General features: G+C 31.7%; 2 protein-coding genes and 1 long non-coding RNA gene across 6 annotated transcripts; 1 reads left to right on the top strand and 2 right to left on the bottom strand.

Annotated features, from left to right (window-relative positions):
• Positions 1–34522: 34522 nt before the first annotated feature.
• LOC118040926 (ubiquitin carboxyl-terminal hydrolase 7) lies at positions 34523–43853 on the bottom strand. 4 transcript variants are annotated; one of them, XM_035048006.2, is made up of 18 exons: positions 43671–43853; positions 42654–42799; positions 42460–42495; positions 42257–42364; positions 39879–39979; positions 39648–39771; positions 39022–39081; positions 38865–38932; positions 38530–38580; positions 38223–38331; positions 36602–36690; positions 36401–36470; positions 36142–36222; positions 35950–36045; positions 35820–35868; positions 35232–35339; positions 35062–35136; positions 34523–34895 (listed from the first exon to the last, which is right to left on the bottom strand). In XM_035048006.2, exons 1-18 carry the CDS (start codon positions 43678–43680, stop codon positions 34840–34842), a joined length of 1437 nt encoding a protein of 478 aa, XP_034903897.1. In that variant the 5' UTR covers positions 43681–43853; the 3' UTR covers positions 34523–34839. The 4 variants fall into 4 exon arrangements, with proteins under 4 accessions (XP_034903897.1, XP_034903895.1, XP_034903896.1 ...); XM_035048004.2 differs by having other exon boundaries at positions 35232–35351; XM_035048005.2 differs by having other exon boundaries at positions 38530–38583.
• A 12400-nt stretch (positions 43854–56253) lies between these two features.
• On the bottom strand, positions 56254–58564 carry LOC140956020 (uncharacterized). The gene is made up of 2 exons (XR_012170959.1): positions 58314–58564; positions 56254–56402 (listed from the first exon to the last, which is right to left on the bottom strand). It is a non-coding gene; the product is annotated as an uncharacterized lncRNA (long non-coding RNA).
• Positions 58565–64643: 6079 nt separating this feature from the next.
• Positions 64644–70947, top strand: LOC118040927 (probable phospholipid-transporting ATPase 4). The gene is made up of 11 exons (XM_035048007.2): positions 64644–64981; positions 65516–67471; positions 67571–67681; positions 67840–68116; positions 68203–68291; positions 68384–68471; positions 68563–68772; positions 68911–69036; positions 69453–69551; positions 69686–69877; positions 69975–70947. Exons 2-11 carry the CDS (start codon positions 65643–65645, stop codon positions 70641–70643), a joined length of 3690 nt encoding a protein of 1229 aa, XP_034903898.1. The 5' UTR covers positions 64644–64981; positions 65516–65642; the 3' UTR covers positions 70644–70947.
• Positions 70948–72089: the final 1142 nt, after the last annotated feature.

The following is a 72089-nucleotide window of genomic DNA, read 5'->3' on the forward strand; positions in this document are numbered from 1 at the left end:
TCGGGTTAGCTCCCAAATAGTTTAATTGAAAACTTAAGTTAGACAAACAACCAAGTCGAAAGTTTCAAGATTGATCCATTTGACCAGGTTTAATAACATTGTAAAAAAAAAAAAAAACTCTTAACATTTTATTTTATATTTTTAACAAATTGTTCTGACCATGGACTGGTAAGCCTAAATGTTGTTCTTTTTTATGTTTTGAGTATTTTAAGTGAAAATTTTAGCTTTGACTTTATTAACAAAAAGCTAAAATAAATGTGTTTCAATGTGAACACTAATATAAAACACTATGGAATGAAACAATGTAATGACTATTTTATTATTCTTAACAAAAAACAATGGCCTAGCTACTGAGGCTAATACGATTTTTTGGCAAGGTTTATTAGTCATTACTAGATTGAACAAGGAGAATACGGTCTTTTGATATTTTTTTAAAGATGGTAAAATGACTAAATTACTCATAAAAGAAAAACTTTTTTAACTGGTTTCTAGGGGCTTTTTCAAATTTTTGCTTTTTAAAGCATATTAAAATGACTAAATTACTTTTAAAAACAAAAAGTTTTAAGCTAGCATCTAAGGGATTTTTTATATTTTTCATTCTTGTTTTTTAGTTATGATGAAGTTGACTAAGAAACAATTTGATTTGTGAATAAATATAAAATATTATTAAAAAAAATGACTGACACATGTAACACACATGCCAACATGTGGGATATGTCATGTTTTTCAGAAGAGTGTGTGTGGCATCATCTAATGGCCTAACCCTAACTTTCATGGTGGTGTTCAAATTGTTGTAGTGTGTGTGGCTAACAGACCTCCGATTTGGCGTCGATGATGTTTTTTTTGCATATGACCATTCAAATTTTCAAAGCAATTCTTCAATTTATTTTTCCATCAAAGATGGTCTTTGTTCTTTTTATTATTATTTGTTTTACTTGAAATAATTTATAAAATTATGTTTTTTTTCAATTTCATTCTCCTTTTATTTTTTATCTATTAGATTTGGTCCTTATTCTTTTTATTGCTATTTGTTTTATTTGAGATAATTTTTTAAATTGATTTTTTTATGATTTCATTTTCCTTTAATTTTTTTCCTATAATATTTTTTCCTCATTATTTTTACTATGAAAAAGTTTTTAAATTAATTTTTTTTTTCAATTTCATCTTTCAACATAAATTGACTAGGAATTAAGCTTTTTAATTGAGTCCGGATTAGGATTTTACGAGTTGTGAGTTTAGTAGATTAACTTAGATTTATAAGATTTGCCCTGGTTTGCTTGTTTTTTAAGCTCATGTTTCTTCAGTTTCATCCTTCAACATTTATTTAATTGGAGATTAGGCTCCATTAATTTTTTATTATCTTTCTATATGATTTTTCACTAATTTTGAAAATGACATGAGTTATTTCAAATCTTTTTATTTACCATTCTTTGTTAAATTTAGCTTTTTTAATGAAAATTTAATTTTGAATTAAATTAAATTGATTGATTAAATATAAGCATGAGATGAGACTCCATTACTATTAATGCTTTATTTACATCATGGTATTTTGTTTGGTTCGCTTTCTAGGTTGTTTCCCTAAGAGCACGCGCAACCTATTTTGGTGTCATCGTGGAGCTTTTCGTAATGTTGTTAGAATAATTTCAATGATCTCTTTATGGTGGTGATTTGATGTCCATAACAAAATGATGATAGTCTCCACATGCTTTTCTTTAATATCTCCTGTGTATGATATTGGTAGCTCATTTTTTTGTCGTTAATTAGTGCTGATTTTTTATTGTTTGCTTTATTTATTATTGATGCCTTTTTTAATTATACTACTAAATTAATCGAGTTTATGAAACACAATCAAGTTAATGGCCTGGACCTCAAATTTTTCTTGCTTCTTTAAAAGTTGGCATCGCCTAAACATTTTTTTTTTTTTTTAACTTTAGGAAAAAAATGATTTGACCCATGACGTAGCACCACATATTTAGTTCTAAATCTAAATCTTGTCCAAATTAAGTTTGGAATTCTTATTCAAAATAAATTCTTCTTATATGTTGATAACTTGATATGCTTCTAAAATTATTACTCTTCACTTATTACCTGATTCCTTTCCGTTTAAAGACTTTACAAAACTCATAAAAACAAAAGTACTATATGAACATATAATAAAAATCAAACAAATCTAAGAACCTCATATTATCTTGAAAATATATTTTAATATTGCAAATCATTTTTCTATTTTCCCCTATAGATAAGGCATTTCATCTAATTAAATCCGTATTAGTTCCTAATATAGATGATCAAAATAGGTCATGTAAATATTAGAGATCAAAAGATTTGAACATGTACAACAATTGGGATTGATATCCTCTATATAAGGTTTGGATTGGATAGAGAGAAATAACTCGGTAAAATTAAAATTGATAAGCAAGGACATCATTTAAATTAGGCAAAAAGGTTTAGCTAAGTTTTTTTTCTCTTTTTATTTTCCATATTTTTTTCCATCAAATTAAAAGTCTATAAAAGATAAACACTAATTACAAATAACTAATTTTTAGTGTTTAATTCACAATAGCTAATTTTTTTTCCTTTTATAAAAAAATTGATATCCCGTATTATCATTAAAGTAGAAACAAACAAAATAGCTCAACAATAATAAGGGGCTACATTGGTAAGATTGTGAACTACGGAATGAAGTGCGAGTATTTTATAAATATAAAAGGAATAATTATCAAAAACCTTTCAAGATTTGAACATGGTAATACTTTGTTTTCTTATATTTAAAAAATTACACTTTAATATATAGTCAAGTCAACTTTGAAATTTAATAGGATTAAAATAACTTTGTCTTGAATTTTTCCCTTTCCCTTTTCCTTTTTCTTTTGTTTTTTTGTCTTTTCTTTTCTTATCTTCTCATTCCTTCTCTCTTTCAATCTTCATTATCCACCATAATCATGTCAAATTAGAGGTTGTGATCTCATTCATTAAACATTAATGAAGATTCCAAATCTCCATTCACTTAAATTACTCACAATCTCTTTCAAAATTCATAAAAACCACTTTCCAACATTAGCCAACATTAATTTAAATACTTGGTTCAACACATACTTTAACAAGGCCAATAACTACTCTTGGAACTCTCTTATTGCCAAGTTGGTTCATGGTGTTGATGCATACATGTCTCTTTGTGCTTTCTTTTTAATGTGAAAGTTTAATATTAAATTGAATCGCTCAACTTTCTTGTGCACAATCAAATAATGCTCTATTTCGTTTGATCTTAACTCCAGAAAACAAATATACCAACAAGCTTATGTTTGTATTATCAATGTTGATTAATATGTACTCAAAATTTGAGTAGTTAAGTGATGCAAGAATAATGTTTGATTAAATTTCTTAGAGAAATATTGTCATATGGACTTCTTTAATAACCAAGTGTGTTCAAAATGAAGATGCCATGAAGCATTAATGGTTTTTAAGGAGTTTATTGAAAATAGTTTGAATATTTTATTGATTTTATGAACTGGTTGGCATTTGTTGGATGCTTTAGAGTTGTTGGGTTGTTTCCTTAGATGATGGTGTTTGGTAGAGGTATTAGTAGCGATAAAAGTGATGCAAAATTAGAGAATAAGAACCCTAGAACTTATAATCAAGAATAAATGCTAACCCTAGAAAGCCAACAATAAGATTTGATGAAACCCGACCTAGTAATTACTTGAACCAAAGAAAACACTAATCTCATTGATACTACTTTTATTGATTGTTTTTTAGATTATATATGGAGTTATATAACTCATAATCAATCAATACCAGTTCTATTTAAAAAATAACATCCATATCTACAACTTTCACGAAGAAAAACACTTCATATTATATTGTTTTCAAGTTCTAATTTCAACTACAAGTTAGCTAATAAAACTTTCAGAATTTCAACTGCTTAAAAGATAAATTTGACAAGCAAACTAGGTACTTTCATGCATCACAACATCATTCAAAATTATCTTCATACATGTTTTTTTAACACAATCCAAGTGTTATTACTAATACAACATAACAACACTTTCTAAAATAACACAAATACCACATTGATCTAAAGCAACCATTTCATTCCTTCATATACTTAGTTTTGACCAATTTCTATTTCAAAAGGAACATAAGTTCCTTTTATAATTTTCATGAAATTAGTTTTATAACAATTCTTTAAACAACACAATTTAAACACAAATAACACAACAATACTACAAAATTTATCCCTATTTCCTTAGCATAGACCAAACTCTTTAACAAGGAGAACATAAATTGTTTTTCTTCAATTTCTTATGCAATGAATCTTATACTCGTTCATTAAACACACCATATTTGTAACATCTCCATTTTTGAAACGAACACATCAATCATAAAAAAATGAAAAAAAAAGAAACATGGTAACTTTTTTTTCTACCACCAATTTCCTGGTTTGGAATTGGTGCTCAGTGAAGGGGCTGTTAGTTGGACACGTATTTTGGAGTAGAACTGGTGCCTTGTGAATAGGCTGATGGTTAGACCAGTGTCCTGGTTTGGAATTAGTGCCCTATGAATGGGTTGTTAGTTGGACCCATATTCTGGAATGGAATTGGTGCCTTAGAAATGGGCGATCAATAGAATTAGTTATTATTAGACAAGATTGGTGACACAATCAAAAGATTGATATCTTATCCCAAGTGCATGAGTGTTGAAGTAATAAATAACCCAGCAAGACCGGAGTTGAACCACATGGAGGTAAACTATATAAATTACAAATAATATATATATATATATATATAATAAAATAAAGAGTTTAGAGAATTTTATGGGATATTGATGTAAAGATTAAACAAAGATAAAAGCAATTGTCAAAGTTAAAGGATCCACTAATAGTATTATAAATAAGTATTGTCGCACCCGACATCGCGGCGACCCTAAAAAAAAATTTCTCTTGAATTATGGAAAAAAGAACAGATTTCTGGCATCCGATTCTTTTAAGGAAAAATGTCTCGTTTGAGGAGTCGCCACCTAGTATTATGGTCACTAGGAACCCTAACTGGTCAACAGAGATTCTATGGCTCGGGATTGGTTACGTAAAAGAAAAGATATTATCACCCCTTAAACGTTCTGCCTAAGGCAGACTGCATTGCTGGTTTTGTCTTAAATTGCTAAATGTTTATTAGTTTATGCTATGATGATTTGTTTATAATATTCCTGACTCTGGCGTCAGTGAATATTCGAGCTCAAATAATTCCAACTCTGGTGTTGGTAAAAATTCGTAGCTACAAAAATTAATTAGATCAATATTTTTTATTCCCTACTCTAACGCCAATGAATAAATAAATAAAAATAAATTTATTTTTACGCATGCACATATTTGTTTATTTTTCTAGCTAAATAAAATAAAAATACAATGAATAAAAATAATATAAATTTAAACTGGTATTTTTATTCCTGACTCTGGCGTCAGTGAATAAACCAATAAATTTACATTATTTTTATTCATGCATACACATTTTTTATTTTTTATTTTTTTATTTTTCTGCTTTTTATTTTTCTATTTTTTCTATTTTTTGGGCTGGGCCCAGCTCAGCCCACATGGGCTGGGCTAAGCCCCGCCCGGCCACTGGCCCAAGCCAGTGGCCCGGCCGGGCTCAGCAGCACTGTGCAAGTGAATTAAAATTCACTTGCACAGTGTAAGAGATGCTTATTTAAAAAGGAGAGCTTCTTACCTGGTCTGCGAGGCGATGGAGACGGTGGCGAAGCTCTGGCTAGCCGACTACATCCTCTGCTCTTCTCCTTCTTCTGCTTTCTTTTGTTTCCTTTTGATTCTGTGCCCGTATACTTCAGTCTTCCTGCAGCTCTTGGGATGATGAAGAAAACAATAATGAAGAGCCGGTTTACTGTGATGTTCTTTGAATGAATACTGGTCTTTCCTTTGTTTGCAGGGACGAAAACGGTTTCAAAGATAATTCTTGTCACTATATGTGTATGCTGCCCTTTTTCTCCCTTGCTCTCTGCGTTTTTATTTCTGCGGGTCTCTCTGTTTTTTCCCTGTTTCGTTTTTTCTCTGATTTTTCGGTTGTGTGTGATTGGATTCTGGGACTAAACAAAAGATGGGTTTAGCTCTCTGTTTAACTCCTTTTTGTTCACTCTGCTTCTGGGTTTTTTGTTCTCTGTGTGTTTTGTGCTCTGGTTTTCGGGTTTTTCTTTCTCTGTCTCCTCCCCCTTCTCTCGCGAGGTCTCCTTCGCTTAGCTTTTATAGAGACAGCGGCAACCTTGGTGGTGGAAACGGCTGCCCTCCTAAATGTCCCGTAACCGGCGCCTTCAATGAAGAAACGTCAGCACCAACGGACGAAACGCCTCTGCCTTTAATTGCAGAGCCGTTGCAGAGATGGTGAACAGTTGCAGAGAAAACGGTGCCGTTTTGTTGGTTGCAAATTTGGTCCTTGCGATTCTTCTAATTTGCAATCAAACCCCTGATTAAAATGTAATTGGATCCTTACATTTCTGCGTCATTTTCAAGTTGGTCCTTGGATTTTAATTTTCTCAATTTGGACCCCAATTAAACCTCAAACTTTGATATTTCTTCAATTAAGTCCCTGCTTGGATTAATTAAATTAATTTCAAGCTTAATTAAGTCCAAAAACGTATCAATTCTCCAATTAAACCCTTAATTGGATTAATTAAATTAATTTCAAGCTTAATTAAGTCTCAAAACTTATTAATTCTCCAATTAAATCCTTGATTGGATGAATTAAATTAATTTCAAGCTTAATTAAGTCTAAAAATTTATCAATTCTCCAATTAAACCCTTAATTGGATTAAATAAATTAATTCCAAGCTTAATTAAATTAATTCCAAAGTTTAATTAAACCCCAAAACTTCCATTCATATTGCCCTTAACCCAAAATTTAATCCATGCTTCATTTATTTCATTTTACTTGTTTTTTCATCATCATCATTATTTTTTCATCAAATTTTTTTTTTATCCTTTTCAATAAATAAAATAATAATAATAATAAAAATAAAATGGTCAAAAATTGGGTTATGACAAGTATAGTGATTAGTACTTAAAAGTACACTTTTATTAAGGTTTTATATCATCATTTTGCATTTGAAGTATTAATAACTCTTTAACTAAAACATGTTTTATGATAACATACCTAATAATAAAAGATACCTTTAATTTATGGTAAATATTCATCTTAAATACAGGCCTATCACATAAATGAAAGGATTGATTGATGAGCTTAAGTATTGAAATTAAAAGGACAAAGAGATGGCCAAACTTAGAAAAGAGATGTTGGTGTAGTTCAAACTGAAACATTGTTCGATAATTGGGTCATATCTCGAGTTCTAGATGTCCAAATGACCTCAATTGTTTGGACAAATTTGGTAAAACATAGGCCTACAACTTTCATGTGGAGTCCAAGATTTAAAAAGACCGTTTTCAAGTCCAAATTGTAGCAACAATGGAGAAGTCCGAATCTATCCTGTAGCCAAAACACTATTCAGTATTCAGCCCATATCTCGAGTTCTAGAAATCCAAATAACCTCAATTTTATTTCCTAGAAAAATAAGACAATTTTCTATAACTTTCATAAGTATATGTGGTTCCAGTTCTGATGCTAGCAATGATGTTTTATTTAGACAAGAAGATAAGGATTTTCACCAAGTCAAGAGTTGGTCACCCACTCAATAATTAGTCATCAAATCAATAGTTCCAAATTTTGGCCTATAAAAGGAGGCATTTTCCATGCATTTAGGCATCTGAAAGGAACTTGATTTGTTGTTAACATAAGTTACCATCATGAATTCCTGACAATATTTAAAAGTTTGGTGTTATTTAAATAAGATAATTAATATGATCATGTTAACAATTTATAATGAGCTATTAATGACAAATCATCCGATCAGAACCTCCTTTGTGTGTGGTTTCCAGTTGAATAATAAGAGTTTATACTATGCTTGTTTGAGATACCATTAGTGGATCCTCTAACCTTGACATTTGTTTTTATCATTGTTTAATTCTTACATTAATCTTCCATCTCAAAGTTCTCATCAACTTCTTTTTTTTTTTCTTTTTTTTTTTATTACTATTACTATTACTATTGTTGTTATTGTTGTATTATTGTTGTCTATAATTTATACAATTAACCTCCCTATGGTTCAACCCCGGTCTTGCCGGGTTATTTATTACTTCGACACTCCTGTACTTGGGAGAAAACATAAATCTTTTAGTTGTGTCAAGTTTTTGGCGCCGTTACCGGGGAGGTAAATTCTTGTACAAATTATAGTATTTATTTTATTTTCTCTTTTCACTTTTCTTGTATCTAACTTTGTTTCTTTTCTTTTGTTTTTTTTTTCTTTTGTTTTCTTATATCTTTTATTCTCTTTCTACACGTGCAGTGTTCAGTTATGCATGTCGCACGTGTGCGGCGTCGTGGCAAAAACATCCACCCTCAAAATCTTATCTAATGCGGCAAATGTGGGCAGACAAGGAATTCTTGTCTTTTATGAGTGGAAAAATGGAATGGGAGTCGCCACCTAGTATTCGGTCATTAGGAACACTAACTGGTCTCAAAGATCTGGTACGGGGACTGGTTGCGTAAAGTGAAGGTTTTAGCACCCCAAATACGCCCTACCTAAGATAGGCTGCATTGTTTAATTGTCTGATAAAATTTAAAGTCTTGTTGTGTTTTCTAGTTGTTAGCCCGTCTATGGTTTAAGAAAAGTCCTCTTCGGTAAAGAGATCCTTATCTTATCGGGTACAACCTAACTGTTCTAATGTAAAAAAAAAAAAGAATTAAAAAAAAATTTAATTAATATCCGGAATACGTCTTACGTATAATATCATAACCCTAGATATTAAAAGAAAACAAGATAATTTTTTTGGAATTTTTGAAATATTGGCCTAGTTCTCGTGACTTTAATAAACTGGTTATTAAAGCTAAAATGCATGCTAATATCAATTTTTGAAATTTTCTTGTATAAAAATTTGATATGATTTTTATATATATATTTTTTGAAAGACTAGGCCATATGAATGAAAACAAAACATTTTATTTTATTTTTTAATTTTTTTTCCATTTTTTTGATTTTTTATGTTTTGACAAAAACCAAGTATTTCAATACCGGATTTGTATCTTTACAGTATAAAAATACAAACCAATATTGATCAAAATATAGTAAAATACTTGCAGAAAATCACAGATTTTTTAATAATTTTTGAAAAAAAAAAGAAAAAAAAAATTTCGGGTTGGGCCCAACCCGGCCCATATGGCGGATGTAATTAATCTTCAAATGCACAGTGTTTGTGCATTATCTGCAAAGTTGAAGACGTTTACCTGGAAGCAAGACGAAAGCAATGACATGCTTTGGACCTCTCTCCTCTCCTTTCGTTTGTTTTTCTTTTGGTTCCTTTGATTCTTCCTTCTTCTTCTTTTTTTTTTTTCCTGTTTCTGTTTGCAATTCTTCTTGCGGTCTCTTCCCTTTCGTCTCTATCTTCTCCCTCCCCCACTGTTCTTTTTCCTTCTTTCTCTCGACTACTCTCTGTTTTTTTTTTTTACGTTCTCTCCTCCTCTGTTCTCCCCGTGTTCTTTCTACCTCTGCTCTCCCTTACTCTTATTCTTTATCCATTCTCGATCTCCTCACTGTCTCGTTATTTTCTTTCCTTCTTTTTTTCTTCTCCCGTTGTCTTTTTTTTTTCTTTCCTCTGTCATTCCCCTTCTGGTTCCCCCCCTCTAGTTTTCCCCCTTATCTTCACTCTCTCCCCACAGTATTTCTGCCACCTTTTTTTCTCCTTTTTCTTCATTGTCACTCTGCTCTCTCCTCCTAGTCAGTCTTCTTCTTCTGCTGCTTTTATAGGTCAAAGAAGGCTTTGTGCTAGTAACGGCTGGCTTGATAACGGTTTGCAGGGGGATGATAGCTGTGAAACACGCCCTTTGATGGCTCCATTGCTAATGTCTCCTTCCATTATCGTCACCGATTCACAGTCATTCAAAGACCATTAATGGTGGAAACGACACCGTTTCAAAATTTCAAAATGAATATTTTTTATTTGGTCCTTGGATGTTTTTTACAATTTTGTAATCAAGCCCCCCAGAAAAATTATAATTAGATCCCTTGATTTTATCGCATATTCCGATTTAGTTCTTGGTTTTGGATTGTTTCAATTAAGTCTTTAATTGGCCATCAAACTTTAATAATTATGCAATTAAACCCCTGATTTGACCAAATCAACTCTTCAAAATTATAATTGGACACCATAACTTTAATTACTTCCAATAAAAGCCTAAATTGACTTAAAAAATCAATTTTCTTGGAATTAAACCCTTCATAAATTCAATTAAATCTTGAATAAAATTTAATTGAGTCCATAAACATCTTATTTTGGACTTTTCTTTCTCAACTTGAATTTTCTTTGTCAATAGGGCTCTCATCAGTAGAAAATATAACGTCAAATTTCAATTCTTGTATTTCTGAACCTCCTCAACGAATTCCTAGTCATTTTATGGGTGTTCCAGAATCCTTTTCTCACTCCTATTATTATTATTATTATTATTATTATTATTTTTTATTTCTTCTGAATATTTTTTTGTATTTTCTTATTTTTTGTATGGGAACCCAAAAATGGGTAACAAGAATGCACATTAAGTGGTAGACTTTGTAGGGTATCCTTTTCATTTTAAGAAAATATGGCCTAAGAAGATAACCAGTCACTTCATAATGAGAATAATGAGAATAATGAGAATAATCGTGTTAGAACACTTAGAGACCACATGAATCCTACAAGAACAAGTGCACCCTCATGCATAGTTTTCCCTCCTGATGCATCTCATTTTAATTTTAAGCTAGGCATTAATCAACTTTTACATTCTTTTCATGGCTTAGATCTAGAAAATCCATACTTGCATTTGAGAGAATTTGAAGTTTGTAACACCTATAATGACTTAAATTGTAGCATGAATACCATTAGATTAAAGCTTTTTTCTTTTTCATTAAAAGATAAAGCTAAAACATGGTTATAAAATCTTAGGTCAAGATCCATTCGTGCTTAGGATGAAATGGAACAATAATTTTTAAAGAAGTTTTTTCCATCTCACAGAACCAACTCTTTCAAAAGAAAAATCACCACTTTCACTCAAAAACAATGTGAAACATTGTACCAATGTTGGGATAGGTATCGAGACTTACTTAATACTTGCCCTCATCATGGTTTTGAAACATGAAGATTGGTTTCACAATTTTATGAAGGGTTAACATAACACCTAAAGATAGGCAAATGATTGAATTAATGTGCAATGGAACTTTTGAAGATAAAGACCCTAATAAAGCAATGTAGTACCTAGACTTGTTAGTTGAAAATGCGTAAAATTAGGACACTATAGGCACTTATGAGGCACCAAGTAAAACCCAACCTTATACATCTAATGGAGGTATGTATAACCTTAGGGAATATCATGACCTCCAAGCCAAGTTTGCATCATTAGCTAGAAAAGTCGAGGCACTAGAATTGAAAAATAGTGGTCAATTAAAATTTATTGCATGTCAAATTTGTGAAACAAATGAACATGCAACCAATGATTGTCCAACTTTACCTTCTTTCAAGGAATGCCTCCATGAATAAGCCCATGCTTTAAACAGTTTCCAAAGGCCTAATCATAACTCATACTCACAAACATACAACCCTAGTTGGAGAAACCACCTAAATTTAAGTTAGAAGAGTGATAATAATAATGCATAAACTTCACAGCCATCGTTTCAAGCACACTATAATTTTCAAAATTCTTTTAGATATGCTCCTCCTTATGCTCCTCCTCCTAGAAGAAATCTTGAGGAAAAATTGCATACATTTATTGAAAAGCAAGAGGCAATCAACACTCAACTTGCTCAAGGCATAACAGATTTTAAAGATACTTTTACAAAGTTAACATCTGCGCTCAGTTTCTAAGAGAAAGGTAAGTTTCCATCTCAACTACAACAAAATCCAAAAGGGCAATACAATGAAAATGCAAGTAGTTCCGGAAACCAACACATGGATCAAGTCAAATTAGTCATCACTCTTCGCAGTGGTAAGGTTATTGCAAAACCCACTCTTGAACCTTGTGAGAAAAATGATTAGTCAATCTCTAAAGGTAAAGAAGGTATTGAATGAGGAAGGTTATTTCCTCATTCCATGACCAAACAAAGAAAGTCAATCACAATTCTGAAATCCTTGAAACTTTCAAACAGGTTTGGATCAATGTACCTTTGTTGGATGCTATTAAACAGGCACCTTCCTATGCTAAATTTTTAAAAGATCTATGCACTGTGAAGAGAAAACTGAATGTGAAAAAGAAAGCATTTTTAGCCGAACAAGTAAGTGCTATTCTTTAGAACAATAATGCTTTGACCTTGTTGTCCTATAATTTCTTGCTTTATTGGAGAACATAAAATTGAAAGAGCTTTACTTGAACATAGAGCTAGTGTGAATTTACTTCCATATTCGGTTTTTCAAAGTCTCATTCTAGATGAGTTAAAACCAACTTCTGTAACTTTTTTACTTGCTAATAGATCTCTAAAAGTGCTTAGAGGAATAGTTGAGGATGTGTTAGTACAAGTTGATAAATTTATTTACCCTATAGATTTTGTTTTCTTGGATACACAACTTGTTGAAGCATGTAATTCAATTCTTGTTATTTTAAAACGTCCATTTCTTGCAACATCTAATACATTGATTAATTGTAGGAATGGACTGATGAAGCTATCATTTGGAAATATGACATTGGAGATGAATATTTTCAACATTTGCAAGCAACCTGGAGATGATAATGATTTACAGGAAGTGGACTTTATTGAAAAATTATTTTATGATCAATTTCAAACCACTTCTAGTGAAACTAAGATTGATGAACCTGAGAATCAAGAAAGAGCTCTCAGTAGTGCAAGAAGAGAGAGAAAACCCTCCCAGTGTAGTGAGAGAAGTAGCCCTTTGATGCCATGTCCTTCCCTCTCTGGTCACTGTTTATCTCCTTCTGTCACACGTTCTTTCTTCGGTTAATATGACAAAATCGAAAGCTAAATCCTCAGCTATTCGATCTAGCCAAGGCAATTTTAAGCTTCAATCCAAGCGATGCCCTACCCCGCGCACGGCTAGGGTTCAGTCCAGAAGCTGTTCGTCGGTGTAATCCCCATCTCCAACTTCTATTCCACCTCGTTCCAAGGTTGCTTTTGCTGATTTTGTAAATTTCTCCAATGATGCTAGGGTTTTGTCCCTTTGGCGGGAAAAACCTATGACAATGTTGAACTCCCCTGCTTCTTCTTCCCAATGTCCCTCTTCTGGTGGTCGTTTCAGTAACCCACCTAGTTCTGACATGAACTCTGATCACCAAAAGATGTGTCGAGGCAAGACTAAAGTTAGCAGTTCTCCACATCGCTCTAAACAGACTGTTTCTTCCCCTCTACCAGCTCAGGGTCACTCCTCAATGCCATGCCCTAATGAGAGGATTCCTACAACTCCAGGGATAATCACACCTCAGGCTGGCTGTAGCCAAATCCCCCTGATTGGTTCAACACCAGGTACATCCCATTCCCCATCTCTTGTTCACTTCCCTGGTTTCACTTCTTCTGCTGCATGTCATATTCAAGGAGCTGATGTTAGTGAACCAGTTGATAAATGGCAATTCTGTTTAGTTGGCTATGTAGCTGGAAAGTTTCCTGGGTATTCTGCTATGCAATCTCTTATTAATCATACATGGTAGCATAAAGTTAATTTCTCTATGCATGATTCGGGTTGGTTGATATTTGACTTCTCTTCAAAAACAGAGATGTTAGATGTTCTAAGGGCAGGACCATATGCTATATTTGGTAGGCCTATTGTTCTTCAAATCATGCCTGATTTCTTTGATTTTCAATTCACCGAGCTCACTTTTATACTTACATGGGTGTGTTTTTCTAATCTGCCATTACGTTGTTGGAATCATATCTGCTTGTCCAAAATTGTAAGCATGGTTGGTAAACTAAGTCATTGTGATGGACCTACTGCTCAAATGACCCGAATTTCTTATACTCGTGTCCTCATTGAAGTAGACCTACTTTATGATTTGCCATCCACTATCAATGTGCTTCTGCCCAATGGTAACACTTTGGTACATCAATTGGTATATGAATCACTGCCACGCTTTTGTAAGCAATGTAAGTCACTTGGTCACTCTACGCTTACTCGTAACAAAGGCCATACCACCCGCAATAGGAAGAGGCCTCATGACAATTCAACCTGCTTAGTCAGCTCTAGCCCATCCGTAGAGACTGCTGCTATTGAAAAACAAGATCCATATTGTGCAGGACCTTCCTCTAATTTTAGGGAGGATCCAATGTCCACTGAAGCTGCTGCAGCCGATCTTCCAAGTACACAACCTCCTGACTGCAAGCGATCAAAGGCTGATGGTTCTGAGTCCATTGATCTAAGAAAGAAGGCTAATGCATCCAAAGTACCTGGAGGCAGTAACTCACCCGAAGCAAAATGGCTGCCACTTCTTGTTTGGGGCTGAAACCCAACACCCCTGCTGTATCTTTCCAGTCTCTACACAGCTCTGATAGCTCTACCCCCTCTTCTACCTTTTGATGATTGTATCTTTTGTTTAGTAGGTATCCCTGCTGGTAGGCACCTGTCGATGACTTTGGACTTGTGCATTTATTTTGCTGGTTTGCTTGTTGGTTGCTTTTTGTTTCTGTCTGTCAGGATTGTGGTGAATTCCCTGTACAGCTTCTCCTGTTTGTCTCCGACCTGGTGATTGACTCTTTGCGGCTTGCCTCTTGTGGTTGCTACTCTATCTTTGTTGCTGGAGTAGGATTGATTACTACTTTGTAGTTGATTTTTGGCTGTTTGGTTTAATCGGGTTTAATTTCTCTGGGCAGCCTGTTCCCTAGTTTATGGATTTAGTACTTATGTAAAATCCGTACTCTGCTGGCTTCCAGCTTGTATTGTAAGTTTACCTTGCTACTTTTTGTTAAAGGGAGACTGTTCCCTTTTCTGGTGTATGTACTGCTCTGCTGGTTTCCAGCTTGTATTCTGTTGGTCTTCAGTTTCTATTTTCTATGGGGAGTCTGTTCCCTAATTGTCTTTATGTAAATATTCTGAACACTGCTGGTTTCCAGCCTGTATTGCAAGCTTGTCTTGCTCTTTTTGATCTAATATATTTCTTACATTTGATAAAAAAAAAAAAAATTGATGAACCTAACGAGTCGCAAATGGTCTATTTTCAGGAAGAAGCAAATGCATGTAATTTGGAGACCACAAATTGAAAAATTACCACCATGATAAATTAAGTCCATACCTTCAAGTGTTCAACCACCAAAACCTGATTTGAAGTCGTTACCATTCATTCTCAAATACTCATTTTTAGGAGAACATGAAACTTTTCCAGTAATAATCTCTTCCAAACTTAATGCGCATCAAGAAGGTAAGTTATTACAAACTCTGAAAATGCACAAAAATACATTAGGATGGACCATAGCTGACATAAAAGGAATTAGTCCTTTGATTTGCACACACATGATTTATTTAGAGGAAAATGATAAACCCTCTAAAGAAATACAACGAAGACTTAATCCTAAAATGAAAGAAGTAGTGAAAAATGAAGTCATTAAGCTTCTAGATAATGGAATCATTTATCCTATTTCTGACAGCAAATGAGTAAGTTCTACCCAAGTTGTATCCAAAAAGTCTGGAGTCATTGTGATAACAAATGAGAAAAATGAGTTAATTTCAACTCGGACTATTACTAGTTGGCGCATGTGCATTGACTATAGGAAACTTAATTCATTGACTAGAAAAGATCATTTTCCTTTACCTTTCATGGATCTAATCCTAGAAAGAGTTGCAGATCATGAATTTTATTGTTTCCTATATGACTATTCAAGTTACAACCAAATTGAAATTTCATTGGAAGATCAAGAGAAGACTACTTTCACATGTCCATTTGGTACTTTTGCATATTGAAGAATGCCTTTTGGATTATGTAATGCACCAGCTACACTTCAAAGATGCATGCTTAGCATATTCAGTGATATGGTTGAACGTTTCCTTGAGATTTTTATGGATGATTTTTTTGTTTTTGGTGATTCCTTTGATGATTATTTAACTAACTTGGAAAAAGTTTTGAACAGGTGTGAAGAGAAGTATCTTATACTGAATTGGGAAAAATCACTTTATGGTAACAAACGACATTGTATTTGGTCATATTGTTTCATCAAAAAGAATTGAGGTTGACAAATCTAAAATTGAGTTAATTGCCAACTTACCAACACCAAAATCAGTTAAAGATGTCAGATCATTTTTAGGACATGCTGGTTTTCACCGAAGGTTCATCAAAGATTTTAGTGTAATATCTAAACCATTGTGTAACCTTCTAACATTGTTTTTGAATGGACTGAACAATGTGAAAAAATATTTGTTAAAGTTAAAAGCTTGCTTACTTCTGCTCCTGTCATTCAACCTCTTGATTGGTCACTACCTTTTGAAATAATGTTTGACGCTAGTGATTATGTCGTGGGTGCTGTCTTGGGACAAAGAAAAGATAAGAAACCTTATGTAATTTACTATGCAAGTAAAACTTTAAATAGTGCTCAAATGAATTACACTACCACTAAAAAGGAATTACTTGCAGTAGTATTTGCATGTAACAAGTTCAGATCTTATCTTATTGGCTCACTTGTTGTCATTTTTAGTGATCATATAGCTTTGAAATATCTTCTTTCAGAAAAGGATTCTAAGGCTAGATTGGTACGATGGATTTTGTTACTTCAAGAATTTGATATCACAATCAAAGACAAGAAAGGCACCGAAAATATTGTCACAGATCATTTGTCAAGATTGACAACCAATTCAAGATCTAACATCATACCAATCAATGACTACTTTCCTGATGAATCTTTATTTTCTGTCTTTACAATGCCTTGGTTTGCTAATATTGTTAATTTTCTTGTTTCAGGACAATTGCCAGCTCATTAGAGTACCCAAGACAAAAGAAAGTTCTTGAATGAAATGAAGAACTTTTATTGGGATGACCCTTATTTATTCAAATATTGTCCTGATCAAATATTTTGAAGATGCATTCCTGACAATGAGGTAAGTAATGTCATTAAATTTTATTATTCTGAGGCATGTGGGGGTCATTTTCTCATCAAGAAAGACAATTGTAAAAATCTTACAAAGTAGATTTTACTAGCCTACCATATTCAAGGACTCACATGCATTTTGCAAGACTCGTGAAAATTATCAAAAGTTGGGATCTATTTCAAAACGTCACATGATGCCTTTAAATCCTATTCTTGTCATTAAGATCTTTAATTGTTAGGGTATAGATTTCATGGGTCTATTTCCTCAATCATTTGGTTTTACATATTAGTCGCAGTAGATTATGTTTCATAATGGATAGAGGCAATTCCAAGTCGAAACAATGATCACAAAATAGTGATAAAGTTTTTAAAAGAAAATATTTTAAGTTGATTTGGAATCCCTCGAGCCATGATAAGTGTTGGTGGAACACATTTCTGCAACAAGCCATTTGAGTGATTGAGTCTTTAATGAAGAAATATGGAATCACACACAAAATTGCCGCCCTTTATCACCCTCAAACAAGTGGATAGGTAGAACATGCTAATAGGGAGATCAAACTGGTCTTTAAGACTTAATGATGCACTTTGGACTTATTGTACTGCTTATAAAACATCATTAGGTATGTCACTTTATAGACTAGTCTATGGAAAACCTTGTCACTTGCCTATGGAACTTGAACATAAAGCTTATTGGGCTATTAAAGCATTCAATTCCAACCTTGATGATGCTAATCAGTTGCAAAAATTACAAAACAATTAGTCATCAAATCAATAGTTCCAAATTTTGGCCTATAAAAGAAGGCATTTGCCATGTATTTAGGCATTTTGGTTTTCAGATCAAGATCATGCTCTTTATTTCTTTTTTTATATTTTTTGTAATTCTTAAGTTTTGCTTTCATTAATATCTTGTTTATGCTTTTCATTTCATTTCCTTTACTTAGTTAACTTGTATCTTATTTATGTTCTTATTTTGTTTATTTATGTTTCTCTTCTTCATTATGTTTAGCTAAGTTTATTATGTCTAGGTGAAAAGGTTACACTAATGGTGTAAGAATAAGTATAGTGTAAACTCAACATGGATCTTAATGTTTAATATTAACATGTCTTATCTTTTTATCTTACTAATTCTTAATACCTTACTTGTTAAATGGTTAATCTAGATTTGTGTTGTATAACACTTGGTACAACAAATACTTGGCACTCCCATAGCCCAACCGTATGGTATTTATTACCTACACCTGTGCTATGAAAGAAACTGGATTTGTTGTTAACATAAGTTAGCATCATGAATTCCTGACAATATTTAAAAGTTTGGTGTTACTTAAATAAGATAATTAATATGATCATGTTAACAATTTATAATGAGCTATTAATGACAAATCATCCGATCGGAATCTCCTTTGTGTGTGGTTTTCTAGTTGAATAATAATAAGAGTTTATATTATACTTGTTTGAAATACTATTAGTGGATCATCTAACCTTGACATTTGTTTTTATCATTGTCTAATTCTTACATTAATCTTCCATCTCAAAGTTCTCATCAACTTCTTTATTATTGTTGTTGTTGTTGTCTATAATTTATACAATTAACCTCCCTGTGGTTCGACCCCGGTCTTGCTAGGTTATTTATTACTTCGACACTCCTGCACTTGGGAGAAAACATCAATCTTTTGGTCAAGTCATATAGTATAAACTCTTTTTATTAATCAACTAGAAACCACACCAAAAAAAAGGTTTCCAATTGGATGATTTATCCTTAATATTTTCTTATAAATTTTTAACATGATCATATTAATTATCTTATTTTAGTAACACCATACTTTTAAATATTGTCAGGAATTTATGATGTTAACAACAAATCAAGTTCCTTTCATAGCACAAGTGTCGGTTATACCATACAGCAGGTGACACGATCAAAGAGTTGATGTCTTATCCCTAGTGCAGGAGTATCAAAGTAATAAATAACCCGGCAAGACTGGGGTCGAACTACAAGGAGGTGAACTATCTAAATAAATTATAAACAACAGCAAGAACAACAACAACAATAATGATGATGATGATAGTGGTGGTGGTGGTGTGTTAAAGAAGACTTTGAGATGTAACATAAATGTGAAGATTAAACAATGATAAAAATAAATGTCAAGGTTAGAGGATCCACTAATAGTATTAGAGATAAGTAACGTATAAACTCTTTATAAATTATCAACATGATCATATTAATCATCTTATTTATGTAACATTATACTTATAAATTTTATCAGGTATTCATGATGCTAACTTATGTTGACAACAAATCAAGTTCCTCTTATAACAACGATTTCGGCCGAAGACTATGAAGGATCAAGTATTTGATGTACCAAGTGTTATACAACATAAATCTAGATTAACTATTTAACAAGGAATGTATTAATAATTAATAAGATAAAATTGATAAGACATGTTAATAGCAAGTTGTTTAGGATATAAGTATTAAAGTCCATATTGAGTTTATATTACACTTATCCTAACACCATTAGTAAAACCTTTTCACTTTGACGTAATTAACTTAGCTAGACATTATGAAAAAGAAAAACATAAATAAACAATATAAGAATATAAACATGATATAAGTTAACTAAGTATAGTAAAGGAAATGAAAAGTATGAATTAATAAAAGCAAAACTTAAGCATTATAGACATATAAAAAGAGAGAGAGCAAGAACATAATCTTGATCTGAAAAACAAGATGCCTAAATGAATGGCAAATGCCTCATTTTATAAGTTAAAATTCGGAACTATTCATTTGGTAATTGATTATTGATGTAGTGGCCAACTATTAATTTAGTGGACTTGGTGGACAACAACACTCAAGCATTTTGGCTGGATGAAATGACATTGATGCAATCAGAATTTTGCAAAGTGTTTTTCATCAAAGCTGTTAGAAATTGTCTCTTTCCACCCATTAAATTTCAGAGCATTTGGATCACTACAACTCAAGATATGTTTAAAATACTGAGAAACATTGCTAGTGGACGTGGTGGATAGCCCTCAAGCTCTTGTTTTGATGAAATGTCATTGCTACCAACAGAATTTGAGCATGTCTTCTGCAAGAAAGTTGTTGGAAATTGTCTTTTCCTTTCACCCATAAAATTTCATGTCATTTGGCTTTCTAGAACCCCATATATGGGTAAAATTATTAGTGTTTAGGCTGGATTGTAGGACAAATTCTGATTTCTCTTTTGTGGCCAAACTTTGAATTTAAAAATGGCAGATTTGGGTCTTTCCCTATTCATGAAAGTTATAAGCCTATTTCTTATCTTTCCAGTCATATAAACCAAAGTGAAATCCAAGATCTATAGCTCCAGATATGACCCAATGACTGAACAATGTTCGAATTTGAATTGAATCGGCATCTCCTTCCTAAGCTTAGCCTTTTCTTTATCCTTTAACTTCCAATAGTTAATCACAACAATCAATCCTTTAAATTGTGAGATATACCTACATTTAAAATGAGCATTTACCATAAATTAAAAGTATCTTATATTATCATACTTGCTATTATAAAACATGCTCTAGTTAAGGAGTTATTGATACTTCAAGTGCAAAATGATGATATAAAACCTTGTACTAATCAGTAGGCTATGGAAGTGCCAAGTATTTGTTGTACCAAGGGTTGTACAACATAAATCTAGATTAATCATTTAACAAGTAAGGTATTAAGAATTAGTAAGATAAAAAGATAAGACATGTTAATAACAAACTTTTATGGATATAAACATTGAAGTCCATATTGAGTTTATATTATACATATTCTAACACCTTTAGTGAAACCTTTTTCACCTTGATATAATAAACTTAGCTAAACATTATGAAGAAGAGAAACATAAATAAACTAGATAAGAACATAGTTATGATAAAAAGCATAAACAAGAGATTGATGAAAGCAAAACTTAAACATTACAAAAATACAAAGAAAGAAAGCAAGAATATGATCTTGATCTGAAAACCAAGATGCCTAAATGCATGACAAGTGCCTTTTTTTATAGGAAAAAATTCAGAACTATTGATTTGATGACTAATTATTGAGTCGGTGGTCACCTCTTGACTTGGTAACAATCCTTATCTTCTTGTTTGCAGAAAATGTCATTGCTAACATCAAAATTTGAACAGATAGTTTGCATGAAAGTTCTGTGAAATTGTCTTAGCTTTCCAACAAAACATGAATGAGGTCATTTGGACTTTTAAAACTTAAGATATAGGCTGAACACTGAATAGTGTCTCGGCTATAGGACAGATTTCAACTTCTCTATTGTTGTTATAATTTGAACTTGAAAACCGTCCTTTTGAATCTTTGACTCTTCATGAAAGTTTTAGAACTATGTCTGGCTTTCTATACATATAAACCAGACCTAAATCCAAGTTCTACAACTCTAGTTATGATCCAATAACCAAATGGTGTTCCAATTTGAATTCAACAAGCATTTATTTTCTAAGTTTAGCCTTTTCATTGTCTTCTCAATTTCAGTAGTTAAACTCATTAATCAATCATTTGATTTATGTGATAGGTCTGTATTTAATTTACCATAAATCAAAGGTATCTTATATTATTGGACTTGTTATTATAAAATATGCTCTAGTTAAGGAGTTATTGATACTTCAAGTGCAAAATGATGATATAAAACCTTGATAAAATGCACTTTTAAGTATCAATCACCCCCTCAACCAGCTTATTACTAATCTCTAGTAATCAAAGCATTAAAATAAAAAAATAATTGGCAAGTTCCACAAAGCAAGGCATTCATCATTCAACTTCCATTAATCTATTCAGATAAATAAACTCTCATTAAATTCATATATTTGATCCATACCTCTTAATCAAGATATTAATAAACCTTCTTTTTTGGGCTCAATATATCAAAACATAGCTATAGAGCTTTTCATGGAAGAAAATAAAATTGTGTTCTAATGTTTATGGTTAACTTCCATGGGTTGGGATTATTATCTTCTTCTCTTCTTTTTTTAAGCAATAATTTATAACACAATGTATCTTGAACCCATCTAACGAGCTTTAGGCTAATGACTCTCAGACTAGTTGGTCTTAAGGCATTAGGTGTTGAGATACCCCTTCGAGCTTAGTAACTCGGGTTGCATATACTAAAATGTAGATGGTGCAATGTTTGATTCCCTTAAGCTCTCTCCTTAACCCATGTAACAAGAACTGGGCCAATAGCTTCCAAGTTAGTTGACTTTGGGGTACGAAGTGTTAAAACTTATCTATTTTTTTTATTTATTGATTTTTTTTTGTTTTTTTTATACTATCCCTTTCCCCTAGTCGTTACCTTTAACAATAGAACATAAATAATATAATAATCTAATGTGCAACCCACAATCATATGTTAAAGTGTGTATGAGAAAATGAAAGTTTAAGAATACTTGATAAAAAATAATATATGAATAGAATCGAGTGATAATAATGCAAAAGTTTGTAAATCTGAATATTTCATAAAAAAAGTATGATAAAACCTTGCCTGTTAATCTTGCAAATAACCATTGGAAAGTGCGTCTCAAGAGTGAATAAATTCCTCCTTACTATGTCATCCTAACAATAACAATTCTATCAAATGGTCTTCATAACAGCAAAAAGTTAGTTTTTTTTTTCAACTACTGCCCTCTCCCCCAACAAAAATGAAACATTGTCCTCAATATTCTAAGGTAGAAAGATATAGCATAAAAGACATCACCTGAAACAACGACTACTAACAAACCTAAAACACACTTACATAAATTTTAGAAACAACAAAAAACAAATATTACGCTATTAATAAAACCAAAAGACACAATTTCTTACAAACTAAGGCTTAAATTATAGTTGTGATTGTGGCTCACATCTTCCCTTGATTCTATATCCAAGAACGACTTAAACACCCTTTATGGGTCGGGGATAGACTTCCCATCCTGTTTTTTTTTAAAAAACTGACAAACATGGTCTTTTTTAGTCAAATTTCCAAGACTAAGTTGATCATGTTCTTTATGAAAATGGGGCTATAAATCATAAATTGCACGATGCACATCTCTACCAAGATACATTTCAAGAATCAATAAAAGATTATCTAAAAACTCTTTATGTTTTGAAATAAATCCTACCTTTTAATAATGTTCACAGGTGTTGCAGAATGCATATCTGTCCTTGAACATGGTGGGCCAATAAAATCTACATTGAAAGATTTTTGCAATCATCTTTGTTGACGAGAAATGACCTCTATATACCTCAAAATGACAAAATTTAATAACACTACTTAACTCATTGTCATGAATACATCTTTTAAATATTTGATCAGAATAATATTTGAATAAGTAAGGGTAATCTCAATAAAAGTTCTCCACGTCGTTCAAAAAGTCTCTTTTGTCTTGGTATCCAAATGAGCTAGCAAAAATCCTGAAGAAAGAAAATTGTCAATACTTGCAGACCAAGGTGTTGAAGCAATAGAAAGTGAAGATTCATCGGGAAAGTAATCATCAATGGGTGTGATGTCAGATGTCGAATCTATTGTCAATTTTAACAAATGATTTGCGACAACATTTTCGGTGCCTTTCTTGTCCTTAATTTCTTAATGTTTGAAAGTTTAAAAGATTTAAAAATCATGATTGAATTTCCTTTATTTGGTCAAGACATTAGGAAATGAAAGTATTTGTGGGGAATCAGTCTTTTCTTTGCAATATTCAGGTTCAACCTCTTCCTTACCCTTAGAGATTGACTCATCATCTTTCTCACAAGGTTCAAGAATGGGTTTTTCAATAACCTTACCACGGTGGAGAGTAATGATTGATTGGACTTAATCCATGTGTTGGCTTAGGGAGTTTCTTGCACTTGAATTGTATTGCCTTTTGGGATTTTACTGTGGTTGAGATGTGAACTTACCTTGCTCCTAAAAACTGAGAGTTGATGTGAATTTTGCAAAAAATTATTTAAAATTTGTCACGCTTTGAGCAAGTTGAGTGTTGATTTTCTCTTGCTTTTCAATGAATGCATGCAATGTTTCCTCAAGATTCATTTTAGAAGGAGGAACATAAAGAGGTACATATCCATGAGAATTTTGTAAATTATGGTGTGCTTGAAATGGTGGCTGTGAAGTTTATGCATTGTTGTTACTACTCTTCAAACTGAAATTTAAATGATGCCTCCGACTAGGGTTGTAAGTTTGTGAGTGTGGATCATGATTTAGCCATTAGAAATTGTTTAAAGCACTAACTTGTTCATGGAGACATTCCTTGAAAGAAGACATTTAGACAATCATCGATTGAATGTTCATTAGTTAAACAGATTTGACACACAATTTCTTGAACAGATTTTAATTGACTATTCTTTTTTAATTATAGTGCCTCGACTTTTGTAGCTAAAGATGCAAATTTGGCTTGGAGGTCATGATCTTCCATAAGGTTGTACATACCTCCACTAGATGTATAAGGTTGAGTTTTACCAGGTGCCTCAAAAATACCTGTAGTGTCCAAATTTTGAGCATCCAACAAGTCTATGAACTCCATTGCTTCATCAGGCTCTTTATCTATAAAAGTTCTATTATATATCAATTCCACTATTTGCTTATTTTTAGGTGTTAAACCTTCTTAAAAATATGAAACCAATCTCCATGTTTCAAAACCATGATGAGGATACGTATTAAGCAAGCCCTTATACTTATCTGGTAAAATATTTTTCTTGGCTTTTGAGTGAATGTGGTGATTTGTTTTTTGAAAGAGTTTGTTTTCTAAGAAGGGAAAAACTTCTTTAAAAATTATTGTTGCATTTCATGACAAGCACGAATAGATATTGGCCTAAGATTTTGTAGCCATGTTTTAGCTTTTATCTTTTAATGAAAAAGAAAAAAATTTAATCCGATGGCGTTCATGTTATAATTTAAGCCATTATAAGTGTTACAAAACTTCTTCAAATTCTCTCAAATGCAAGTTTAGATTTTCTAGTTCTAAGCCATGAAAAATAGGTAAAAGTTGAATAATGCTTGGCTTAAAATTGAAATGAGATGCGTCAGGAGGAAAACTTATACATGATAGTGCACTTGTTCTTGTTGGATTCATGTAGTCTCTAAGTGCTCTAACATGATTATTCTCATTATTCTCATTATGAAGCGAGTGATTATCCTCTTCGGCCATGTTTTATGAAAATGATAAGGATTTCCTAGAAAATCTACTACTTAATGTGTTTGACCAAATTCTCATGCAAGGGCAAAAGGAAAGAAAAAAAAATTAGAAAGACAATAAAAGTGAAAAGAAAAATAAAATAAAATATATAATTTATACAGTAACTTGCCTCCCCGACAACGGCGCCAAAAACTTGACACGATCAAAAGATTGATGTCTTATCGCAAGTGTAGGAGTGTCGAAGTAATACATAACTTGGCAAGATCGGGGTCGAACCACAAGGAGATGAACTATATAAATTATAAATAATATATATATATTTAATAAAACAAAGAGTTTATGAGAATTTTATGGGATATTAATGTAAGGATTAAACAAAGATAAAAGAAATTGTCAAGGTTAGAGGATCCATTAATAATATTAGAAATAATTATAGTATAAATTCTTTTTTATTAATCAATTAGAAACCACACACAAAGAAGGTTCCAATCGGATGATTTATCCTTAATAGTTTATTATAATTTTTTAACATGATCATATTAATTATTTTATTTTAGTAATATCATACTTTAAAATATTGTCAAGATTTCATGATATTAATTTATCTTAACAACAAATCAAGTTTTTTTCATAGCACAAGTGTTGGTTATACTATACAGTAGGCTATGAAAGTGTCGTGAGTATTTGTTATATCAAGGGTTGTATAACACAAATTTAGATTAATCATTTAATAAGCAAGGTATTAAGAATTAGTAAGCTAAAAAGATGAGACATGTTAATAACAAACTTTCATAAATATAAACATTGAAATCCATTTTGAGTTTATATTATACCTATTCTAACACCATTAGTGAAACCTTTTCACCTTGACATAATAAACTTAGCTAAACATTATGAAGATGAGAAACATAAATAAACTAGATAAGAATATAATTATGATAAAAAGCATAAACAAGAGATTAATGAAAGCAAAACTTAAACATTACAAAAATACAAAGAAAGAAAGCAAGAATATGATCTTGATCTGAAAACCAAGATGCCTAAATGAATGGAAAATACCTTCTTTTATAGATCAAAATTCAAAACTATTGATTTGATGACTAATTGTTGAGTGGGTGACCACCTCTTGACTTGGTAACAATCCTTATCTTCTTATTTTCATAAAATGTTATTGCTAACATCAAAAGTTGTGGAAAATTATCTCAGCTTTCCAACAAAACACGAATGAGGTCATTTGAACTTCTAAAACTTGAGATATCGTCTGAACATTGAACATTGTCTGGGCTGCGGGACAGATTTCGACTTTTATGTTGTTGCTACAATCTGAACTTGAAAACGGTCCTCTTGAATCTTGGACTCTTCATGAAAGTTTTAGACCTATGTCTTAGTTTTCTATCCATATAAACCATACCTAAATCTAATTTATATAGCTCTAGTTATGATCGAATAACCAAATGGTGTTTCAATTTGAATTCAACCAGCATCTCTTTTCTAAGCTTAGCCCTTTCTTTGTCTTCTCAATTTTAGTACTTAAACTCATCAAACAATCCTTTTATTTATGTGATAGGACTGCATTTAAAATGAACATTTACCATAAATTAAAGGTATCTTATATTATCGGACTTGTTATTATAAAACATACTCTAATTAAGGAGTTATTGATATTTCAAGTGCAAAATGATGATATTAAACCTTGATAAAAATGCGCTTTTAAGTACTAATCAATTGGTGTGCTAACAAGTGGGAAATTATAGAAATTGATGATAAATAAATTAAAACATAAATTGTTAGTGTGATGAAAAATATACGTGATCATCTTAATTCATTTTCAGCCAATTTAACATGCCCTAAGTTGTGTCCAAAGAAACAAACTACGTATAAAACCGAGTTCTATTGCTATGGTTATACTAAAAATTTGGAATTCGTTATGTTGACCCACCTAAGACTTGTAAATTGGTAACTTCTGTTTGGAATTGTTTTTTATTACAAAATGTTGAATTCTAGAGGCAATACGAATATGTGTGCATGTGTGGTTAAAACTTGAAATTTAAATTAGTGTAACTATTGGTACAGATGAGATTGTGGGAAATAGACCAGAGTAGGGGATGACTAGTAGAGCATAGATTTTAGGTAGGTGTTTGATACTTAGATCTCTAATTTAAAGTCGTTTAATTTTTTAGCTTAGTTCCTAATAAGATGTAGTTAAAATTTTAGTACTTATATGTAGTGTTTGAACGATGGTTGAACCAGTTCCTGGTTTCAAACTAGCGCTTAGTGAATGGGCTGATAATTGAACCAGTGTCCTGGTTTAAATGGGCTGAATGGTGCCTAGTGCTTGTAAACCTTTTTTATTACTCAACTGGAAACCACACACAAAGAAGGTTCCAATCGGATGATTTGTCCTTAATAGCTAATTATAAATTATTAACATGATCATATTAATTATCTTATTTAAGTAACACCAAACTTTTAAATATTGTTAGGAATTTATGATGCTAACTTATGTTAACCACAAATCAAGTTCTTTTCATAGCACAGGTGTAGGTTATACCATACGGTTGGCTATGAAAGTGCCAAGCATTTGGTGTACCAAGTGTTATACAACACAAATCTAAATTAACCATTTAACAAGCAAGGTATTAAGAATTAATAAGATAAAAATGATAAGACATGTTAATAGCAAGTTGTTTAGGATATAAGCATTGAAGTTCATATTGAGTTTATATTATACTTATCATAACACCATTAGTGAAACCTTTTCACCTTGACATAATGAACTTAGCTAGACATAATGAAGAAGAGAAATATAGATAAACAAGATAAGAACATAATTATATAAATATAGTAAATAAAATGAAAAGTATAAACAAGATATTAAGAAAAATATAACATGGAATAAAACTTGAACATTACAAAATACAAATAAAGAGAGCAAGAGCAAGATCTTGATCTAAACAACCAAGATGCCTAAATACATGGCAAATGCTTTCTTTTATAGGCCAAAATTCGGAACTATTGATTTAATGACAAATTATTGAGTGGGTGACCACATCTTGACTTTGTGACAATTCTTATCTTCTTGTCTGAATAAAACGCCATTGCTAATGTCAGAATTTGAACAGTTTTTATCATGAAAGTTCGAGGAAATTATCTCAGATTTCTAACAAAAAACAAATCGGTGTATTTGGACTTCTAAAACTCGAGATATGGGTTGAACAGTGTCTAGGTTGCAGAACAGATTCAAACTTCTCAATTGTTGCTACAATTTAAACTTGAAAACGGCATTTTTGAATCTTGGACTCCCATGAAAGTTTTAGGCCCATGTCTTAGCTTTCTAGCCATATAAAACAAACCTAAATTCAAGTTCTAAAGCTCCAGTTATGATCCAATAACCGAGTGGTGTTCCAGTTTGGCCTGAACCAGCATCTCTTTTCTAAGCTTAGCCCTCTCTTTGTTTTCTCAATTTCAGTACTTAAACTCATCAATCAATCCTTTTATTTATGTGATAGGCCTGCATTTAAGATGACTATTACCATAAATTAAAGGTATTTTATATTATTAGATATGTTATTATAAAACATGCTTTAGTTAAGGAGTTATTGATACTTCAAGTGCAAAATAACGATATAAAACCTTGATAAAAATGCAATTTTAAATACTAGTCACCCTCCATGATTGGTAACTTATGTAGAAGAAGAAGCCCTTAAACTGACTTAATAATAACGAAAAGGTTATTGTGAAAAGACCAAAAAGCCCCTTAACTGTAGACTTATCGTTTTTTCTTTTAAGGGCATTTTAATTGTTTCAATGTGCTTTTTAATTTTTTTAATAATGTTTTATATTTGATCAAATACCAAATTGCATCTCCACTAACATTATAATAAAAAAAAAAACTTATTGTGCAAATATAAAAATACCCTTTAATGTTAGTTTTAATTTTTTTGTTTAAAAATTATTTTAGCCATTTTACTACACAACTAAGATGTGAAAAGATTTATTTGTTCCATCAATAATATTGATGATAAATACATCTTGTGAAAAATTTTTAATGCTCTTCGCAACTTGTGTAAGTTTTTTGTTTTATTAAACGACAAAATAGCTATTACTAACAGTGAATAATATTTTGAGTCAGCATTGTTTTCCCAAGATCTTATAGCTTCTTTTAATAGTATTATCGAGTTGTTATGTTAAATAATAATAAAAAAAAGGGATTGCAGTATCGAAGTTGATGGCCAAGATTGAGAGACCGTGTTCGATCTGGTCCCTGGGTATTCTCAACAGGCAAATTGGGGCAATCAAAATCAAAGCTCCAAGCCGTTTGATTGTTTTTTAGGGTAATATAAAAGTGCCACGTTGGAAAATTAGTGGGCACTAAACAGAAATTCTTATGAAATCGATGGTCAAATTGTGAATTATGAGTGTGTTGATCCTCATTAATTCTCGTGTATCAATTTATAACAAATGTCCAATTCTTTAAGGAATTTTTGTCAGTTCACTATTCCAAGATTAATTGGTGCATTTCCTTGTCAAGGCCTTGCTATGAACAACGCTGACAAATCACAAATTTTGCATTTGAAATTTTAGACCCATTTGGTTCCTCATGAGCTTTTTCTTTCTTTCCATGTTAATAAGTAAATTATACTTTGTGTGTAACTACATTTTATCACATATTTAGTTATTAATGTGTAGAAAAACTTGTTGTTTTTCATTGTTGATTTATTTATTATCACAAATCAGATTAGAAAACATATCTAAACTCAATTATTAATGTTTAATTATCATTGAAGAAAGCTTCTAATAAAGTAAAAAAGTATTTCTCTCTATTTCTATTGATTTGCTTTTTATTTTTCAGAATTGATTTCTTTTGTTTTTTTAGTTTTCTAAGTTTATTTTTTAGTTATTTTAGATCATATACAAAATCCTCTTTTTAATTACTCGTTTACATTTCATATTAGTTAATTTCTTCATATTTGTATATTTAATGCATCTTAACTTAGTTTGCTTTAATCTAAACTTAAATAGCTTATTTTGATTGAGTAATTAAGTTCTAATACTTGCATCCATGTGAAACAATACCCTTACTTTATATACTACAAATCATTAATTTTAAGAGTTTAAATTCGCACAACTTCCATACTAGTCATAGTTAGTTACTTATTAAATTGTTTAGTATGTGATTGTTTTTCATTTTTTAATTTAGTTATTTTTTATTTGCATTCAAGAAGCTAAAATTATTTATTTAGAAATAGGTCTTGTCTTTTACTCAAGAAATGGTTACCACAACTAATATCGCTTCAACAAGTACTACTTCAATAAAGAGGATTTCATCATCATTTTATATGATGCATGGTGAGAAACCTAAAAAGCTCAATGGATTGAACTCCAAGAGGTGGCAATAGAAAATGTTGTTTTATTTGATCACCTTGAACTTAGCAAAATTCTTATCAGAAGAAGCACCAAAGTTGTTTAATAATGAATATGATCTTATCATTATAATAGTTATGGACACATAAAATCATAGCGATTTTGTATGCAAGAATAACATCTTAAATCAATTGGACATATATATATATATATATATATATAGTTTTCAATTATAAGTGCAAAAGTATTATGTACAACTTTAGACAAAAAGTAAAATGTTGAAGATGCTAGTATAAATAAATTCATAATCGATAAATTTATGAACTTTAAGATGGTTGCTTCAAGTACAATTATAAGCCAAGTTTAAAATTTTTAGCTCATCTTATATGATATTTATATTGAAGGAATGATTTTAAGTGAATCTTTCCAAGTGGCTATAATTATTAAAAAAAATATCACTAGAAAGACTTCAAGAACTATGTTAAATACAAGCACAAGGAAATGAGAGTTGAAAACCTCATTTTAAGATTAAGAATAGAAAATGAAAATAAGTTATCTTAAAATAGAGCCAACTAATTCACTATAGCTTCCAAAGCAAACACTATAGAACAATTGGTAAAGACTTACAAAAAGAAAAAGAAAAAGCTTATTGTGAAGGGTAGGGGATTGCTAATAAATTTAATGACAAATTCTTTATCTATAATAAGGTCAGACACCAAGCCAAGGAACACAAAAATAGAGCCAGGAAGGAAACCTTAAGAAAAGGATTGTTTATGCCAATGTCATCGAAATTGATCACCTTATAAATAAAAGTTTAAAAATGAATTTATTTGTTGTTGTTTTCAAACTGAACTTGATCAATAATGTCAAGTGGTGTTGGGTTGATATTGATGCAACAAAACATTATATATTGAGAAGATAATGTTTTTCACTTACAAAGAAGTGAATGATTAACACTTGTACATAGAGAGCTCATAAATCTACAAGGTACTAGGCATTAGAAAGGTCATATTGAATGCATGACCCCATTTTCAACCCCAAAAAATAAAAACAAAAGTTTTTGAATATTTCTGAAAATCTTTAAAATTTCCCAAAACAATTAACTCCTTAATCTCCTAAAGAAAATTTTTCATGAAAAATGTATTTTTTAAAAAAAAAAATAACAAACAAGGATTCAATTTATAACTAGTCAAATTTATTATGGCTATAATTTGAGGTTTGATTGAAGAAAAGCAAAAAAAAAAACTGAAATTACATTAAAAATAAAAAAAAGGATTGGATTGTAAAAACATCAAGACTGAAATGGCCATTTTGAATAAACTTAAAGGTTTGATTGAAAAGAATTCTAAAAAGTCAGTGTAAATCAGCTCAGATTTATGAAATCAAAACTTTAAGGACTAAGTTGAAAACTAATAAGAAAAAATGAGTTTTTATAAAACAATGAATGTCACTGAAAAGAGATAAAAAGATTTGATATGGAAAAGGTGTTGTTGTGATTGAAATAGAAACCCTAAAGATTAAACAACTTGTCATCAACCAACTTCCTTAAAGTCTACTTCCTTGAAAAGGAAGAATAACATGCTTGGAGATGGAATTTAGGTGCCTTCTTTCCCCTTGAGTTTGATCCTAATGAAGATAAAAAACACTCCCCCTTGCTTCTCTGATGAAAGATAATCTCTCGAGCCTTGGTTCAATCCACCCTGTACTCTAGTAAGTCTGCAAAACTAGCCTAAGATACCATTTAAGATTGTGATTACAATTACTTTTCAAAGTATTTTTCACTTAAAAATATATTAAAATAATATTTTTTTTATTTTTAAAAATTATTTTTTAAAAAAAATACTTTTAAAACACAAAAACAAATAAGATCTAAAGACCATTATAGAACCAGCCTTGCCAACTAGTCTTGGCTGGATTTATATCGATGGCTAGGATGGATAATGAAGAATCAATGGTCATGATGCAAACCCCAAGTACTATATCCCCAGGCCCTATAAAAGGCACCAGGCCCCTGTAAAAGGCACAGGGTACTAGCTTGGAGGAAGAATGAACGAAGAGAAAAGAGCAAGTTCAGAAAACACTATGAAAGCATGAAGAAGAGGGAATAAAAGTCGGTATATATTAGAAAGATAAAAATGAGCAAGGAGGCAGTAAGGAGGGAGGATAGAAGACAATTAAGAAAAGGAAAGATAAAACCCACAAATAAAAGATGATAAAATTTGAAGAAAAAGATAAATGGTCAAGGGAGACTACAAGAGGGGGCTTGAAGGAGGAGTGAGTAGGTAATCCTAAGGCCATTCAAACCTATGGCCTCTAAGTAGACAATTCCTATCAAGCAACTTTCTCAAAAGGGAGGATGGTAGCAGTTGAAGCAAGAAACATCAAAGTTATCACTGTCGTTACAGGTTAGATATTATAATGCATTCCATCTTGTTATACATGAAGGATTTTGTTTCGTTTGATTTTCTAGATTCGTATCTTCTAGTTGTTTTCTTTCTTTTCTTGCTTATGCTACTTTCCATATAGCATGCTCATAATAAGGTACTGGATTTAGATTTAATGAGAACCTTATATGTGTTCATGTGAGAGAAGAGAGAGTGTTTTGTGCATGCACGAGGTTATTTACATGTTTCCTTTCATTGTGCCAACCTGTTGTTTTTGCTGCAGTTTTTAAGTTGAAAGCTTGCCAAACATGTGGCTTTCTCCCCTTCTTATATATTTTCATGCACTGCATTTGTGGTTGTAAACTCTGTAATGAGGATGAGGAATTGGCTAGTAATCATCAACATCTCCTAGATCTTAAAAGAAGGTAGGTAGCAACAAGGTCAACTAGCCAAGATCCAAAGGATTCAACATCTGAGCACAGTACATCTCCTAGATCTTAAAAGAAGGTAGGTAGCAACAAGGTCAACTAGCCAAGATCCAAAGGATTCAACATCTGAGCACAGTGAGGAAGGATGATGCAAAATCACACCTTACCAACAAAATAGGTTGGGAAGTCGAAAAAGACCAATCATTTGCAAAACAATCAACAATGACAAATATTAGTCAAATTACTAATATGTGGTGTCAATAATCGATCATAATTGTACCTAATCCAACATAATTATGCAACAATTGATTTGAGCATAAAATACAAATCAATATTCCTTTACTAATCCAAACAAGAGATATTAGGAGCATTGTTTATACTAAAAACAATTTATGTGTCTTTTAATTAACAACATTAGTTCACTTCATAAATCAATGAAAAAAGATGAATGAAATTGACCGTCTACCAATGAAGACAATTAAGATCAACTATTGACCATTGACTAAGGAGATTAGGATTCATATTAAACAATCGAGAATTAACAATCCACCGATTAATTCTTAGAACATAGTTAGACTAATAGATATATCAGCATAACAAAAACACATACAATTGCCAAAAGAATACGCACAAGGATTTGGATTGTAAAGTTTTTATATACCATAAAGAGCTTGTATAAGATTACGATTTCAAGTATTTGTAAAATTTTATCTCACATTATATATAAATATAGTTATTGAAAACGATAATCAACCTCATATACACAACTTTTTTTTATGCAAATTAAAACTTACATTATTTCTACAATTATCATTTTTCTTTCATGGCGTTCTTTAAATCCCAGTTTGTTTACTTGCTTTTTATCTTTTTCCTTTTCTTTTCCTTTACTTTACAAATGCTTAGAACATCTGGTTTGGTTTCCGAGGTTGCTACATAACTCCACTTGGGATTCAGTTTCTAAAAAGAAGGAATAAAAAATGAATCGCATCGTTACTTCAAAAACATATCTAACTGATTCTTTTGGCCACAATTAAATTTGGAAGGCCTTATTATCATAGACGATTTTAAAGTCTAGAAAGAGCAAACCCCCGCCCCCCCAAAAAAAAAAAAAAAAATTAAAACTACAATAAATTTAAATCTTGATAACTAATTATTTGTGATTCAATAGAAGCTGTTGACCATATTCATGCATTTCTTAACAGGACAAATGAGAATTACAACATCTGAGCTCTGATTTCTGATGAGGTTCTAGATAACTAGAAGTCCGAAATCATAAACAATGAGCCTATGCCATACAGTCATAACATGCATAAGACAAGACAACTCCTATAAGCACAACAAACCCAATTCTGTAAAAATCTACTGTCCATTTTACAATATGGATCCTACGAAGAAATCCAGTGGTGACTTGAATCTAAAAATGATGGGATTAGAAAAAATTACATTGGGACAGTTCGTGCCTTGTACATGCAAATGTAAGCCATATGCCAATCACCTAAGATCAAAAGATAGAAATTCATCAGAATAAACAAAGACAGTTTTCACTTAAGAATAAAATGGCGGTCCTTGATGAGAATGTGATTATAAAAAACAAAGAAGCAAGAATAAGTATGCAGAATTTTCCCACCACACAAGCCCATTATCCAATCAGGCTAGCTTACCTCCTCCAGAGAGCTTAGTTATATCTTCCTCCCGTTGTGGAACAGGATTGTCATCATCAAACTCAATCCATTTCCCTGGGATAAACATTGAGAGTTCATCAGTTGAAAAACCCAAGTCGATCCAAATAACATAGTGACAAAACACTGAACAAACTCGTTAGAGAACTTACCACTTTCTTGCTTGACCCATGCAACATAATGTCCTGAATCAGCACTCCTTCCCTTATGAGTGAGCACAGCTACCAAATCATATATTCCAGTTAAATGTGACTTTTTATCTGTAGGACCACCTGGGGCACAAAGCGAGAGCATTAAAGACTGCACTTTCACAGATGCACTTGCAGTAGAAGGTCAACTATTAGCACTGGAAACTAGGTGTATTCCCCAGTAAAGACAACTTTGGGAGAGGAAAGTAGCAAATTAAAAATCAGTCATTTATAAATACAAACAGTTTCCATTATATTTAGCATCTCTAAAAAAATGCAGCATTGGTAGAGTTAACTTTGAAAAATTTAATACAATGAAGGCTGCAATATCATCTTATATGCACAGAAAGCATCTCTGGCCCAAAATCTTTCACAACATCCAGGAAGCACAGCCAGACACAAAAAGTAACAAACATTATCAATACAAACTGCAAGTGCAGTCCCCTGGAAGTCAAACACAAAGCATCTCCTGGAGACCCTCGATAAAAGAAAAATAGAAATACCAAAAAAAGATGCTTCAATCACAAGCAGGAGAAATTTAGAAGTTTTCACCTTCTTTGGAGGTAGGCTTTGATGATTCTCCACTCTCATTTGATGGCCTCTAAACAGAAAACAAGAGGGTAAGATATATCAATAATATCCATTGGTCTTATCTATTTGTATAATTCAACCATCTACTCACCTCCACATCAGTCATCTTGACATCATTGTCTTTTGAACCCGAGGTCTTCTCCTTGGCTTTCAAACCAGCCTTTTTACCCTCCTCATCTCTTAAAATCTGAGTTATGAGATGTAAAGAATAATCATAATCATCATCATCAAAACTTTAGCACCCTTACATACTGAGCACTGAAACAAAAGGATAAAAATATACCTGGCGAGGTGCTTCTAATTTTTTGCAAAGATCATCAGAGCAAAAATCGTAGACATCCAGTTGTAATGGGTAATCCACTTTCTAAGAAAGACAGTAATTTTAAAAAGGTTGCATCATATAAACATTAAAAAGTATGGCTTTTATTAATCTTTTCGGGCAAGCAGAGCATCCAATCCCTTCAATTAAACAAGCCATTTTACAACCACAGAAACAGAACTTTTGAAGTCACTTCTCATTTGTAACAGAAAACCCCTATTACCCGTAAAATCTTGGCCTTCTGATTTGATTCCCTCTTCCAGAAAAAACGAACAAACTGAACAGTTAGGTACCTTGAAAACAAATATGTGCCTTCAGAAATTTCATTCTTCTAAGAGGAAAAAATTATAAAAATAAAGAGAAATAGCAGAGTTTGAAAAGGGGAAATCACAATGTAGAAAAAGCCAAAATGGAAGGTTATTACCTTGGCAAGGCATTGATACGGGACTCTTTCAGGTAAATTGCACTACGACCCAAGCAGGGAGAAGCCTTCTCCAATTCAGACTTCAAACCCTGTAACCAGTAAGATTAAGATATACTAATACAGGGCATTTAACGTGTGTGTGCGTGCGCGCGCGCGTGTGCATGCATGTGTATACTCTCACACACACAACACAACAAAACACAAGATATTATTTTCAAGTTGAGGCGTGGGAAGTGATAGGTAGTGAATCTAGTGATGCCACATAAAACTACAGACTGGCTAGTGAAATTGTCTCAAAAGAGAAATCAGGTTTTATAAAAAGAACCAGAGTAATCAGCTATATTAGCTGCATTTATAGGTTGGTCACTAACTTGGGAATCATTAGCCACTAGTTGATAAAAAGCATTTCTATTTATTTTGATTTAAATATTCAAGTAATAGTCCATTGTAAGAATTCTACCGTTTATTGTAGTTAAATACAAAGATCTCAATTCTCAAGAGTAGTATTTCCACATGGTTGCATTGTCTACTAAAAGCCAGACTTTTTACCTTCAGATGATAAGCCGGCCATGTTAATCATGAAAAGTTCCTTGGCGATGAGGTTAATACAACTACAAATGCAAGCACAAGCAATAGCTATGAAGCTTTTCTTTTCTACTGTGATATTGTAGCAGATTCAGTGTACTATTGTGTGAAATGGAGCAAAAGGACCCATAGCCAAAACAATTAGTTAGGAATTGAGGCCTGGTTGACTTGGTATTCTATTTGCCAAGGTGGGTGACTAGCACTAAAATGTCTTCAACTCATCTGTAAGGTAGAGACCAGAGGACTGGCATGCAGAACTTGTGCAAGAGAACACTGAAAGGGCAAGATCCTAAAATTGAGTACTGCTGTTATTTATCAATAACCAAAACCTTCTATAGTCACTATCTTCCAGCCCATGGACAATTAACACTTGATGTAATGACATTGTGCCTACACAAATTATTGTTGCAGTTCACAAAGACGAGCAGCAGGGATTGCGCAAGAAATTTTCTTGGGTTACAGGATTGAGGTGTCAATAATTTAACAATTTGCATGCACCAATGCATAAATGTTTTGGCTGCTCATTTTGTAAGAATAGATATGAGTATTCTCCTTCCAAATATATATGCCTATTTTATCTTTAAAAAAATATTTTTGAAGAAATATTGTTTCATTATAAGTTTTCAAGCCAATATGAGCAAATGCAATTGGCTGCTACAGTTGATTTACTTTAAATAGGATGACATCTCATATTTAACTTAGATTGATTGCCTTTCAATTGCTAAATTTCCATGTTTTTTAGTTTTCAGGGTACATATGATCAGGAGAAATATGAGTTTCTTAAAAGTTTTGGGGGAGGCCATGGCCACTGAGTGGCCTTGTGCCTTGCATTTGGGTCTGTGCAATTGAGAGACAGAGAAGTGGAATCAGATTCATTTTGCAAAAGCTTCCAACAAGACACATGATTATCAAGAGCTAGTAAAGTGCAAGCACAAACCAGACTATTGCAAAGGAATACACAAAGCATTCAACATACCAAAATCAAATAAAAGGAAAAGAATGAAATCCTGGTAACAGAATAATTAGTAAATCTTACATGCTTCAGTCCTTCATGCAAATGGTTCACCTCTTGTGATATGTGGCATTTAAGTGAGTAAACTGATTCTGTCTCTGAGCTTTCTTCACCACTTTCTTGGCAATGCACCCTAGCAACCAATATCACATACAAAAACTTTGTCAAAGATTGTAGTCCCTAGCCAAATGGAGACGCTCATAATCATTTAAAATGCATCAATGACAATCCAGCAGTAAAAGCAAGCTTAGAAATGTAGCACTTATTCTTTTGCTAAATGTGACTTCAGCTACAATCCAACTGCTATGAAAACAGAGGTGAAGATATCCACCTGCTTACAAGTTCAATGCCAAAAAGTGCCTTGATTGTATCTGGATTTTCACTGCTGGTTATAAAAGGTCAAAATCAAGAAGGTAAGTATCCATACAGAAAGCAAGCATTCTGAATAAGCAACGATATTTAAACCAATAAGTTCTATATAGGGAATTATACTTGTACAAAAACAATCTCCAACGAATTTCCGAACTGAAATGGAGTAAAAGTTTTGACTGTTGATGGCATCCACTATAGAGCAAAAGCATGCTTCTATGGTCTATGAAGCTCAATTCAACTAAGAAATGTGCATGGACAATGTTTCATATTCAGAAAAACACAAAACAAAACTACCTAAAACTCGGTGATCTAAGTGATTGTGAAAGGGTGTATAAAAGTTGTGTCCAACATTCTTCAGCATCCTGTTACATTTCAAAAATGCATAGATCATCATTACAAGAAATTATATTGTTACAACTGTTATGTAATGGATATTGATATTTGGAAAAACCTGCTGCATGTAGACTCCATTATGCAATTGACCAAATTGCGGATACTTTTTGCGCAATACCTGCAAAAGTAAATGGGTAAAGTAAAATGCAGTATGCGTTTTCCCCTGTTTCCAAACAATCAAAGCGCAATAATGTAAAAACAATAATTTCGAGGTATGCCAAAATTCAAATATAGGCTTATCATGGTAAACATCAATCAATTGATGGACTGCAAAACTGAAAACCTAATGATGACAATAATGTGCAAGAGTTTGCACTATTAAAGGCAGATGTTTTGTACATCATTAGGAACTAAACCTAATTATGTTTACACTAATTATGTTTACACGGTATTAAGCATGGAATGGGTAATATGAAAGTCCTAATAAATAAGATCAATGTTAACATCCATATAATCAGAGTTCTTTGCCCTGCAACATTCTAGTTTTCTGGAATACATTTCTTCAGCTCAAATCAGTAAGACTCCACATATGTGACAGCTTGTTAAACAATAATATGTTTGAAAAAGGTGCGTCCAACATTCATAGTGGGACTTCATCCCATTTATATGTTGTATTCCTGAAAGCTTCTCAAATAGAAAAGATGTCAATAAATGCTGCAAATACTGCAGGAGCAGAGTACAAACCATCCAGAACTGCATAGGTGCCACAGGCTTTACACTTTTATCCAGCTCATTAAATAGTTCTCGAGTCGCAGCTGTCAGCATATGAGATGTATGATCCAAATCACTGCTTTTTTGAGATGGATAGCTGCCCAAATTTCACATAGATAACAATATAACATAGATAACAAAAGTATCCACATTTGATCTGCAACTTGAAAACTAGTTTCAGAGACATTCACAAAGAGAACTCACCTGACTAAAGCAGACTTCAACTCTGGAACAGAATGCAGGCATTGTACTGTTGAGTTCATGTAGCAAGTGTTCCCTAGATTAAAGAGGCCAGCAGTGTGACCCTGTCAGCAGAAACAAATTTAGCATTAAAGTGAAACAAGAATATTAAGTGAGAAAAGATCATTAAAATAAAAATATCTAGTGACATTAAAGAGGGAAAAAAGAAAACAAGCATCCAAGTACTAGATATTCCTAATAAAGGATTGATGAAAATATATATAAATAGCATTTACAATGAAGAATCTAGAAAAGTCTGATTATCAAATATTTAATCACTAATAATAGCATAATCCAGAATTTCACTTTTCCATTCCACCAAGACAATGGCATTCTAACTGAGAGTCAATCAAAGGTTTGTCCAGGATGCATAACCAAGGATCATTGTAAGTTTGTGCTCTATAAATGGAGAGAGGGAAGAACAGGTATCAGCACTGTCTTTTTCCATGCATGCAATGATAAGAATGTAGATAATAATAATAATAATAATAATAATAATAATAATAATAATAATAATAATAATACTCCGTGTGTTATGCTGACATATTAATAATAGTTAATAAGGCATATGCCAACTCATCTATTTTTTTTATTAACTTTTCAACAATGTCCTTTTAAATGGAAAGTAGTTGGAGAAAAAATGTTGAATATAGCTTTTATTGAGGGAAAAAAAAAAAAAAAGAGAATTAATGCTTTAAATTTTGGATGATATACAGATATGCTACAACTTAGCAGCTAGGAAATGACACTCTTTATGGGACCGACAGATTATAACTTTCAAATTGTAATTATAAACTTGACTTTATAGCATGCCATGTTGAGTTCTGTGCTTAGTTCAAGTTCAAGCCCAATGAGAAAGCTTGGAAACAGGTTTAGGGTAGAAATTTGATGGCTTGACAATACAAAAAAGAATAATTGGACCTTGCATACACAGAGGCAATTACAGTGAAAATGGACATGTTGATCACAATAAGAGTCTTAGGCTTCCTAGAAGGATTACTTGTATACAAGAGCCATTGATGAATGAATTTACAGGCATATGCCAACTCATCTATTTTTTATTAACTTTTCAACAATGTCCTTTTAAATGAAAAGTAGTTGGAGAAAAAATGTTGAAAATAGTTTTTATTGAGGGTCAAAATAGAAAAGAGAGAGAATTAATGCGTTAAATTTTAGATGATATACAGATATGCTACGACTTACCAGCCAGGAAATCACTCTTTACAGGACTGACAGATTAAAATTGTAACTAAGAACTTGAGTTTATAGCATGCCATGTTGAGGTTCTGAGCTTAGTTCAAGTTCAAGCCCAATGAGAAAGCTTGGAAACAGGTTTAGGGTAGAAATTTGATAGCTTGACAATACATAAAAGAATGATTGGACCTTGCATACACAGAGGCAATGACAGTGAAAATGGACATGTTGATCACAATAAGAGTCTTAGGCTTCCTAGAAGGATTATTTGTATGCATGGGCCATTGATGAATGAATTTACAGGCATATCCTAATAAGTCATGTTCTGGTCCACTTCTCTCTCCTTTTTTTAATTTTCTTTTTGTTGATCTTATTTCAAAGGAGCTGGAAGCTCTTCTCTGAATTGCCTTTCTCTCACTTTTCCCTCGTCATTGGTGAACAAGACCGCAACTTACAGTCCAGTAGAAAGGCAAAACTGTGACATATGATTAGTACAAAGCCACACAGATAAATACTGGCTTGGGAATGGAGATGAAGCATGACTTATTTCTCAATAACACAACTAGGCCAAGCCTAGCCAAAGGTAAAATTGGTACAGCTCCATTTGCTTTGCTTGGACCAGGACAAAGGATGGTTTTGTAGTCATTTATCAGTCAAGGCTCAGCTTGTGCAGCAATTAGCTGCATGCTTGGAACGCTCACAACTCTCAAAAAAAAAAAGCAGAAAGATCCATGTCATTTCTGTGGATCCTACAATCTAGGAGCTTGTTTTATAACATAGAATACAAGGGGAGAACACAGGAAAAGGTAGCATATGCATGCTTAATTAGTTTGTGTGATATCTCTATAATCAACTACTTTTATGGAAGGCTCACATTCACTTCAGAACCTAATCATTTAGAAGCTGTTTCATTAACCTCCCTTAAGTTTATCAGCTTAAAAAATGAATAAAAGAGAGAAGCAAAAAAAAAAATCAATAATTCCTTAAAGGGTGGAAGCTAATAAATTCCATTTGTCAACAGTTTATAACTTCTGAAGTCAGTTTTCTACATCGATTAGAATGTTATTATTTAAATCAACAAATTCCTTAAAGTGGCACGCCATGAATTCATAGATCATGTGTAGAAGAAAAGGGTTGAAGAAAAATACCACAGCAACCATTTGTTCTTCTTCTGGAAGATCTTCCATAAAAACAGGGCCTTTCTCTGGGGTCTTCACAATCTCATCTGCAGTCCCCATCATCATCAATTTTTGACCCTAGAAAAATTTTAAGAATGTACGCCATTATTTAGCATCATGTCACACAAGAATAAGAGTTGTGTAGCAGTAAAATAATCATAAAAGACCATTACCTCCTTCACTCCTAAGGTTGCCCAATTGGCATCATCCTACATTGTCAATCAATGAAGTTAAAGAAGGACAAGTGTATTAAAAGGCGACAAATTCTTAATAACACCAAAAAAATCACAATTAAAAAAATATGAATCAAATTGACCACTGCAAGTAATGGATACTTTCAGGTACATTTAGAAAAGCATCTAATTACCTTCAGCAAACCACCCTTAACCATAATCTTCTGCCTCTCGGGGGGGACTCCAGTCAAATCATGTAACTGACATTTGAAAACATAAGGGGGCTGGCTAGTGTCAATTTCCACTTTTGGGAACAGCTCCTTTTGCCATTTTACACTCACTGCGCCAATTCATTGGAATCGTTAAAAGAAGAAGAAGCACCAAAATTCTAAAACAATTAGACAAATGATAACTGAAAAGGTACAGCTCCGATTCTTCTGCTGAGCTTGAGACATTCTAAAAATGAATTAAAAAGACAAAAAGGAAAACAGAATACACACTGCCATTGTATAAGATCCACCGCAAGAACTATACTAAAAGGATGTTTGAGAGTGTGGTAGCAGTTGCTTTTTAAAGTGTTTTTTTATTTAGAAATGTATCAAAAAATAATATTTTTTTATTTTTAAAAAATTATTTTTAACAAAATAATCTAAAAACATTAAAAAAAAAATTTGAATTTTCATGAAACGTAATTTGCACCACATTCCCGATCAGTGTCAAGTGATAACATTCAAAACCAGGACCCACAAATGGCGTCTACACAAAACCAATTCGACTGAATCTCCATCTAAAGCTATTTGGAGTTCTCTATGCCGATCCTTTTCTTGCATTCTATTTTGCTTAAAAAGCCAAACTTTCTATAAGCTGCTTGTTGTAACCTCAATTTTTTGGACAAACTCCCCATTTCATTAATCCTACTGCCAGATTTCTAGCAACAAACACTAATCACTAACTACAAACGTAACCCAAAAAATAATCTCTTATTACAAAGAGTTCCACGATTCTCGTAAATTGCCAGGAAAAAAAAAATTACAGCTATAGCTATAAGATATTCTTTCTTTCTCTCTACCCAAAAAATCATCAGAAAAATAAACCAAAAAAAAATAATCAGCGATTACCCAGTTCATGAAATTCAAAAATAAACCCCAAAAAATTAAAAAATCAAAATCAAGCGTCAGGATAATGTGTTTTTTGAGAATATCGAGAAATACCTGTCAACATGATTGATTGGTGAGTTTTTGATGGATGCTTGGTTTTTTATTTTCGTGTTAGCTTGAGCAAAAGGAAATCTCTCAGGCTCGTGGATTTTAAGGGGTTTTCATTTCTGGGTTAATATAAGGAGATTTCGGGTCTGGATTCAAATCCGGGTTTGGTTCAATCCACAGCCACTGAGGGCTCCGTTCGTTTGTAGGAAAGTGGTTTTTTTTTTTAAAGTGAATTCCGAGAAAAATGAATTCCGGAAAAATATTTTTTGATGTTTGGCGGTGTTATGAAAAATGAACTGAAAAATAATTTATTAATGAATTAATTTTTTTTCAAGTTTATCTAATATATATAAAATATTTAATCACTTACAATAAAAAAAAATGAAATCTAAAAAGTATTTATAATGATGATTTTTTTTTATTATATCCTATATTCATACATAGCTTATTAAAATAATGAGGAACAAATATTACAAATTAAAAAGTTGAATGAGAATGAAATTGAAAAAAAATATATAATTTCATAAATTATCTCAAATAAAATAAATAATAATCAAAATAATAGAGATCAAATCTAAAAAATTTTAAAAAAAAATGAAAGATGAAGAAATTAAAATAATAATAATCAACATTTCATAAATTATTTCAAATAAAATAAGTAACAATCAAATGATTGAGGACTAAATTCGATAGATAAAAATTTTTAATAAAAATATGATAAGGAAAAAGCAAATAACAATTATAAAAATAAGGACCAAAATTAATATAAAAATAAAATTTTAAGAGATGATTGAAAAATAAATATTCAAAACAAAAATATATATACCAATCAAAAGTTTGAAGGATTAAATTTAATATAATCAGCAAATAATGACATTTCTAAATTTTTCACAACTTCTGGAAAGTGTTTTCCCCCCAAATTTTTCAGGAAAACACCTTCCTGAAAATCAAGCCAAATTTTCTTTTTACTGGAAAGTGTTTTCCATTGACCAACTTTCCTACTGGGAAACAAACACAAGAAAGTTTGGAAAGTGATTTCCGGGAAACCACTTTCCGGAAAACAAACACAGCTAAAGGAAAAATACTTTCCTGAAAACCAAGTCAAATTTTTCTTTTACTGAAAAGTGTTCTCCGTTGATCGGAAAGTATTTTCCGTTGACTAGAAAGTGTTTTCCGTTGACCGGAAAGTGTTTTCCGTTGACCAATTTTCCTAATGACAAACAAACATAGGAAAGTTTGAAAAATGGTTTCCCGAAAACTACTTTCTGGGAAACAAACATGGCATCAGTCAAGAAATCTGGTTCCAATTTTATACATCAACCTGAAAAAATAAAAAATATATATATTTAAAATTTTAATATATTATATCAAAAAAAATTAAAAAAATAAATATAAGTTATATATTATAAATGATGAAGTTTAAAATAGTATTTTAAAAAGTTTTTATATAATTTTTTTAAATTGAAGTATTTAAACCAAAAATATTTATCCCATATTAAAAAAAAATATAATTTTTTTTTAACATAGAATATATATATTAAAGGGTTTCAAATCTTACATTGTAAAAATAAATTCTTTCTTGTGAATATATATATATATATATATATATATATATATATATTAAAGGGCATTAAATCCCACATTGAAAAAATAATTGTTTTATTGTGAACATAAAGTATATTATGGTAATCATTTTCGGTTCGGTTCAGTTTTTATCAAAAAAAGTAACCAAACCAAAAAAAATTAAAAAAAACCGAAACCGGTTCAAACTGACCGGTTTTGGTTTGGTTCAGCTTTTAGGTAAAAAACCGGTTCAAACCGGTTTTTTGGGTTTGACTCGATTGTTTTCTGGTTTGGCTCGGTTTTTTCCTGGTTTAGCTCGGTTTTTTTTCAGTTTGGGTTCGGTTCGGTTTTTTTGGTTTTAGGCTTATAAAACCAAAATCGAACCAAACCGGTCGGTTTTTTCAAAATTTTAATCATTTTTTTTTTTACGATTCGGTTTTTTCAGTTATTTTTTTTTCAGTTTTCCTAGTTTTTTAGTTTTTTTCTCACCCCTAAAGTATATATATTAAAAAGCTCCAAATGTCATATTGAAAAGATATTATATTATCCTTTTAAATTGAAATATTAAAAAAAAAATATCTCACATTAAAAAAACCTTAACTTTTTTCTTATGAATATAGAGTATATATAGAAAAAGGTTTTAGATTCCATATTAAAAAAATAATATATTTTCTAGTATTATTATAATGAACTTTAAAAAGTGTTAATAGCCAACAAATATTTAAAAAATAAAAAGTATAGAAGAAAAACCATATTTAAAAGAAAAAAAAAATCAAGTCTCGTCTGTGTTTGTCTAAATCAACTGGGTTTTGCTGAATTATTATACTGGCTGATCGTCTAAATCAACTGGATTTTGCTGGATTGTTATACTGGCTGATCTTTTATCCGAAGAAATCTAACTATCAAATTTTAGGTCAACTTGTGGTGACAATCCGAGTTTACAAGAGTGACGATGTTCTACGAGAATAATTTTGTTATTTCACATATTTTGTTTTTGTAATTTTCAGGGCTAAGAATGACCCTCGGTCACTTTTTTATTTATTTATATATGGTCCAGTTCCAGTCAAGTCCTTTAGAATATTTTGACTCAGAATATACCCCTACTATTAATTAAAGATGATTTTAAATATTTTTAAACCTTTTATTATTTTATTTGCTTTTGTTAATTGATTTGAATATGCTAAAAATAATGAATTACGTTTGCATATACAAACAAGATTAAAAATAAGTATAAAATATAAAATAATTTTAAATAAATTAATATTGAATATAATATTTATTTTCAGTGTTAATTAAATATTTTAGAATAAAATGAGATAGAAAATCATGAAATGAAAAATGACTTCTTGTTTTACTCATAAAGTCAAGTGCCAATTAAACATTTTTAGAATAAAATGAGATAGTAAATCATGAAATGAAAAATGACTTCTTGTTCTACATATAATATTAGAGTGAAAAAACAATGCCTAACTTCAGCAGACACAACTCGTCAACCATTACCATGACTTGTCAACACTATGAAATATACTTTCCTCAACTTTTCTCAATATAAACAACTTAACAAGTCTCGTTAGATAGATCATGAATTGGGTTCCGAAAAATATAAAATAAAAAAGAATTATCATAAATATAGGGCTTTTATAAAACATTAACTTTTATTCATGAAAAAGATTACATGAAGATTATGAGTAGAGTCAGCAAATAAAATATATTGTTGGGTTCTTGAATATCATACACACAACGAAAACAATAAAATAAAATTATTCAAAAGTTCATAGGATCTCGTTAGATAGATCTAAAGTTGTTTAGGGATTTATTACCTCAAGATATGATCTTTTTCGGTTTTAAATAATTCTTTAAAGACTTGTCATAAACCACAAGTCGTTCAATTGTTCGGCCTTTAATGGTAATCCACATGAACCACCAATGAGAAATTTACCAAATCCCTATTTAAGATAGAGGGTTTGTTATACCTAGAGTTCTAACTCTTTATTTTATGACTTACGTAATTTTTCTGTCTAACATAAAACAATTTTTTTATAAAAAAAAAAAAGAAGAGGCATGGCTTACAATTACAATTTATAGGAAAATTTGAAAAAACTCTATAAATTGATAAAATATCAATTTGCCCCTTAAATAATATTCATACATTATTTAATGATACTTCTAAAAACTTAATCAATCAAGTCTCTACTGTATTATTCTAGGACTAGAATTATAATTCATGAATTAAATACATTCTAGTACTTGATTTCTAGAATTATTTTAAATCAAGTCATACTTGATTAATTATCTCAGTTTAATTTTTGACTAATGATCATATTAATTATCTTATTTTAGTAACACTATTCTTTTAAATATTATCAGGAATTCATGATATTAACTTCTTGTCTAAACAAAATGTAAATGATAACGTAAGAATTTGAACAGACTTAACTCATGAAAGTTCTAGGAAATTGTCTTAGCTTTCCAGGGAAAAACAATTGAGGTCATTTGGACTTCTAGAACTTGAGATATGGGTTGAACACTGAAGAGTGCCTGGGCTGCCGGACAGATTCGGACTTTTCCGTTGTTGCTGCAATTTGGACTTGAAAACGACATTTTTAAATCTTGGACTCCTCATGAAAGTTTTAGGCCTATATCTTAGCTTTCCATCCATGTAGAGCAGACCTAAATCCAAGATCTATAGCTCCAGATATGATCCAATAACCGAGTGGTGTTCCAGTTTGGACTAAACCAACATCTCTTTTATAAGCTTAGCCCTCTCTTTGTCTTTTAAATTTCAGTAGTTAAACTCATCAATCAATCATTTGATTTATGTGATAGGCTTGTATTTAAAATGAACATTTATCATAAATTAAAGGTATCTTATAGTATCAGACTTGTTATTATAAAACATGCTTTCGTTAAGGAGTTATTAATACTTCAACTGCAAAATGATAATATAAAACCTTGATAAAAATGCACTTTTAAGTACTAATCACACACCCCAACCACCTTATTACTAGTCCCTAGTAATCAAAGCGTTAAAATAGAAAAACAATTTGCAAATTTCATAAAGCAAGGCATTCATCATTCAACTTCCATTAATCTATGCAGATAAACAAACTTTCATTAAATTTATATATTTGCTCAATACCTCTTAAACAATATATTAATAAACCTTTCTTTTATGCTCAATATATCAATATATAGTTATGGGCTTTACTTGGACGAAAATAAAATTTTGTTCTAATGTTGAAGTTTAACTTTCTTGGGTTAAGATTATTATCTCTTTACACATACACACACACACTCACAACTTAAAACACAATACATATTTAACCCATGTAGCAAGTTTTCAACTAACGACTCCCAGACCAGTTAGTCTTAGGGCATTAGGTGTTGAGACACCCCTACGAGCTTAGTAACTCGAGTTGTAGATACTGATACGTAGATAGTGCAATGTTTGATTCCCTTAAGCTTTTCTCTTCAACCCATACAACAAGGGTTGGGTCAATAGCTCTCAGGTCAGTTGACTTTAGGGTATTAGGTGTTAAAACACCCCTTTGGGCTTAATTGCTTAGGTTAAGGAGGTTACGAAACCAAACTTATCTACGTTTTTATTATCATCATTTTTTTTTGTTTTTTTGTTTTTGTTTTTGTTTTTTCTTTTTTTCAAATTATATACTATCCATTTCCCTTAGTTGTTACATTTAACAAAAGAACATAAATAATGTAATGTGCAACCCACAATCATATGTTAAAATGTGTGTGTGTGTGAAAATGAAGGTTTAAGAATACTTGTTAAATAAGTATATGAGCAGAATTAAGTGATAACAATGCGAGAATTTGTAAACCTGAATATTTCAATAAGTATTCTGATAGACCTTGTTAACAGTGTTTACTAAGATGCGTTTCAAGAGTCAATTTCACAAAAAAAAACTCCTTTACTCTGTTATCCTAGTAACAACAGTTTTGCAAATGGTTTATGAGATAGAAAACACAGTTAGTTAATTTTTTTATTTTTTTTAATATCAACTAATACCCTTTCCCCCTAACCAAAACGAGACATTGTCCTCAATGTTCTAAGGTAGAAAGATAGAATATAGAAGACATCACCTGAAACAACGAACACTAACAAACCTGAATCACATTTAAACAAATATAAAAAATAATAAAACAAAATAATATGCTATTAATAAAACCAAAAGACACAAGGATTCACAAACGAAGGCTCAAATTTAATCTAAGCTTTTTATGGCTTTTCTTAGTTGACCAATTTATGCAACTCATGAAGGAATCAATTATAGAAAAGAAAGATTATAGTTAGTCAATCAATTATTCAGCAATAGCAGCAGAGATTATAATTTTTTGTGCCGAAAATGTTAGAAATTCCTGTTCCACAGCATGATCAAGAAAAGACAACAACTTATCATAAAAAGAATTAACATTTAACAGACCTATGGGTTTATGGTGAATCTGCAGTTGGGCCTAATAGGAAATATGAAAGATCTCTTCCAATATACCCAGACCACCTGGTAAGGCAATGAAGGCATCAACATGGTTAAACATTGCATTCATTCGATCATATATTGTGGAGACATGTAGTTCCTCTCTAATTGTTTTTCCAATGATATCCTCTTTTGCTAAAGTTTTGGGGACAACCTTTAAAACTTGACTACCTCCTAAAAATGCAACTATTGACATACTCCACATTAACCCAAGGCTGCCTCCCCCATATACTAAATGAATCTTTCTCTCAGCTAATACCTGACCAAGATGATTTGCTTATTCTAAAAATTCATTTTCTTTCCCTGGACTTGATCCACCGAAAACACAAATATTTCTTATTTGATGACTTAAGGAACCTGTCATTTCTACACACTTCTATATCTGTTAAATTTATAGGTTGAGTAGAAATGAAAGGAAGGAATAAAAGATTTTATGGATGAGAAATTGAAAATGCAATCATACTACCTACATATAAGCCAGCTGGAGTCTCACTCTCTCTCTTTTTATTTTATTTTATTATTATTTTTTAAAAAAAGCATGTGTATGTACAGGTAGTTGTGATTGTGGCTCACATCTTCCCTTGGTTTTACGTCCAAGAACGGCTTAAATGCCCTCTATGGGTCGGGGATAGGCTTCCTATCTAGTTTTCTTAAAAACTGGCAAACATGTCTTTTTTAGTCGGATTTTCAAGACTATGTTGAGCATGTTCTTTATGAAAATGGGGTCATAAGTCATGAAATGCATAATACATATCTCTACCATGATATGTCTCAAAGATTAATAGAAAATTATCTAAAGATTCCTTATGTTTTGAAATAAATCCTGACTTTTGATAATTTTCATAAGCTTTGCAAACACACATGTGTGTCTTTGAACATGGAGGGCCAATAAAATCCACATTGTAAGATTTTTGCATTCATCTTTTTTTTTTTTAAGAGAAATGACTCCCACATTCCTCAGAATAACAAAATTTAATGACACTACTTACCTCATTGTCGGGAATGCATCTTTGAAATATTTGATCAAGACAATATTTGAATAAGTAGAGGTTATCCCAATAAAAGTTCTTCACTTTGTTCAAAAACTTTTTTTTATCTTGGATACTCCAATGAATTGGCAAATCTCTTGAAGCAAGAAAATTGATATTTTTAGCAAACCAAGGCATTAAACTAAGAGAAAGTACGTATTTGTTAGGAAAGTAATCATCGATTGGTGTGATGTCAGATGTCGAATCTATTGTCAATGTTGACAAATGATCCGTATCAACATTTTCGGTGCCTTTCTTGTCCTTAATTTCTTCATGAGAATAAATCATTTGCAATTATTTAGATTCATCAAACTTAGTTTTACTTAAGGTAGATTCAAATTGATCATAAATTATTTCTTCAATAAAATCTACTTCTTGTAAATCATTATCATCTCCAGGTTGCTTGTAAAATGTCGAAAATATTCATCTCCAATGTCATGTTTTCAAATGATAGCTTCATCAGTCCATTCCTATAATTAATCAATGCATTAGAAGTTGCAAGACATGGACGTCCTAAAATAACAGGAAATGAATTACATGCTTCAACAGGTTGTATGTCCAAGACAATAAAATCCACATGATAAATGAATTTATCGACTTGTACTAACACATCTTTAACTATTCCTCTAGGCACTTTTATAGATCTATCCGTAAGTAAGAGAGTTACAGAAGTTGGTTTTAACTTACCTAGATTAAGACTTTGAAAAACTAAATATGGAAGTAAATTCACACTAGCTCTAAGATCAAGTAAAGCTTTTCAATTTTATATTCTCCAATAAAGCAAGAAATTGTAGGACAAACAGGGTCTTTATATTTCAAAGCATTATTGTTTTGATTATGAAGAATGGCACTTACTTGTTCGGCTAAAAAGGCTTTTTTTTTCATATTCAGTTTTCTCTTCACAGTGCATAGATCTTTTAAAAATTTAGCATAGGAAGGAACCTATTTAATATCATCCAACAAAGGTATATTGATCCTTACCTATTTGAAAGATTGAAAGATTTCAGAGTTGTGATTGATTTTCCTTTGTTTGGTCATGATATGAGGAAATGGAAGTGCTAGCAAAAAATCAGTCTTTTCTTTACAATGTTCATATTCAACCTCTTATTTACCCTCGAAGATTGACTCATCATCTTTCTCACAAGGTTCAAGAATGGGTTTTTCAATAACCTAGAGTAATGACTTATTTGACTTGATCCATGTTTTGGCTTCTAGAGCTACTTGCATTTGCATTGTATTGCCCCCCTAGGATTTTGTTGTGGTTGAGATGAAAACTTACCTTTTTATTAACAACTAAGAGTATATGTGAACTTTGCAAGAGCATCTTTTAGATCTGCCATGGTTTAAGCATTTTGAGTGTTGATTGTCTCCTACTTTTCAATGAATGCATGCAATGTTTTCTCAAGATTTCTTTTAGGAGATGGAGCATAAAAAGGTGCATATCTATGAGAATTTTGGAAATTATGGTGTGCTTAAAACGGTGGTTGTGAAGTTTGTGCATTATTATTATCACTCTTCCAACTGAAATTTGAGTGATTTCTCCAACCAGGGTTGTATGTTTGTGAGTATGGGTTATGATTGGGTCTTTGGAAACTATTTAAAGCATGGGCTTGTTCATGGAGACATTCCTTAAAAGAAGGCAAAGTTGGATAGTTATTGGTTGAGTGTTCACTGGTTTCACATATTTGACACACAATGTCTTAAACAGATTTGAATTGACCACTCTTTTTCAATTCTAGTGCCTCGATTTTTTTAGCTAAAGATGCAAACTTGGTTTGGAGGTTATGATCTTCCTCAAGGTTGTACATTCCTCCACTAGATGTATGAGGTTGGGTTTTACTTAGTGTCTCATAAGTGTCTGTAGTGTCCTTAATTTTGCACATTTTCAGCTAGCAAGTCTAGGTGCTCCATTGCTTCATTAGGGTCTTTATTTTTAAAAGTTCCATTGCACATCAATTCGATCATTTGCCTATCTTTAGGTGTTAGCCCTTCATAAAAATGTGAAACCAATCTCTATGTTTTAAAACCATGATGAGGGCAAGTATTAAGCAAGTCTCGATACCTACTTAACATTGGTAAAATGTTTCTCCTGGTTTTTGAGTGAAAGTGGTAATTTGTCTTTTAAAAGAATTTGTTATGTGAGATGGAAAAAACTTCTTTAAAAATTATTGTTGCATTTCATCCCAAACACGAATGGATCCTGACTTAAGATTTTATACCCGTGTTTTAGCTTTATCTTTTAATGAAAAAGAAAAAAGCTTTGATCTGATGGTGTTCATGCTACAATTGAAGTCATTATAGGTGTTACAAACTTCCTCAAATTCTCTCAAATACAAGTATGGATTTTCTAGATCTAAGCCATAAAAAGAAGGTAAAAGTTGAATAATACCTGGCTTAAAATTAAAATGAGAAGCATCAAGAGAAAAAAGGATACATGATCGCGCACTTATTCTTGTTGGATTCATGTAGTCTCTAAGTGTTCTAACCCGATTATTCTTATTATTCTAATTATAAAGCGACTAATTATCCTCTTCAGTCATATTTTATAAAGAAGATGAGGATACCCTATAAAGTCTATCATTTAATATACATGACCAAACTCTCATGCATGTGTAGGAAAAGAATAAAAAGAAGAAAAGAAAAAGAAAATGAGACAAAACACAAGAAACAAAGGTAAGATAAAAGAAAAGTGAAAGGAGAAAAATATAACAAAATTTATAATTTGTACAGAAATTTACCTCCCCGACAACAGTGCCAAAAACTTGACACGATCAAAGAGTTGATGTCTTATCATAAGTGCAAGAGTGTCGAAGTAATAAATAACTCAGCAAGACCAGGGTCGAACCACAGGGAGGTTAACTATATAAATTACAAATAATAATAATAATAATAATAATAATAATAATAATAAGTTAAAAAGGACTTTGAGATGTAAGATTAATGTGAGAATTAATCAAAGATAAAAGTAATTGTCAAGGTTAGAGGATCCACTAATAGTGTTAGAAATAAATATAGTATAAACTCTTTTTATTAATTAACTGGAAACCACACACAAAGGAGGTTCTAATTGGATGATTTATCTTTAATAGTTCATTATAATTTTTTAACATGATCATATTAATTATCTTGTTTTAGTAACACCATACTTTTAAATATTGTCAGGAATTCATGATGTTAACTAATGTTAACAACAAATCAAGTTTCTTTTATAGCACGGGTGTAGGTTCTACCATACGGTTGACTATGAAAATGCCAAGCATTTATTGTACCAAGTGTTATACAACACAAATCTAGATTAACCATTTAGCAAGCAAGATATTAAGAATTAATAAGATAAAAAAATAAGACATGTTAATACCAAACTTTCTTGGATATAAATCCACTCAACAATTAGTCATCAAATCAATAGTTTTAAATTTTGGCCTATAAGAGGAGGCATTTGCCATGCATTTAGGCATCTTGGTTGTTCAAATCAAGATCATGCTCTTTATTTCTCTCTTTATATTTTTGTAATGCTTCAGTTTTGCTTTCATTAATATTTTATTTATACTTTTCATTTCCTTTCCTTTTCTTAATTAACGTTTATCTTATTTATATTTTTATCTTGTTTATTTATGTTTCTCTTCTTCATTATGTTTAACTAAGTTTATTATGTCAAAGTGAAAAGGTTACATTAATGGTATAAGAATAAGTATAATATAAACTCAATATGGACTTCAATGCTTATATCCTAAACAACTTGCTATTAACATGTTTTATCATTTTTATCTTATTAATTTTTAATACCTTGGTTGTTAAATGGTTAATCTAGATTTGTGTTATATAACACTTGGTACAACAAATGCTTGACACTTTCATAACCAAACCGTAAAGTATAACTTGCACATGTGCTATGAAAGAAATTTTATTTGTTGTTAACATAAGTTAGCATCATGAATTCCTGACAATATTTAAGAGTTTGGTGTTACTTAAATAAGATAATTAATATGATCATGTTAACAATTTATCATGAGCTATTAATGAAAAATATCTTATTGAAACCTCATTTATGTGTGGTTTCCAATTAAGTAATAAAAAAAATTCATACTATACCTATTTGAAATACCATTAGTGGATCCTCTAACCTTGACATTTATTTTTATCATTGTTTAATCATTACATTAATCAAGCATCTCAAAGTCCTTTTTAACTTATTATTATTATTATTTATAATTTATAATTTATATAGTTAATTTCCATGTGGTTCGACCTCACTCTTGCTGGGTTACTTCGACATTTCAACACTTGAAAGAAGACATCAATCTTTTGGTTGTGTCATATTTGTATTCTCATGTTGCCTTTAAAGTTCAGATGAAAAACTAGCTAATATCACACATGCAGCCTATTCATCATCATCATCATCATCAATATGATGCAGATGTTCATTTTCCATTTCATCCACAATCTTTTGATTTCAATTTTTTTAATCCTTTTTTGCAATTTGTATTGGTTTTCAATTTCCTTCCTCGGTCCAAATTTATGGTGTTTTTTTTTTTCAATTTAAACCTTATTATTTTGGGGTTTTTTTATCCTTTTATTAAAGTTTTTTTCTTTTCGATTTTAGCCTTCAATCGAAAAAATCTTATTGCTGACTAATTTATTTTTTATTTGATTTTTATCCTGATTCTTCTAATTGTTAATTTTTTTTTAATCCTTTTCCATAAAACTTTTTAAATTTCATCTTCAATATTTGATTTGCCAAGGATTATGTTTTGCAATTTTTCCATATACAGTACTTCCAGCCTAATAACCTAATCATGAGTTTGAAAAGTTAACACGGGTCGACATATTTTTTTTGGTTTATTTCTTTTTTTATCTCATCGTTCAATATTATTTCTTTTTAAAAAATTAGCTTTATGGCTTTCTTTAATTTTTTAATGTCATAGCATGGGTCATTAGTTTTGCAGTTTAATCAAGGTTATCTTGCCGTTTATTACCCAAGTTAAATATCTATCATGCTATCTTAGGTTGACTTGAGCTATTTTTTTTTTATCTAATTTGTATACTTTCAAAAGTTTTATTTATTTTTAAAATGTCCTTCTAAACAATGATTTTATGGGGGAAAAGTATATACATACTAGGGGTGATCATTTTTTGTTCGGTTCAGTTTTTATCTTTAAAAAACAACCAAACCGGAAAGCATAAAAAAAGGGACCAAAACCAAACCAGAACCGGTCCAAACCGACTGGTTTTGGTTCGATTTGGGTCCAGTTTTTGAGGTCCAAAACCGAAAAAACCTATGGTTATTTTTCTAGCTTTGTAATGGGCTTCATAATGGGCTTTTAATGAATTTCTGATGGGCTTATAATTAATGTTAATAATATCTAATTTTCTTTAAAAAATCCAAAGTATATTTAATTTTGTTGCCACTAAATATTCATTTATATTAAGTTGTTATTATCAATCTTATGTTCAATATATTTTTTATCTTCCTAAGTTTTTTCTCCTGCTTTAAAAAAATTTAAATAATACACAATCACACATTAATAAGTTAAATTCCAAATTAATCCAAATTACAAACCAATGCCTTCAAAGGGCTTAAAAAAAACAACAAATAACATTATAATAAAACAATATTGTATACTTGTAGGAGGAATTTTGACTTCGTAGACAACCTGAGGCAAGATTGAAGTTTCATTAGCGATAAATATCAAAGATTTGAATAAGAATTTGCCATATAAATAAAGAGCACAAATCCAGCAGTAGTATAGCTTATTAAGACCGGAAATAAACTAGCATTATCATTCATGAGGCCCAATATTGCCAACATAATTATCCATCATAAAACAAGCCACACTTAACATCGGCACTAAAATCAAAATTGTGCATTACCAATACCTTTTTCTTTATAATCAATCTTACCAAACCCGACTTGTAGAGGAAAGAACTAGTTGCACTTACTCTAGCAACAATAACTTGCAAACAAAAGGAACTGGAGAGAAGCAAGAACTACAGGTGCATATGTGCACACACACACGAGACAGAGACACACAGAAAGAGAGTTTAACAGCCATTGCAAATAAAAAGATAGTTCATCTTCCTAATACATAACCTCTATGCTTGCTGGTTACTACTGAAATTTGGAAGACTAAAGTGTCTAGAAGAAATAAACAACATTTTTCTCAAATAGATTATAGAAGAAAGTAGAACAAGGCAACAAGCTGCATGTCTACAATAGAATGTCCCCACTATATATCACCAAGCCACTTGAGTCAATTTCTTAGTTGAATAGCAACACAGTAAGCCATCAAGATTTTAAGATATAGTTTTTTGTTAAGATTAAATTATATTTTGGCAAGCAAAGGTGGAAAGTAGGTAGGATTCTCTAAGGTTTGTGAGGGAGATTTTAGATTAGATTTGAAATTAGATTAGATAAAATTAAATTAAATTAAATAGAATAGAACAGAACGTAAACGAAAGGGTTTTCCATCGTGATTTTTAGCAGTTGACTATGCATATGACCTATATGCAACACTAAGCAGACGACATTTTTTCTTAATAATTAACAATTACTAATCAATGAGCATACAAATCAAAAGATAATCATGTGAACTTAATTACATTTTCAACTTTTCTTTTATTTTCTTTATTTTTGTTCATGGTTGGCTTAACCATGCATGTGAACTTAAGGATGTCATTAGTATAAACCTTCACCTTGACTCGAAGATCTGGGAGTGTAAATTATTTTTAAAAAATATTTTCTACTTGAAAAAACATTTATTAATACATTAAAATCATAAAAAAAATATTAATTTTATATTTCTTCATGATAAATATATATTTAAAAAATATATATAAACAAAAACCATTGTCCTCCGATACGGGTAATTAGTCTCTGGTCCTTATAACACACAAGCTAGCCACTCCTTGTTGTAAGGAAAAAAACATCAGCTGGGATGAAATTTTTTGGATATTAATTCTAAGATTTAAACTTAAAAAGTAGATGAAAAAAATGTATTTGAATTAGATTCCCTTGTAAAAAGAAAAAAATCAATCAAGCAAATTCCTATAAACTAATTCATAATCATGCAATATCTCAAAGATTTCCTTCAAATCAGGTCTGTTATGTCGCATCATCAACCCACCATTCAGACATTTTTCAAAGAGATTTGAAAGCTATTTTCCCAACAATCGGCTAATCCATCTTTGTCCGACTATGTTTCAACTCATATAAACCAATTCATAATCATGCTATATCTCAAAGCTTACAGTAAATAATAGGGTCAATTTTCAAAAAGCTAACTTCAAATACAAACTTTTATTGGTAGCTCCAAATTCCAATCTACTAGTGAGAAAAAAAAGAAGGGAGAAAAAAATGAGGACATATTGTTTGCGATTGATCGTCTTTTGAGAATCTGTGACAAGGACAACGATTCCAATTTCCTTTCCAAATGGTATTCTTTCGTCCACCTTCATTTTTACATTGTTTAAAATAATTAACACATCAAAATAGATAAAAAAAAAAAAAACAATATAAAATCAACAAGCAACAATTAATTAAATCTGTAATTACATGACAAGATTACCTAAGTGATGTAATCGGCTTTGATAGAAGCAATAGATTGAAGAAGATCTTGAAGCAGCAACAATTTCACCACCTCACACGCACGACAGTTTCTTTCGAGATTCGAAGAATGGTCGACCGAGAATAGCCTAAGCTTGTTGACTAGTGAAGAGCAGGCGGTTGTTAATGGGAGTAGGGGTGATTGAAAGGGGCGGGTGTGTCTGTGAAGTGTGAATGAAAATTGAAAGGGTTGGAGGGGAGAGGGCGGTTGTGTAAAAGGGAAAGCAAATAAATAGTCTGCTAGGGTTGTTTAAAGGGAAAGTAATGGGAGGAGGCGGCTTGCGGCTTGGACCGCTTGGTTTTTTTTCAATTCCCAAACCGAACCGGTCGGTTCGGTTTGGGTTGGCCGGTTTAGGCACGTCAAAACCGGAAATCGAACCGAACCGAATATTTTTCTAAATATTTTAACCGGTTCAATTGGTTTTTTTTACCGGTTCAGTTTTTTCAATTATTTTTTTTATTTTTTTAGTTTTTCGGTTTTTTTCTCATCCCTAATACATGCTGCATAAGACAGGCCAAATCTAGTTAGGCAATTTTTGAAATAATGATCCTGAATTTTTTTGAAATGAGCATCTACTTTTGTGCATGCACGAATTTCTTAAGTTTTTTTTTTTATTATTATTCAAACAGATCTTACGAAGTTTCTTCTAACACATATGCCTCCGAGGGTCTCCAAAGGTGGTCACTATTATTAATTTGATAGGTCCATCCTAAACTCAATAACTCGTTTCTAGTTTAGATTGAGAAACCGTTTGGTAACGTGGTGGCTTTCACGTTTCCTGCGATTTCAATCAACAAGCCGTTTGGTAATTAATAACTCAATAACCCATTTCTAGTTTAGATTGAGAAACCGTTTGCTAATGTGGTGGCTTCCACGTTTCCTGCGATTTCAATCAACAAGCCGTTTGGTAATTAATAAACGCGTGTTACTGTTTACTGGGTTCCACGTGCAGCTGCGTTTAAAACGCGAGAAAAGAAGAAGTAGCTCCTGCCTGCTTTTTGCGCGTCCAAACTCAGGCTACTGTTGTGAACAGTGGATCATGCTCCACTGTTCACAAAACAGTTTTTTTTTTTTTTTTTTTACCTATGTAGGTAATTAATTTCACTCGTATTATTTACGTGAAAAACAATTTTTTTTTTGTTTTTTTTTAATTAATTTAAGGTGAATTAAATTTATCATAATGTAATCTTAATTTTATTCTTGATAATATTTTACCTAATTTTGTAGTTCTTGTCGGATGAATTTTGTACGTAATGAAATTGTAGATAGTTTTTTGTTAAAATAATTTTTTTTTTATATAAAGTGTCATTTATTTCATGATGTAATAGCAATAGTTAAATCCATAATATTTAAATTAAAAACCATCAATATTAATATATATTTTTTAAAATTATTTTATAACCACAATTTCAAAAGCATTCTTAACCAAACACATTAGAACTACTTTTTTTAAACCTCAATTTCAACCACAATTTTAATCAAACACCTATTTTTTCAAACCAACCTCAACTAAAAGTACTTTTTGTAAAACAACTTTTTTTTAAACCACAACCGCTATCGCAATGCCAAACACACTCTGAGTCTATTGGTGGCCAACCCGGAACCCTGTGATCGAGCCATGGCTCGGAAGATGCATGGAGGTGGTCAATAGGTCAAATAAATTGTGGGGGACCTTAATGTAGGACCCACCCCACGTTTCCTTAATTCATGGCAACCATCTGATATATTGAATTATTATTATGTTTTCTTAATGTACAATCCTGACATGTTATCCAAATTCTAATTTCATTTGACCAGCAAAAATCATGCTGTGCTGTACAGTATACATGCATGCATCTCTGGATACCAAGTTCAGAAAGACGGGGTCCTGATGATCTGTCAAGCTTCAATTTCTATTTTTCTTCTTCTTTTAAACTATCCCATGCCAGCTATTCTTAATAAATTATACCATAGTAATTAATCTTACTATCATGTATGGTATTCTGCGGTCAGGTCTTTTTTTTAACATAAAAAAAAATATCTTAGAGTAACTAATGTTTTTTCAGTAACTGTGTAGTAGTTGGTTCAATGTGCCACGATCAACTTTATAAGTTCAAAAATAACTAGAATAATTAATAAAAAAATAGTTTAACTTAAAAAAACTCAAGACAACATCATTTAAAAAAAATATTTAAGACAACTTGAGTTATGAGGCATGATAACTCTATATAAAATAAATAAAAATAAAGTATGAAATCTAATTCTCAATCAACTCAATGTTGAAGGAAGAAATTAAAAGAAAATCAATTTTAAAAAGGGATACAAAAAACAACTCGATTTAACTCAGGTTAATCAACCAAACCTATGACTTGGGTCATGAGATTAAGATAACCTCATTGAAAGCAAACTAAAAAAAAACTTAAATTACTCTGGGTTAATCTACCAAGCTTATAACTCTAGTCATGAGACTGTGATAACCTTATAAAAAAACAATTTAACAAGTTTCTAATAAATTCATTGTTGAATAATGAAATTGAAAAATAAAAAATAAAAAAAGGACACAATAAAACAGCATGAGTCTACTCGAGTTAGCTCGCAAAACCCATGACTTGGGTTATGAAACTGAGATAACCTTATAGAAAATAAAATAAAATAAAACAAACGATAAAGTCTAATTCATAATTAATTCAATATTGAAGAATGAAACTGAAAAAAAAATATCAATTAAAAAAAAAGACAAAAAAAATTGAGTCAACTAAATTAACTCGCCAAACCTATGACATGGATTATGAGACAGATATAACCATATAGAAAGAAAATTATAATAAATTATGAAATCCAATCTCTAATAAATCAGATTTTAGAGGATAAAATAAAAAACTATTTAAAAGAAGAAGAAGAAGAAAAAAAAGACCATTGTAACAATAATATTTTGTAATGATGATTTTTTTTAAAAAAAAAAAACATAGATTAAAAAATATATTATTGTAATGAATAGTATTTTATGAGGTAGTGCACAATAAAAATATCATATTTTTTGTTTTTTTTGTTATTGCTAATATAATGATTTTATTAATCACTTGTATGGCAAGTAAATCACATAATTGCTCCTATCAATTACTTAGATCTTTTGTATATGATTTTTTTTTATTTGTATAGATTTTTCCATCTCGTAAAAAAAAACATGTGGTATTTTTTATTCTAAAGATAGAGATTTTATTAAATTAAAATTCAAAATATATACTTTGTAAAATAATTTAAAATATACAATATTTTTTTTTAAAAATAAACTACACTATAATGGATGAATAAATTGTTAGGTATCATAGATGAAAATACATATAGTAAAAATGATGATTTTAAATTTTTTTGAGAGTTTTATGGATTTTGTTAGACAATTTAATATTATTTAATGTTATAATTACCTTAAGATCAATTTTTTCTTCCAGGGTTTGATTAACCCTTCAAAGTTGGGTTGTGACCCGCATCACTATATTAAAGATCATATTTTTTTTTAGGAGAGCAAAATTAATATACTTAAGTGTTAGCTTTTTCTCTTTTTTTCTTTTCTCTATTTGTATTGCAATATTACATCCTATTTTAAAAAAATCCAAAACAAAACTTTTTTTTTTATATAAGAAAACTTAATATCTTAAGATATCACTCTTCTCTCTGAAAAATATCACATTTTTTATTTTAGGATAATTTTTAGAAATTTATGCAATATTAAAGTCTCTACTTAATTTTTTAGGTCTATAATTATAGTCTCTTGTATTAATTACACTCTAATTTTCAATGTCAGAAACTTTTTTTTATAATTAATTCATACTTGATTAATCACCATAATTTTATTTCCTACCAATAATTCTTAATGTTGTGAACTATTTGGTTTCTAATAAGCTAGTCCAAGTGTAAATCATAATTATAATTAAAACAGCATTAGATAAATTAAACAATTTAAGTTATTATTAATTCAATAAAACTGTTTGTTTTATATTTGAAGTTCAAGTTACATGAACCTCATGATCACGTGATCACATAACCCATAATTAAGATTGAGATATGATTTTAAAAAGTCAAAAGAGGTTTGATAGTTGTGTTGCACAATAGAAACTTGCATTAAGCACCAGCATTATTGAAATAAAGTCGAATGACGCTATAAAGTTAGTTAATCTTTGATAAGTCAGATTTACTTCATCTAAAAACCAAAAAATCACAAAAACTTTTCTTACATGTTAAACTGAAAAGTTTATAAATATTATTCATCAAAGGTGCTGAAATTTAGGCTTTACATGTGTTTAAATAGTTTGGAGAAATTAACTCTGATGAATCTATTCTTATGGGTTGAATTGACCCACTTATAAAAACTTTACTAGTAAAGCTCAAACCCTAATTCAAACAAATCTTGAATCCTAGCTGAAAATAAAGTATTAATTAAGCTCAAATAAGCTTTGAGTTGTAGTTAACAAAATAAAATTAAAGCTCATAAGACTAAGTTTTGTTTTGCAATGAAAAGAGAAGAAGAAGAAAAAAACATTGTAGATCTAATACAAAACTTATTTATAGTTTATAATGTTGCCTAATAATCATAGGAATTAAAAGAAAAGTTGGTCACCCTTTAGGTATTCAAGTTAGAACAAGATTCTGATCTCAACCTTGTAGTTATTATTTTTTTGGAAGGAAAAAGATGTTATTTTTAATGCTTTTCTTTACCGCCCCTTGGTATCCTTCCAATATTAAAAAATACAATTAAGTTGTTGAATTATTCTCCTTACACAACAATGTAACTTTGCCACCACATGTGTTTTCTAAGTTGGCTTAAATTTCTTTGTTTTCTATGCAGGTTTTTCCCTCTTTTAACAAGGAAATAAATAAAAATAAAAAATCCTAGTATTTAAAGGAAATAATTAATATTTTCACACATAACAAGAAATCCAAAACTAGTTAGGAATCCACAAAATATATGAAAAAATTACAAAATAAAACTAGCTAAAACTAATACAAAATTAGCAGCGTTGTTGTCAAAACTTTATGTCCTATATAAGGGTGGATTGATTCCATCTTGCACAATATTTTTTTTAATGCCTTTGCTTTGGATTTTGTGATGGGTCTATTTAAAATATGTAACGTGTCTCTATGTTTGTGAACTGATTAACATAATTAAATATAATATCTAATATCGTGTCATGATCTTTTAAATATTAAAAAATTTTATGCGTTTTAATTTAACCTTTCAATAATTAATTTTTTAATATAACTATTATTTCTTTATTTGAAATGTGATTAAACATTTTAGGATATTCTATCAAATTATATTTGCTTAACATGATAATTTTTAGCAATCCACTAAATGACTTGTTGTTTTTTCACAGGGACGAGGCAGACAATTTTAAAAGGAAGGAGATGACACCAATATTTTGTGGCACTATAATGCCATCATAAAACGGCAAACATAATTTTAATAAGCTGATAAAGAAAAAAAAAAGTATTTTTTTAAAAGTTTTAATTCACGTGCAAATTGTATAAAATTTGAGTGTGTCCGGAGAAGATGCATTATTATTATTATTATTATTATGGAAGCATCGAAATTAAAATCAGTAATAATCTCTTAAAATTATCTTCACTAAACTGCAAGTTGAGATAAATGTACTGATTTAATTTTTGGAAATACATGCAAATGATTTTTTAAAAATCACAGCACATCAAAACATTCTCAATTTTAGCAAAAAAAAAAAAAAAAAAATTTTGAAAAATAAAAAATAAAAAAATTTTTTTGTAATTTACCTGGTTAAATTTTTAATTTTTTTTAATAATTATAAGTTTGAATTTTTTTAAAATTATTATAGATTTATATAATTATTAAATTGAAAATTTATAAAATTAATCGAGATGTGTGTAAATTAATTCAAACATTTATATTAATAATAATAAAAAATAAAAATGAATGAAAATGGCTTATAATAAACTTGAAATTAAAATTGCCGGTTCATTTTAATAAAGGAGTTTGTCCATTTGTCAAACATGAACGAAACATTTCTAGCTTTTTTTTTTTTTTTACTGCCATTTGACCCCTGCTCTACTGCCAAGAAGAAGAAGACGGCTGCAATTTTGAGGACTTGCCACCTTGGAAATAGTGGGTCCCCAGGTTCAAAAGACTCCCCCCCCCCTCTCTCTCCCCCGCGTTTGCATTGCCAGGTCATTTTTTAATACCCTATAATAATAATAATTAATAATAAACCAAACATTAATTTCTGTCCCTTCCTAAAATAAATAAACCAGCAATTAAAAAACCAGAGAAAATTAAATTAATACAAGTGATTACTGATTCGTTTCCTGAGAAAAAAAAAAAAAAGAGAAAAGAGAAAAGAGAGAGAAGTAGCTGCTCTGTCCCTGAAACCTGAATTTATTGGTTTGTTCTTCCTGATTTTCCAAAGGAGAGCCTATTTTCCTTTCCTTTTCTCTCTTTCTTATTTGATAGAAACAACAAATTATTCTTCCTCTCTCTTAAACAACCTTTCTTTTCTCTACCTCTTAACACTCTCTCCCCTTCTTTCTTGATCTGCAACTATTTAGCTCCAGGTTTGCTTGTGCACCTGCTCAAATGGGTCAATGTCATTTTTGCTAAAGACGGACCTGCCTCCTGATTCCAGGTACCCCTTTTTTTATTTTCCTTTTGGAGTTCTTGATTTCCTTGTTTCTTGTTTATTGGCCTTTTCTTTCAGTGACGTTCTAGAAGATCATTGACTTCTCTTTTTGTTTTTGGTTTTCGTTTCTTGTGGAGTTTAAGGTTGTGCCTGTGTCAAAGATTGTTCTTTTTTAGCTGGAAGATTTCCTAATAATTGTTCTCTTTTTTGAGTGTTTGTGGTCAATTTTTTAGATCTTCTGTAAATTTCCTAGCTTTAAATGAATGTGGATTAGTTCTTATGTGTATCCTTATGTTTGTGTGAATATTCATTCATTTTCTTTGGGGTTTCAAATTTGCGAAGTCTGGGGATAAAATATTTGACGAATCCATATTTGAATATGAATGCCCTTTATGGGATGTGGTGTTTTTGAATTCTAACGAATGAAGTTTGATTCTTTTATATTGGAGCTGAGTTATAACAATGATGTTATGTACTGTTGCAAGTTGTCCAATGCATCTGCTTTGCAGCTGATTTCCTATACTTTGTTTGTTAAATTAGGCCTTAGAAGAAGGGATTGCCTATGAGCAAAGACCATTTGGTATCTGCATTTAATAAAGATTTTGGGGGCTGTTCCTCCTGGTATATTGAATCAACTATAAGTGTTTTTGAGATCAAGTTTTAAGAGATGACACGGGGAAGGATAAGAGCAAGGCTCCGGCGGAGCCATCTCCACCCATTCTCTTGCTTAAGGCCAAATGCCAACAACAACGAGGGGCCACATCCATTGTCAGGGCCTGGGTTCTCCAGAATTGTTCATTGCAACCGACCTGATAGGCACCTGAAAAAACCCTTGAAATATTGTTCAAATTATATATCTACCACCAAGTATAATATAGTCACATTCTTGCCCAAGGCTCTGTTCGAGCAGTTCCATCGGGTTGCTAATTTCTACTTCCTAGTGGCCGCAGGTCTTTCACTTACAGCTGTTGCCCCATTCTCTCCTGTGAGCATGATTGCACCATTGGCTTTTGTTGTCGGTATTAGTATGTTAAAAGAAGCTCTAGAAGATTGGCATAGGTTTGCGCAGGATATGAAGGTTAATAGTCGGAAAGCTAGTGTTCATAAAGGGGATGGGGTTTTTGGTTATAAGCCATGGCAGAAGATTCAGGTTGGTGATGTGGTGAAAGTGGAAAAAGACCAGTTTTTCCCAGCAGATTTGCTTCTATTGTCAGCAAGTTATGATGATGGGGTATCCTATGTGGAGACTATGAACTTAGATGGTGAGACAAACTTGAAGGTTAAGAGATCGTTGGAGGTAACCTTGCCTTTGGAGGATGATGAGGCTTTCAAGAACTTTACAGGAATAATAAAGTGTGAAGATCCAAACCCCAGTCTTTACACGTTTGTTGGTAATTTTGAGTACGAACGACAGGTTTATCCTCTTGATCCTAGTCAGATTCTTCTTAGAGATTCAAAGCTCAGGAATACAGCTTATGTGTATGGAGTTGTGATTTTCACTGGTTTTGATAGCAAAGTCATGCAGAACTCAACAAAGTCTCCTTCAAAAAGGAGCAAAATAGAGAAAAAAATGGACAAAATTATATACATCCTTCTCAGCCTTCTTTTACTGATTTCATCCATTAGCTCAATTGGCTTTGCTGTGAAGATAAAGCTTCAAATGCCAGACTGGTGGTACATGCAACCCAGGAATCCTGATAATGATAGTCTCTATGACCCTGATCAGCCCAGCAAGTCAGGACTAGCTCACCTCGTCACTGCCCTCATCCTTTATGGGTATTTAATACCCATTTCTCTCTATGTCTCAATTGAGATTGTGAAGGTGTTTCAAGCAAGGTTCATTAACCAAGACATACAGATGTATGATGAAGAATCCGGCAATACCGCTCAAGCACGAACATCAAACTTAAACGAGGAGTTAGGTCAGGTTGACACGATCCTCTCTGATAAAACTGGCACCTTGACCTGTAATCAGATGGATTTTCTGAAATGTTCCATTGCTGGTACTGTATATGGTGTACGTTCAAGTGAAGTTGAACTTGCTGCAGCAAAACAGATGGCTATGGATCTTGAGGAGCAGGATACACAAATAACTAATGGTTCGAGGTATAGAAAAAGTGCACATGATTCATGGGAGGATAGCAGAGGAGGTCCAGAAATTGAACTTGAGAGTGTTATTACTTCTAAAGGCGAAAATGATCAGAAGCCAGCAATAAAGGGATTTAGTTTTGAGGACAACAAGCTCATGAATGGAAATTGGTTGAAAGAGCCCAATACAGAGGTCATTTTGCTATTTTTCAGGATACTAGCAATTTGTCAGACAGCTGTTCCTGAGCTGAATGAAGAGACTGGTATGTTTACATATGAAGCAGAGTCACCTGACGAAGCGGCCTTTCTTGCTGCAGCAAGAGAATTTGGTTTTGAATTTTGTAAACGAACTCAATCAAGTGTGTTTATTCGTGAAAAATATGCACAACCAGGGCAATTGATTGAAAGGTGAGGTTGCAAATTATTCCCTGTTTATATATGCCTTTTTCCCATCACTTTAATAAAAAGGTATCTTAACATCTTAAATGTATCCTGGGAATCTTGCAGAGAGTTCAAAATTCTCAATTTGTTGGAATTTACAAGCAAAAGGAAGCGAATGTCTGTCATCGTGCGGGATGAGGATGGTCAAATTCTACTCCTGTGCAAAGGTGCTGATAGGTTAGGCCTGCAACTGTCTCTTACTTGGTCTATTCTAATCTTTAGCAATCGATTGTTAAAGCATCCAGAACCTTCTCCTGTGGCCTTAATAGGAAATTTAGGGCAAAAAAGAAGTAATTTAATGCATTGTAATGCCTTCTCCTGCTTGAATTATGCAGTATAATATTTGATAGATTATCAAAGAATGGAAGAATGTATGAAACAACTACTGCTAAGCATTTGAATGACTACGGAGAAGTTGGATTGCGTACATTGGCACTTGCTTATAAAAAGCTTGATGAGTCCGAGTATTCAGCATGGAACAATGAGTTTGTCAAAGCCAAAACTTCTATTAGTGCTGACAGAGAAGCAATGCTTGAGCGAGTTGCAGATATGATGGAAAAGGATCTGATTCTTGTTGGTGCTACTGCCGTGGAGGACAAATTGCAAAAAGGGGTACATGATAAGATTGTCTTAGAGACATAATTAAGATGTTCCTTTTTGTTTTGTTTCTGCTTATTTCCGTTCTTTTTTCTCTCAAGGTGCCCCAGTGCATAGACAAACTTGCACAAGCTGGTCTCAAGATTTGGGTTTTGACAGGGGATAAGATGGAAACTGCAATCAACATAGGGTTTGCCTCTTACGATTCTACATACAAGTTTCTTTGTAATCTATGTTTACTTTATTTCAGAAGCTATAAATTTCTGCTTGTGCATGATGCAGATTTTCATGTAGTTTACTCCGTCAGGGCATGAAGCAGATCTTCATAACTGTAATGAACTCAGATGCAGTAGCCCAGGAATTAAAGCTGGTGAGATACTAGGTGAAAGAGTACAGCATTTTCCTTTTAGGGATTTGATTTCCTTTGATGCCTGAGATTTTTGCAATTCATCATCACACAGGCTGTGAAAGAGAACATTTTGATGCAAATCACCAATGCCTCTCAAATGGTCAAGCTGGAAAAGGATCCGCATGCTGCATTTGCATTAATTATTGATGGAAAAACCCTATCCTATGCTCTAGAGGATGATATGAAGCATCAGTTCTTAGCGTTGGCTGTTGTCTGTGCATCTGTCATATGTTGTCGTGTATCTCCCAAGCAGAAGGCACTAGTATGAATTCTTTACCTTAATCAGTGGACTTTCTTCCAGATTGTATTTTCTTGTCTTGAATCATCAAACTGACAATGCCTTTACAAAGAAATATACATCTCTTTGTTGTGTTTTAATTTATTCAATCTGCTGATATAGGTAACAAGATTAGTAAAGGAAGGAACCGGAAAAACCACATTAGCGATAGGTGATGGTGCAAACGATGTTGGGATGATTCAAGAAGCTGACATTGGAGTTGGTATCAGTGGGGTGGAAGGCATGCAGGTTGGTAACATGTCCAACTGATTCCTTTGGCATGCAGCATCTACAAAATGATATTGCCTTTTTCTCTGAGAAGAAAACTTAGAGACATTCTATGTTTGCGATCTGTTATTTCCGGCTGTTTCTGGGCAGTGCCTGTAACTTTTCTTTTTGCAGATTCCAAATTTCATGTCTTGCAGATTTTGAAATTGGGTTGGAAACGTGTGACACAGTACTTGTCTTCCATCTTTGGTCTTAAATTGGAACTGAGATCAAAATATTATGCTGAGCTTTTATTTTATTTTCTGCCTTCCAATTTCACCACTTTCTCATAACTTCTTGTGGTTGTCTAGTGAAGAAACAGAGCATCAAGTTTTACTTATACATGCATGCTTCTTAAAATTCCAGTGAATCTTATGAGTTTTCTAATGGATTTACAGGCTGTGATGGCAAGTGATTTTTCTATTTCCCAGTTTCGGTTTCTTGAAAGACTTTTAGTAGTCCATGGACACTGGTGCTACAAGAGAATTGCTCAGATGGTAATAATCAAGAGACTATCTCATATTTCCCTTTATCATTTGTATTTTTGTATCCACTGCACAGACATGTGTGCTCCGCATGCGTAGTTGATCTCTTTTTTGTTGTTTCATTAAATGGGTTCTTTTGCTTTCAGATTTGCTATTTTTTCTACAAAAATATAGCATTCGGCCTTACCCTTTTCTACTTTGAGGCATTCACAGCCTTTTCCGGGCAATCAGTTTACAATGACTGGTACATGCTATTGTTCAATGTCATTCTTACCTCATTGCCTGTCATTTCACTCGGAGTTTTTGAACAAGATGTGTCTTCTGAGGTCTGCTTACAGGTTAGTCCCATTAATCACTTGGCTATTTTTATGCAACTTTCCCCATTTACCAGTTATCTCTCTGCCATGATAATAATGTTATTTCATCATTCTGCAGTTCCCAGCATTGTATCAGCAAGGGCCTAAAAATTTGTTTTTTGATTGGTATAGAATACTTGGGTGGATGGGTAACGGTCTCTATACCTCTCTCGTCATTTTCATCCTCAATATCATGATCTTTTATAACCAAGCATTCCGCGCTGAAGGCCAAACTGCTGATATGGCTGCCATGGGTGCTACTATGTTCTCTTGCATAATCAGTGCTGTAAACTGCCAGATTGCGCTCACAATGAGCCACTTTACATGGATACAACACCTCTTTGTCTGGGGAAGCGTCGCCACTTGGTACTTGTTTCTATTACTTTATGGGATGTTGCCTCCATATTATTCAGAGGATGCCCACAAAATTTTAGTTGAAGCTCTTGGTCCAGCACCTATCTACTGGTGTACCATCCTCTTGGTAACAGTTGCATGTATTCTGCCCTACCTTGCTCACATATCATTCCAAAGATGTTTCAATCCGATGGATCATCATATCATCCAAGAAATCAAGTACTATAAGAAGGATGTTAAGGATCAACACATGTGGAGAAGGGAACGATCCAAGGCAAGACAAGAAACCAAGATTGGGTTCACAGCAAGGGTAGATGCAAAGATCAGACAGCTGAAAGGGAAGCTTCAGAAGAAGTCTTCAACCTTGCCAAATCGCATGCCTTCCCCGTGTTAATGAAGTCCATTATTTTTTCTGCTTGCTTTTGGAAAATTTGTAGGGTTTTTTGGCCTTCTGCAGTTGCTTCCATAGCCTTTTTTATTAGTTTCTTAGTAATTCTTTATCCAGTTATAGTGGTGGGTTCGTGCAAGTCCCCAGTTCATTACACAAAAAGCAATCGGAGTATTGTATGTACACTAACTGTATGATTTGAGAAGTTAAACTGCTTGTGACAATAGTTGAGAGATTTAACGCTTTTGCTTCCTCGTCTTCACCCTGTAACTTCCGATTTAAAGAATATAGCAGTAATTATGTTCTGTGAGTTGGTTGACATTTTTGAATCTGCTATTTACTTTATATTTTCTTTACATTCCTTCAACTTGTAGTAGTTTAGCAATGGAGATGGCTCTTCGTCTTGCTGGTCAATAAATTTGTAATTACCTCCGACAAATAAGGGAGCAAGAACACGGGGACCGTTAATACAGGTGCTCCTTGCAGGCGAAGAAACTGATGAATTATAAGAACATTTACTAAAACTGCTCAGCTCAGTGTTTCGCAATCCACAGTGATATGTTGATCAAGTTTTTATTTTTTATGTCTTTAAAGATTTTTTTCTTTTAATGATTTTTTTAATTTAATTTGTTAATGTTAATATTTTTATTTAGTTATCAGATTTTCATAACACGGATCCCGGATTTAACGGGTTAACTTGATTTGACGAATGAACAAGAAATTTTATTTTTTATTTTTTCTTTTTAATTATTTTTTTTCGTTTATTTTAGTTTGTTAATGTTAAATTTTTTTCTATTTAATTATTAAAATTTCATGACACGTATCCCTAGTTTGACGGGTTAAACCAGTTAATTTTGGGTTAACTTGTCAATTTTTTTTTCTATTTAGTTATCAAACTTTCAACGCGAATCCCAGATTTGATGGGTTAACCTGGCTTGAAGGGTTAACCCAATTAATTGTAAGCCAGGTCTAGCACGTGGCTGACAAAGAAAAGCCTCGTGTGGGCTTGCAAGTCCAGACCCGTGCATGAGGGCCTTTATTTTTTTCAAGTTAATGAGGTGGATAATGCGCTGTCTATAATTGCATAGAATCCAACCACTACAATGGCAGGAAAAACAAATCTCTTGTTTTTTCAACCTAAAAATCTATTCTTAACCCATTTTTGATCGAAATACTTAGGAAACACCTTTTGAACCTTTTTTAACCAATTCATAGCCTCCAAAACCACAAAAAACTTCCCCAAAACCCATAATTAACCTGAAACAAAAAAATCTTTCAAAGCTCGTATATGTTTTTTAGGTGTTTTCAAGGTAAAAACAAATACTTAATCTTAACTCCCTTTATCATATGAAACTATTTAACACAGAAATCAACTGGTTTTAGTGGTTGAAATCATCGCTAACGACAACTTTTTCTCTATAAGCTGGAATTTGGCGACCCCTCTCCTCCTTT

The sequence above is a fragment of the Populus alba genome, chromosome 1 (assembly GCF_005239225.2).
Source record: "Populus alba chromosome 1, ASM523922v2, whole genome shotgun sequence".
NCBI lineage: Eukaryota > Viridiplantae > Streptophyta > Magnoliopsida > Malpighiales > Salicaceae > Populus > Populus alba.

What these genes read in the sequence shown, in the direction of transcription:
- LOC118040927 (XM_035048007.2), top strand. Translation starts at nt 65,643, where the DNA reads ATGACACGGGGAAGGATAAGAGCAAGGCTCCGGCGGAGCCATCTCCAC. An exon ending in CTGTGCAAAGGTGCTGATAG is followed by an intron (nt 67,682 to 67,839) that starts GTTAGGCCTGCA and finishes TGAATTATGCAG; the next exon opens with TATAATATTTGATAGATTAT. An exon ending in GAAACTGCAATCAACATAGG is followed by an intron (nt 68,292 to 68,383) that starts GTTTGCCTCTTA and finishes TGCATGATGCAG; the next exon opens with ATTTTCATGTAGTTTACTCC.
- LOC118040926 (XM_035048003.2), bottom strand. An exon ending in CACCTATGCAGTTCTGGATG is followed by an intron (nt 39,082 to 39,647) that starts GTTTGTACTCTG and finishes TTACTTTTGCAG; the next exon opens with GTATTGCGCAAAAAGTATCC. An exon ending in CGTATCAATGCCTTGCCAAG is followed by an intron (nt 36,471 to 36,601) that starts GTAATAACCTTC and finishes TTTGTTTTCAAG; the next exon opens with GTACCTAACTGTTCAGTTTG.